At 37.7% G+C, this 72,089-nt stretch overlaps 1 protein-coding gene across 1 annotated transcript; it reads right to left on the bottom strand.

The window, feature by feature from the left end:
* Nucleotides 1–31,150: 31,150 nt before the first annotated feature.
* On the bottom strand, nucleotides 31,151–58,091 carry TSEN15 (tRNA splicing endonuclease subunit 15). Its single transcript, XM_001375561.4, has 4 exons — nucleotides 57,744–58,091; nucleotides 55,480–55,561; nucleotides 55,079–55,214; nucleotides 31,151–33,579 (listed from the first exon to the last, which is right to left on the bottom strand). The coding sequence occupies exons 1-4, from the start codon at nucleotides 58,074–58,076 to the stop codon at nucleotides 33,378–33,380; spliced, it is 753 nt and encodes a 250-aa protein (XP_001375598.2). The 5' UTR covers nucleotides 58,077–58,091; the 3' UTR covers nucleotides 31,151–33,377.
* Between the last annotated feature and the right edge of the window lie 13,998 nt (nucleotides 58,092–72,089).

Genomic DNA, 72,089 nt, shown 5'->3' with positions numbered 1-72,089 from the left:
TGTCCAGCAGAGACCATGCGATGCTCAGCCAGGTTGAAACACAATATCCTGCAAAGAGACACAACCCCTAGCAGAGATGTATCTAGTAGAGATGCTACACTAGCAGAAATGTATGTGCCCACTAGAATGATGAAGTGAGATGCTCAGCAGAGGGCAGCAGAACAACACCAGGGGACCCTGGCAGTCTTGCACTGTTTAAGTGGTCCTCAGCAGTTGATCTGAACAATTTGAATCTCCAATCTGCCACTTGCTCCTTGAGTAATTTGTTCATCTCATCTGCAAAACAAATGGCTTGGACACCAGAGGCTCTTCCTGTTGTAAATATCCAGTGCTATCATCCTGCGGAAATTCTTCTACATGACTTTTATAGGATGGCTAAACAATGGAAGAGCACTTAGTGGAAGTCCTGGGGTTCTGAGATTCATTCCTCAATGCTGGTCCCAACAAATTAGTCCTAGCCTGCCTTTCTTTCCACAAGAGGTTGTTTAGGCTTTCACTCCGACTCCCATCACTCAAGATGTAAAAATGTGTTCAGTCGTTCCAGTCATGTCCATCTTTTCCTGGCCTCATCTGGGATTTCATTGGCATACATACAGGAGTATTTTGCTATTTCCTTCTCCAGTCCATTTTTACAGATGAGGAAACTGAGGCACACATGATTAAGAGACTAGCACAGGGTCACGCAACTAGTATCTGAGGTTATATTTCAACTCAGATCTGGTACTCTATCCATTAGACCACATACCTGCCCCATGTAAAAATCTACCATGGCACAACATGAATGTGAATATATGTATATGCTCAGCTCAAGTGTCTCCTACATACAAGGACTTTCCTGATCCTCCTGAGGATTAGTGCCTTCCTCAATATTGGTATACATTTTATTTTTACTTCTCTGTATCATTTCCCCTCAGTAGAATGTAAGCTTCTTGAGGATAGGTACTGTTTTTGTATCATCAGCACCCAGTATTAGAAGATGCTTAATAAAACTTGTTAAATTAAATCAGTTGTCACCCTCATAGCCTATAAAGGACCTTAGAGTTTACCTAGATCAGGGGTTCTTAACCTTTTGCATCCTAGACCTCTGTAGCAGTCTGGTAATATATGTGGATCCCTTTGTCAGAATAATGCTGTCAAATACATAAAATAAAATATAATTATAAAGAAAAATAGTTATATTGAAATATAGTTATGAAAAAATATTTTTTTTAATTAATGAGTCCTTTTAAATCAATCTACAGACCTCTTGGGGAGTCCATGGACCTTAAGTTATGAATCTCTGATTTAATTTAATGCCCTTATTTTATAGATGGGGAAACTGAGGCCTAGAAGTTAAATGACTTTCCCAGGGTCACTTGGGACATTTGTAGTACATGGTAAAGGCTGGCTTTGAATGGTGTCATCTGACTTCAAATATGACATTCTTCCTAGTGTATCACAGCCCCCGAATTGAATAGAATCAAACCAAATTGAATTAAATTTAGTGTCTGCTTTTAAAATCTACTTGGATTTATTCCAGGCTGCTCAACTTGGGCTACAGAGAGGTCAAAACAAATAAGATAATAAAAATAGTTCACATTCCTATAAGCCTTGAGGTTACAGGATTGCCTACAACTTTGTGAGGCAGGGAGTAAGCTTGTTTACCTCCTCCCTGTCTTCTCCATGTGGTCCCTGGCCTCAGGCAAACTGCTCTCAATTAGTTCATCCTTGCTGATCCAGAGCCTGAAACCATTTCACTGATGGATATGGAGTAGGCCTAAACCCATTAAGAGACTCACAGGAATGATGCAGTATTATTACTTGACACAAATCATTATGACTTACTCTTCAGAAATAGAAATGGAAAAATCTCAGCAAAGTAGTTCGTTTTTTTTCAGGAGAGTCTTTGCCTTCTTCCCAGAGCTTAAAGAATTTCTGCTTATTGAATGGATACATTTGCTGAGAATTCTCTTCCTCTCCTAGAAGGCAGATGTTAGTCTCTTTTCTAGGCAAAAGGGGAAACCGAGGCACAAAGATGCTTCGTTTAAATGTATTTCCCTAAACCCGAAGTTATTAACCGCAGCCTTGTTAGAAAAGCAAATACAAAGAAGCATTGAGAAAACAGAACTCCCTCCCCATTTGTTGAGGCAGGGCTCTAGAGGTGTGGAATATTGTGTATGCTAATCGCTGTGTGAGCTGGTTTTGCTAAAGTGCTTTTTTTCCTCTTTTTTTGAAAAACCTTTGTTACAAGAGAGAGCCATCTGGGTTGGGGAAGGGAAGGCACCTGAAGGTAATTAATAATAAATAAGTATGAGGTTTACAAAATAAATTAAAATATATTAAATTTATTTATAATTAATAAGAATTGAGCAATAAAAATAAGATGTAGAAAAGCTTGATAAATTCTGTTTGCTATAAATTAGAATAAAGTACTCAAAGGGACAGCTAGGTGGCTCAGTGGATAGAGTCAGGCGGGGCTGGAGTAGGAGGACTTGGTTCAAATCTGACCTTAGATACTTCCTAACTGTGTGACCCTGGGCAAGTCTTTATCCCAATTGCCTAGACAACTTTACCATTCTTTTGTCTTAGAACCAATATTTAGTATCAATTATAAAACAAAGGTAAGGGTTTAAAAAAGAAGTCATTAGAAAATGCTTTTGCTTGGGGTTTCTTCTGCATAGAATTTTAAATGGGGTGAAATTCCCTTCTAAGCTCCTCCTCATCCTCGCCCAAGTGAGTTGGTAATTATTGGAAGACCAACTTCAATATTTCCCTGTTGTCTCAATAATAAGATTCAGATGCCTCAGTTTGCCATTTAAAACCCTATATTCTCTTGCTCCAGTCTAAATTTCCAGAGGTATTTGACGTTATTCTGTTTCTTACTCTACCTTCCAGCCAAAAAACTTGCAGAAGCATATATATAGATAGATAGAGATATATAGATAGATATAATATTACATCTCCCACCTCCCTGCCTTTGCACAGGTTGTATCTCATGCCTGGAGGACAATCCTTCCTCATTTCTACCTTCTTAGCTGTCTTGAAGGATCAATTTAGGTGACTCATACAGCAGAAAGCCTTTCTTGATGTCCCTAGTTACTAAGATGGACTTTCTTCATTTTCTTTCTAGAATGTTTTTTATTCTGAATTTACCAAACCATGAATAAAATTAGTATTTACGTGTATATAAATGAGAACAGGAAAAAAGAGGATTATGTATGTAATTCAATTGCTATTATGAATAACTTACTTTTCTTTTCAAATATAACAAATTCAAGATGCAACTTTCTTGTATGTTGTCATTCTAGATTCCCTTCTATAATTTTCTGTGAATTAAAAAAAAAAGTTCCAAAGACTATCTTTTATTTCTTTTATTTCCCTTTCTTACATTTTTTGTTATCCTATGCCTACTTCACCTCTTCCTCTCCAAAACTGGAGAAAAAAAAACTCTTGTATTAGATACACATAATTAATCAAAATGTCCCCAAATACCTATTCTGTTCTGGATTTTAAGTCCATCACTTTTTCTGTCAAGAAGTGAGTAATTTATTTATTCATCAATTTTTCTGAAGTTATGGTTGATCCCTGCATTGATCCAGATTCTTAAAGCTTTCAAGGATATTTTCCTTTATAATATTGTTCTTATTTTATATCTGGGGAGGGGTAATGTATATGCGCAAATAAATCCATCTCCAAGTTGATAGCATGCAAAAGTAAGAGAAGTTAAACAACTTATAATATGCCATTATATAAGTGGAGATTTTTGAACCTTTGACTTCATCCCCCAGAAGTCCTTAGTATTTCCCAAAATTCCCTATAATCTCTCCTGAGTCTCCATGTTGGTGAGATCACATTATTGGTATTTAAATGGATGTATGCTCCTCCCATGCTCTTTTTGACCTGTGACCAGGCTGAACTCAAGCAGTTCTTTTGCTTTAGTTATTATTAATAAAACTTTATAAAATATAATATTTAGTTATTTATTATTAATTTTAATCTTTACACCATACAATACACAGAGAGAATTAGCTCACTACTAGGAGTGAGATATCTCAATTCAAAGTGAGTAAGGATTTTTGGTCTCACCCAATGGGAAATTCTCTAAAATTTCTAAGGAGACAAGATAGAAATCAATGTGGGAGGGGGAAGGGGTCACTCAAAGTCTGCCTTCTCCAACTTTGACTTCTTTCTCTCTGATTTTGTCCCCAAAGAAAGTATAAAAACTCATGTGCTCTCTCTAAGCAGAAGGAAGAAGTTCTCATTTCTCTCAAGTTCCTATGTTATCTCTGCCCATCCCTCAAGCAATTAAATATCAAATCATTATCCTCTTCACCAATCCAGAATCAGAGGCAGGAAGCAGCATAAGGCTGGCCCTTCCCTGCCTAGCTTGGGTGTGAATCAAGTTAACAAACTGGATTTAAAGAAGGCATACAAGGTTGGTTCAAAATAAGGAAATCACGTGACATAATATAACATATAAATGACGAAAATATAAAAAACACATGATATATTAATATCAGCTGAAAAAATATTTTGATAAAAGCTAATAATAGTTCTGCTAAAAATACTAGAAAATACAGAAATAAATAGACTTTTCTATTTAATACAGAAAACTATATCTTTCTAAATCCAAGAATGAGCATCATATGTAATTAAGAAAGTTAGAGTCTTTTCCAGTGTGATGAGGCATAAATCAATTATGTTTATTATCACCATTATTATTTCATAAAGCTTTAGCTTTGCTAGCTATAACAATATGACAAAATTGAAAGATAAAACACAGGCAAAGAAGGGAAAAAACTATTATTTTATGCAGATGATATGATAGTTTATCTAGAAAAACCAGAATAGTCAACTAAAAATTAATTGAAACAATGTCTTCAACAGGTTGCAAGATATAGAATAAATAAAATCATCAGCATTTCTGCACATTACCAATAAAAGGAAGAGATCAAAAGAGAAATTACATTTAAAATAATAACAGAATGTATAAAATATTTGTGAATAATCTACCAAGACACAAACAAGTACTGTGTGAATACTACCACAAAGTACTCTTATAGAAAAAGGGAAGAGCAGCTGGGTGGCTCAGTGGATTGAGAGTCAGACCCAGAGACAGGATATCCTGGGTTAAAAATCTGGTCTCAGACACTTCCCAGCTGTGTGACCCTGGGCAAGTCACTTAACCCCCATTGCCTAGCCCTTACCACTCTTCTGCCTTGGAACCAATAAATGGTATTGATTCCAAGATAGAAGGTAAGGGGGAGAAGAAGAAGATGAAGAAAGAACAAGAAGAACAAGAAGAACAAGAACAAGAAGAAGAAAGAAGAAGAAGAAGAAGAAGAAGAAGAAGAAGAAGAAGAAGAAGAAGAAGAAGAAGAAGAAGAAGAAGAAGAAGAAGAAGAAGAAGAAGAAGAAGAAGAAGAAGAAGAAGAAGAAGAAGAAGAAGAAGAAGAAGAAGAAGAAGAAGAAGAAGAAGAAGAAGAAGAAGAAGAAGAAGAAGAAGAAGAAGAAGAAGAAATAAAGGATAGACTTGGAGAAATAATCATTACTCATGGATAGATCACATAATTATAAAAATGGCAACATTTCCTGTATTAATTTTCTTATTTATTGTTATACTAATCAAACTACCAAAAGATTATCTCTTGGAACTAGAGCAAGCATCTCAGGGGCATAAGTTGTTTCACTTGTCTTCCTATCCCCCACACATAGTACATTTCCTGACACATAATAGATGCTTAATAAATGCTTTTTTGATTGATTCAGATTCTGGCTAAAATGAACATTGAGGGCAGCCTCAATCAGTGAAATTTTAGGACACAGGTTGCCAATTAAATGCAAGCAAAGGAAAGAAAATATGATTTAATTAATTAGTTAATTAAACAGGTCACATGCAGCTGGGGAGATATATGTGGAAGGTGAGATATGCACACCACTGTCAGGTAGCCTGTTTGGTCCCATCCACATCAAAACTCTTTTTGCAACATTTTCCACTTATTGCTCTTCTGAGTATCTCCAATCTCGTGCTTTTTGGTCCAACTGTATCCCTCCTCTTAAATAAACTTAAATGGTTCCCTATCACCTACAGGACCAAATACAAAACACTCTCTTTGGAGTTCATACCTAGAGCACCCCCCCCCTCTTTCTATTCTTCTTATATTTTACGCTCTCCCATCTACTCTTCAGACTCCTGGCACTGGCCCCCTGGCTATTCCCTGAATAGCATCTTCCATCCCTTGGATCCAAACTTTTCCTGTGACTGTCCCCAAGCTAAGGATGCTCTTTCTCATCTCCATCTCCTGGCTTCCTTCCAGTCACAACTAAAATCACACATTCTACAAGAAAGTTTTCCTAACCCCTGTTATTCTTAGTGCCGTCCCTCTCTCTAGTGATTATTTCCTATTTATCCAATATACAAGCAAACCTCATTTTATTGTGCTTCACAGATATTGCATTTTTACAAACTGAAGGCATGTGGCAAACCTGTATTGAGTGAATCCATCAGTGCCATTTTCCCATCGTGTCTCTGTCACAGATTGGTAATTCTGGCTATGTTTCAAACTTTTTCATTATTATTTTATCTGTTTTGGTGATGATATTTCCTATTACTGTTTTGATTGTTTTGGGTCACTATGAACTTACCCAAATAAGACAGCAAACTTAATCACTAAATGTTAGATATATTTTTGACTGCTCCATGGACTACCCATTGCTCCCCATCTCTCTCCCTTGCCTCAGGCCCCTCTATCCCCTGAGACACAACAATATTGAAATGAGGTCAATTAATAACCCTATAATGGCTTCTAAGTGTTTAAGTAAAAGGAAAAAATCAATTAATGTGACAATGTTTTATTTTAAGAAACTGTCACAACCAACCCAGCCTTCAGGAAGCACTACCCTGATCAGTCAGCATGTCAAACATGAAAGCAAGACCCTCCATCAGCAAAAAGACGATAACTTGACTGAGGTTCAGATGAGGCTTAGCATTTTTTAGTAATAGTGTATCTTTGACTAATATACGTTGTATTTTTAATCATAATGCTGCATACTTAATAGCCTACAGAATAGTGTAAACATAACTTTTATATGCACCAGGAAACCAAAAGCTTTACATGACTCACTCTGTTGTGATATTTGCTTTATGGCGGTGGTCTGGGACCAAACCTGCCTTATCTCTCAGGTGTGCTTGTATGGCATGTGTGTACATACTTGCTTGTTGTCTCTCCCACAAGATATGAAAGTGAGACTGTCCTCTGCCTTTCTTTGTATTTGCTTAGCACATACGAGGAAACGTTTAGTGACTGACTGACCTCCTTGTAGCACTGTAAATAGGGGACTTAGATGATCTGAAAGCAGTAAATATAGAATTAATCTCTGTCAAACATCTCCTGGTAATAATAGCTGACATTTATATAGCACTTTAAGGTTTGCAAAGTACTTTACATACATTGTCTCTTTTGATCATTATAACTACTCTGTGAGGTAAATAACACACATATTACCCCCATTTTATGGATGAGAAAACAGTCAAAGAGGTTGAGTGTTATGGGAGTGGGGCAGGATGAGGAATCACAACCAATAAGAGTTGAAGTGGATGTGATGATGGTGAACCTATGGCATGGGTGCCAAAGATGGCATGCAGAGCATTCTCTATGGGCACGCTGCCTCCCACCCCGAATTTGTTACTAGAAAGGCAGAAAGAAAGACTCAGGAGGAGCTGCTCCCCTCCCCTTCTCCACCACACCTGACAACATTTTTTCACATCCCACATCCTTCTGCCCAGCAGTCCAATGGGAATGCACAGGGTTAAGGGGGGTGGCCCACAGGTGACAGAGTTGGAGAAGAGTGGAGTGCTCAGGGCACTGCCCTCCCCCTCTCTATATTTCCTGAGGACATTCTTTACTTCACCGCCCCTCTGCCCAGCAGCCCAATGGGAGTGCTTTCTCCCTTCCCTGTGGGGGGTAAGGGAGGGAGGAGTACACCTAGCACTTGGTGGGGAGGAGGGGCATGGCACATGGGCTGGGAGTGGGGTGGGGCTTGGCACTCTATCTCTAAAAGATTCACCATCACTTTTCTAACTTAAGGATCTCTTGATTCTAGCTATAATGATCATTCCATTCCAAAGATGCTATGAGTTTAAGTACTAGAACCTGAAACAGGAGAAAAAGAAGATGACCACATAAAAAGACAGCCAACAATAAAAGGTAAACAGAGGGACATAGCTAATAAGTGCTGGAGAGATTCAGGTGAAAAGATAGTTGGGGAAGGCTTTAGGAAGGAAGGGGACCTTGAAATGAGGATAAGAATTAGAGAACTGGAAAGAAGTAGGGAGAGCATTGAAGGCATGAGGAATGACATGAACAAAGGCATTAATGAAGGAATTTGATGGCAGACTTGATACACAGCAGTCTAGTTTGGTTGAAGCAAAAGCTTTGAGCCCTAGGACTCTGGGTGAATGGGATGCACTCTCCTAGAGAGAAGCAAAAGAATGGAAAAGAAGATTTCACCTTGCTTAGGTATCAAGTATGATGTAATGATAGAAAAATAAGACTCATAAAGAAAGATTCAATCAATTATTTCATTTATTGAAAAGAAGAATGAGAGGCAAGCAGATTGTAGTATTTTTAATATTGCTTATAAAGTTCAATAATATATGGAATGTGGCAAGTATCAACATAATAGAGGCTATAATTTCTCTCCGCAGGATAGAATAAGAGGAAATTGGGTTTTGGTGTAGCTTAGTAATTAGGTAACGTCCTTTAATAGTGATGGGTGTTAAAACACTGAAAAGAGTTATTGAAAGAGATAAGGAATCTCTTTTCCCAAATATCATGAAGAATTAAAGATCCAATCTGAGTCTCTGATAGTTTTCCTCCAGTCCTATCCAGAAGCAGTGGAAGGACTTGGAGCTTTCATCTTCTAAGTCAATCCTTCTACAAGAATTTACTTACTATATTCCAGGAAGTGTGCTAAGTATTTGGAATTATAAGGAAGATCAGAAACAATCCCTTGAGGAGCTCATATTCCAATGGGGTGACAACTTTGAGAAAGGATGGGTTGCATGGAACATAGCCCTGTCACTTGCTGTTGTCCAAAACCTCTCAAGAATTGTTAAGAAGATCCAAGTTAGGTTTTTTTGTTTTTTGTTTATTTCCTTTTGCTAAGATCCTAAGGTGGTATCCACTTTTTAGTCAAAGTCATACACAAACAATGGATTCATTTCAGAATCAAAAATTATGGTGAGGCTATTATATTTTAAATATCTGTGCCATAAAAGACCAACCCAACAACCATGTGGTGGCCTCTGCTGATGACCATTGCCAGAGCTTGGAGCTCTATCAGAATAAATATCTCAAGGTTCCTTTAAGTTCCATGATTCTATGACTTGCCCAAGGTCACGGTGAAAGCCAAAGAAGAAATACTAGGAGGGACCCTAGGACTCTCTGCCTTGGAAAGACTTCTTATTGATTGCCGCTTTGGAAAGCTAGGCAATTCAATATCACTCCTTCTTATTCCCTTCACTCTTTCCACTCTGCAGAAAAGAACAGGACGTGCTGCTCAGAAGAAGATGCAACTGCATTGATTGAAAAGAAAATCTCCTCTTATTCTATCTTGTCTATGGTGTTGTACCACACTCTATATTTAGTTAAATGCTTCAAAGAGCCAGAGCTGCAATAAAAACAATCTAAAAAGATATCGGGCTCAGGCCAAGAAGAAGCAAGACGCTGCAAGATCTTATTTCATGCCTAGGAAGGACAACTTTTAAAAATGAAGAGATGATGTAAACATATATAAACTCCCTCAAAAGCATTAAGCTTTCTAATCCTCTGATATTATTTGATTACCAGCCAATCAGCCTATAGAACCTGAGCAAGGATAAGAACATTAGGGTCCTGTTTTACTTATGAAGAGATAAATCATAAAGAGGCTAAACTCACAAGCTCCAGACCACACAGGGAGCTCATCACAAAGTTGGCAAAATTAATAAATAATAAAAGTCCAGCTCTCCAAGTCCCCTGTTAGTGCTGGCCAGTGGTTCCCTCAAGATGTTCCTTTCAGCATAGAATGGCCTTGCTCCAGAAACCAGAGCATCCAACATCCAGACCTGACCAAAAAATGAAAAGCAGTTTGAGAGATGTCTGACCTTCCGTCCTCAGGTGCTGAGGTCACTGAGGGCTTGAGGAGTAGACAAGCTCTATTACTCAGTCTGTGTTGTCCCAGTACTGTGCCACCAGAATAAGCAAAGTCCAGGGCGATCTCCCTTGGGACATTCTAGTAGTATCTATAAATAAGGAAATCAATGAATTCTCTAAGGTATCCATCTTTAAAATGGAGATAATATATGGCTACCTAACATCATAGAGATTCCTTTTTAGACAGGACTTGTGATTTCATTGCTGTAAAGAGTTACTGGCAGTAACTGCTCTGCGATTTATATAGAATTGCCTGAGGTACTGAGAAATTAAGTGACTTGCCTAGACTCACACAGCCAGAATGTGTCAGAGGCAGGATTTGAACTGAGGAGTCCTTTCTGATTCCAAGGAAAGTTCTATCCAGTGTGCTATTCTTTTAGACATGACTGCTCCTCAGGTGAGAGCACAGGATAAGAGATGGCCAGTGTTTAATCCCCATTACTTCCAGAGAAGCTGTACCCAAACTCTGTGTCCTTTTATTCTTTCCTCAAGCAAAGGGGAAAAAATGCCTATCATTATTAATGAATATTTATTTCATTTTCATTATGTTATATTGAGACATTCCCTAGAGAAGACTTGGAGGAAGACATCTACAAAGGCTGCATATGGCTAATATGCTATAGATGAGATCACAGGTCCATCAATTCATCAAAATACTTATCTCATCAAACTGCCAAGAGGGTCAAATGAGATAATGTATCTAATGTAATGTAAGTGCTTTGTCAAGCATTGAGCATGTTAAAAAAAAAAATTAGTTACAATCGTCATTATTCCTTTTATTGCTGTGCCTCTGGGAAATATGGTGTCTCTTGTGGCAAAGGCCAAAAGACAGAGTTAGTCACCTGGGGCTAAGGGGCTGGAGAAGTTTGCTGTTGCTACAAATCACACATGCATCATCCCCAGTGGAGACATAGATTCTCTGTGGGCACCTGGAAATTTAAGAGTGAGGCACAGTTATGATATAATAGTCCTGGTCATTTTTCTTTTTCTCTATATCTCAGGGGCATTCAGAGATTTCATATTTCCCTGGAGATGCCTTTCTTAGGCTAGTGGGCATAAACTGAAGATAGCTCTTCTCTGAGTGTTCAGCCCCAATTCTCTACTGTCACCACTATCGCCTTATCCACGAAATTGGTCATGTAGTCAGCAATTTTGAGATGAAGTCTTTAAAAATGTGGCCAGTGGGGTTAGATCATTGCCCTCTCCCGAGGAAGCCCATTCCATTTGTGGACAGCTCTGATGGTTAGGAAAAGTTACCTTATATCGAGTCAAGATCCACCTCTCTCAATTCTTTCCACCCATTACTCTTAGTAATGCCTTTATGGCTGAGGTATAAAGTTAAGAGTTAATTCTGACATGGAAAAAAAGCAGTTGTCTAAACAAACCAGTGTGAATCTGCAGGGAGTTCATCAATCAACTTCAATTTACATAAGACATGTCAAGAAAATGGAATCAAAGATGAACAAATAAGGAGGAACACCAAAATTAGGCACGATTCTGCAAGAATGATGTGAGGAGAGCTACAGCTGAGAATGCTCAGAGGCTTGTGGGAAATGTAAAGAAAAGACAGTTTTTGGTTTGTTTGTTTGGTTTTTTTTGTTATATTAGAGAAAAGAAAGACTAAAGAAAGAACAGGACCACAGAATGTAAGCTTTATGAGGACTACGTGGTCTGTATAAAGCAAGCATTTAACAATTTTTGAATGGGATACATGATTTCATCAGTATTTTAATCCTTTCTTTGTAAGGAATCACCTATACCTATGCAAATCAGTACTTTCCTCTGCCATTTATAATCTTAGAGTTGCCTAGGGCTCTGAGAAGTTCAGCAACTTTCCTACAGCTAACCTGTGTCATAAGCAGGACTCAAACACAAATCTTCCTGATTCTGAGGCTAGCTCTGTATCCATAGTACCATTTGGCCTTATAATAAATGCACTAAAATAAATTAAATTAAATTAAATGGATGATCACTTATTGGAGATGTTGTAGAGAAGATTCTTATTAAAATAGAGATTGTACTCAAAACCTTCCAAAGTTCTTTCCAATTCTGAATTCTGTGATTCTTTGAAGAAGCTACTGGTTTCATTCATCTCCTTTCTGTAGTCAAGATTTCCAGTTCCTCCAACAAAACCTTCTATGTCATGCTCTTAATGTTCTTGATCAACCAAATGAACTCTTCTGGATTCCCTACAGCTCATCAATATCTGTCCCAAAATGGGATATCCTAAATTCATGACAAAAATGCAGATTTGGTGTGGACAGGAGAGAGTCCAGGGGGAGTATCATTTCCAGTGGTATTGCGAAGCTAAAATGAGATAACAAGTGTAAAGTAATTCACAAAGCTTACAGCCTGTATGAATGCCAGCTATTATTTTTTATTAACCTATATTAGGAAGGAAGGAAGGAAGGAAGGAAGGAAGGAAGGAAGGAAGGAAGAAAGAAAGAAAGAAAGAAAGAAAGAAAGAAAGAAAGAAAGAAAGAAAGAAAGAAAGAAAGAAAGAAAGAAAGAAAGAAAGAAAGAAAGAAAGAAAGAAAGAAAGAAAGAAAGAAAGAAAGAAAGAAAGAAAGAAAGAAAGAAAGAAAGAAAGAAAGAAAGAAAGAAAGAAAGAAAGAAAGAAAGAAAGAAAGAAAGAGGAGAGAAGGAAAGGAGAAAAGGAGGGAAGGAAAGGAGAAAAGGAGGGAAGGAAAGAAGAAAAGGAGGGAAAGAGGGAGGAAATTTTTTTCAAAAGTTCTAATTTGACTTTTTAGATCCAGTTTGACATAATAGGGGCTGGCTGTGAAATCAGGAAGACCTGGTTTCAGTTCCTGTCCTTAATATGCTGAATCTTTCATTGCTCAGGCAAATCTTTAAGATTACAAATTACAACTTGCCAGTCTGTGTTCAATATCTATTAGTTGTTTCTCTACTGTCTACAGACATGCCCACTTCTTCTCCTTCCTCAAAAAAAAATCTCACTCCATCCATCTGTCCATCTCCACTAGATATCATCTCATCTCTCTCCTCCCTTTTGAGACTAAAGTCCTAGAAGGCTATCTGCAATCTCTGCTTCTACTTCCTTCCTTCCTTCCTTCTCTCCCCCCGCCAACCCCCACTATTTTTCTGTCTGTCTGTCACTGTTTTCCCTTAACTTTCTATATTCTGGATTCCAACTTTATCGTTCAAATGAAATTGCTCTCTCCTCTCAGGCTAGGGCTGGAGTGAGGTTATAATACATAACATCTATTTTTTGAGGTTTCTGTCTTGGCAAATATATTTAAACAGTTTTCTCCTTTCCCTTTCCCTTTCCCTTTCCCTTTCCTCTTCAGTTTAGATTTGTAATACTACAGATAAATATGCTTTTAGCAGCCCTCATTAGGTGCACTCCATACCTAGCCAAGAATCCATTATAATTTAAGCCATAGTCCACAAATCAAAACTTTGTCGTCAGGCACCATCTTTTTAACCAGCTCTTTTCTTCTGAAATTTAGCTTTATCCAATAGTTCTTGCCCTTGCCTTTGATTAGCAGCAGCAATGAATAACACTTGTACCCTTAAAGCCTTCATTTTCTTGCCCAGGACTTTATACTGCTTGGCAATGCTTCCTAAACTCCTTCTGCCACAGTCATTGGTGTTCAAGTGCCTATCTTTAGAAGTGGGAAATCGTCAGATTTTACAAATCTTGGGAGGTTCTCTGCTGCATCCAGGATATATAACCAAGAAACACTGAAGATTTCTTGCTAACATCAAGTCAACAAATAACTACCCTGGAATCCTTTAGGAAGCCATCGTCAACAACCTCCACTTGTGCCTTATTCTATAGTTCCTTTCATTTCAAAGGGTCTAGGGTGTCTTTTATGGGAAGAGCCTCATATCTCTTACTTAATGCCAATGGCTCAGGAGTATTCCTCCCCTACCTCCTCTTTCTATCCTCCAACCTCCTATCCTACGTCAGACTTTTACCAGAGCTTTAGATAATTTTTTTCTTCTTTTTATTTTGAGTCCCTTCCTCTATTTTTAAAAAAGAAACACTTCATTTCTCTGATAATCAGGGAAATCAAGTCAACAAACACTTACTAAGCACCTGCTCTGTGACAGGCAATATGATAAGTGCTGGAAATGTAATTAATGCAAGCAGAAGAAAAGTAGTCCCTGACCTCTAGGAACTCACAGCATATAAAAGAAAGTTGAAATAAGGAGGAGGGAGAAAAGACATAAAGGGAGCCTGCACATTGCAGGAAGGAGGGGAGAGTGTCACTGTAGAGACAATCCTAAAGAATCAGGACTACAGGCTGGAGAGGAATGAAGACAAGGGCTGCCTAGGCTTCCTCCTTACAATAGGGGTTCTTGGAAGAGCCAGCTAACCAGAGAGGCTGCAGAGGATATTCCATTGGGACAAGTAGTCCAGAGGTAGATTGGGCTTTCAGGGCGAAGAGGTCTCTAAAGTGATATAGAGACCATCCTAGTCAGGAAGACAGGCAGGAAAGATGATCCTGGAGCCAAACAAGCCCGTGTCTATTTAGAAGTGATCTGGAACCAAGAGGGGGCCATCTTCATCCTAGCCTCGACTTGGTACATTGTCACCCTATTTTTAATGGGTGAGACTCTACAGATGCTTAGTTGAATAATGATAGAGCTAAGCCCAGCTTAACCTTTTCAAATTACTCACTTCATCACTTTTTTTCTAACCTGATAAGTAATTGTAGAAGTCCCTAGTAAGCTGCTGTAGAAGAAAATTTGATAGGAAGCTGACTACTCTTTTCCCTGCCTGTTCTGCCTCTTTTATTCTTTTCCCTTTACATTTATATTTTCTGTTTCCTTTATTGTCTTTTATTTCTGGGAAAGCAAATTACAGATCAAGCAGACTTGGGTACGGAAAAGGGCAGTCTGTGCCAATAAATGGTGAAAGACTAGCTCTGATTGGGGGGAAATCTATGCACAATACATTTTTTTAAAACCTTACCTCCCATCTTAGAATCAATAGTATGTATTGGTTTTAAAACAGAAGAGCAGTTAAGGGCTAGGCAATGGAAGTTGAGTGGCTTGCCCAGGGTCACACAACTAGGAAGTGTCTGGGGCCAATTTGAACCCAGAACTTCCCTTCTCTAGCTTCAATCCACTCAAACACTTAACTACCTAAATAATGCACTTTTATTTTATTCATTTTAGTCTGCATTAACATTTTGTCCATTACTTTTTTTTTATTTAGACAATCAACAACATAGTAAAGCACACCTTAGATTTGTAGGGACTGACATTTTCTGAGATGTAAGTGCTCACAGTGAAAATTTAATCATTGACTCTCTGCAGCCAGCTTGAGCTGGCTCTGAAAAGAGTAATTATTTTCCCAACCCAAGGCCTTATCCCTCCTCTGTCTACAATCATAAATGACTCCTCGTGTCTCATGTTGCCTTTCTAACAGATCTCTATTTTAAGGAGCATGGAATGCTAACAGTGGAGTCAGTTTCTAGAATTGAGCCACAGCATTATTGCTCATTTTCTCTGACAACAATCCATGGAGCCAGATTCTATCAGGAAATATTGCAATGTCTTTATTTCCATGAGACAGGCTATTTCAGGTAACTGGGAAAAAATAATAATATTAACTAACCTTCACAAAATAAGGTTTACAAAATACTTTCCATGCACGGTTTCATGTGAGAATATTCCACATAGTAGACCATCCTTACAACAATTCTGTTAGGTAGATGGCACCATTATCACTATTTTACATATGAGGAAATGGAGGTTGAGTAAAGTTAAGTGACTTACTTAGGGTCACAAAGCAAGTGGCTGAAGCAGGATTTGTATTCAGGTCTTCCTGGTTACAAGTCCGAGAATCTATCCATCCAATAATAACCTATTCAGAGCATCCCCTTGGCTGGCTGGAACTCACCCTGCCTCCTCCCCTACCAAATCACTGATCTGGGATTCAGTTCCAATACCATTTTTCTATTTAACTTTAAACTAGAAACTTTACCTCTTTCAGCCTCATTTTCCTAATCTATAAAATGAGGGAGCTGAATTAGAGGACCTCTAAATTCCTCTCTGATTCTAAGGCTCTATTTTTTGTAAATGAGATATAATCTTGTGAAACTCTGCTCCAAAATTTAGTAGTGGCCTTTACCTTAATCTTCCCTAAAGAAATGGAGTGAACTAATAAGTAAAGTAGCTCAGGAAAAATGTACACTCAAATATTATATAAGCTCATTGAATTTTGAATTCTCATAACTTCAGTAAGAGGTAGTGGGAGTTTCAACAAAATATTTACTATGTGACTCTTAAAGGCTGCTAAGAGGCATAGTGGAGTCAGGGAAACCTAAATTCAAATCCAGCCTCTGACACTAATTATATGACCCTGAGCAAGTCACATAATCCCTGACTCAGTTTCTTATTCTGTAAAACAGAGTTAATAATAGCCCTACTTCCTGAGGGGTTGTAAACAAATAAAATTTGTAAAATATAAAATTTAGTTTAAAAAGCACTTTGCAGATATTAAATCATTCTTATTGTAATCATCATTATTAATTATGAGGGTCCCAGGTGAGGTGCTAGGAATAAGACAAAGTTGAACTACAAGAGTTTTTCCCTTCCAGGAGCTTCAAATCTAATAGAGATGGTTTTTAGCTCAGGAATTTGAAAGGAGGGTATCTGCATCAGACTTTGGAGGAAAGGAGAAAGTTCAATAGGGTGAGAGAGTCTATTCAAGCCATGAAGAAAGGGATAAGCAAAGGCTTCTGGACATTAAAGGCCAGGACAAGAATGAGAGTCGGGAGGGAGGGAAAGAGTCTAATCTGACTGGAAGAGAGCAACATGAGGCTGGATAAATCCATAATAGGTAGACTGTGGAGGCCTTTGGATAGAAGAATAAAAAGTCTTTGGGGGAGCCATTGTAGAGTTCTGAGTGACTATGATTAGAAGAGTGCATTAAGAAGATTACTCAATGTGAAGGATAGAATGGAGAGAGAAGGGATTAAAGGCAAGAGAACTAGTTAAGAAGACAATAATAATAGCTTGCATCTGTATGCTTCCATTAAATCCTTCTGCAGAGCCTCATCCTGGAATGAAGGTAACCTTTGGTTCTTGAAGGGTAAGCCAGCAGAAGAGAATCCCCTACCAAGATTTGATTATGAGCCTGATAATGTTCTGTAGGTGCCATCTTGGGGCTAGACCTAGGTTTCAAGAGGATCTTCATCAAAAGGTCTGGCCACCTGGGCAGCTGGGTGGCTCAGTAGATGAGAGCCAGACCTAGAGACGGGAAGTCCTAAATTCAAATCTGGCCTCAGACACTTCCTGTGTGACCCTGGGAAAATCACTTGACCCCCATTACCTAGCCCTTACTGCTCTTCGGACTTGTATCCCAAGATAGAAGGTAAGAGTTTAAAAAAATAGGGTCTGGTCACCAAGTGAATTTTTTATTTTTGGTGGTGGTGGTGGTGGTGGTCCATAGCAATTAATGGTAACAACAAATTGGTAGGATTGTATCAGCACATTTGATCCTCCTGATGACCTTATGATATAAGTATAGCCATTGTCATTTTAACTGTACAGATGAGTTAACTGTTGGTTAAGCAGGTTGTGCTTGCCATCGACTGCCAAAACTAATAAATGGAAGAGTTGGGATTTAAATCCAGGCTTTCTGCCTCCAGGGCTGGTGATCTTTCTGTAGAACCTCAGGTGCAAAACACTGTCCTGGACTGGGAGTTAGAATCTAATTGGAAATGCAAATGAAACATTAAGTAATAAAAGTGTAAAATGTCCCTAATTTTGACAAATCTGCTGTGTGATGCCAGTTCAAAGAAAGGTGAAAACATACCAGACCATTTACAACACTAGGACAGACTTGAAATTTGGTTGATTTTGTTTTAGTTACTATGATTTTGAAAATGAGACTCAGTCTTTGGTCTGTTTGATGCTAAATAATAATTATAATTCAATTCAACAAATACTTATTAAGTGCCTACTATATCCAACGTATATGCTAGGCACCATAGATACAAAGAAAAAAGTAAGATCCTCAAGGAATATATTTCGTCTTAAATTCAACAGAGTAACCACAATGGAATTCCAGGCAATAACAAACGGAGGGAGAGGGATCTGGGGGGAATGAAGGGAAGGGAGAGAGAGGGTGCTGGTGATGGTATATGTGTTAATAATGATAATAAGATAGGGAAAAGACCTGTGATTTCATTGGTAGAAGTAACTCCAGGTGAGAAAACTCTTACCAAAGTAGATTAGGACCTTCTCAGCAATTTGTAGTCTTAGAGAATTGCCTAGAGCAATTAAAGATTTACTGATTTGCCCAGGGTCACACAGCCATTGGCAGAGGAGGCAAGACTTGGGTGCCAAGTCTTCCAGGTCTTGAGTCTACTATCAATTCATTACACCACCCTGCCTCTCTACAGTAATGATAACATATTTATAAAGTACTTTAAAGTTTACAAAGTGCTTTGTATATAATATTTCATTTGAGCCTCACAATAATCATAGAGTTCTACAGGTATTTTCGATTTTACAAACAAGGAAACAGAGTCTCAGAGTCAATAAGCAACTTGCTTATTGTGGTCATCCAGTGGTGAGAAGTGGGATCCAAAGCCAAGTTTTCCCAACTTTAAGCGCAAAACTCTTGATTTGTTCAAGAAGATACCAAAAATGATCCCTAAATTCAATGTCTGGGACTAAATGCAATCAATGAGTTTTCCAGCCTACATTGAAAAATCATCTCTTCCTTTTCTGAATTCTTCTAGCATCTAGAGTTAACTTTGATTGTCTTGTATTGTGTGCTTTAATGGTATTCCCAACAAGACCATGTTTCCTGAAGACAAGAGTTTTGTCTTTAAATCTTCTTGTGTTTTCCACAGGGCTTAGCAGTTTGGATCTTGAGTGATCTCACTCATCACCAAGAAAGACTCCTATATAAAAAGCATTCATTTATTTGATTGTTGGTGACACATTTGAAAGATCTTTGGTTGGGTCCTGAACCTATAAAGAAGCTCCCAATTAAAGACAACCTTTTCCTAATCCCCAGCTAGTGCACCCTGAAACCTAAAAACGTAACCAATATTTGATGGTGGTGAAACTAGTTTGGAAAAAGTAAGTTGTTTTATAATAATAAAGAAGCCCACCCATCCAACAGCCATCAAATTTTTCCATCCTCTTACCTTAAAGGATACAGACTGTTCTTGTTCAAACTCCTTTAAGAGAACTTGGAGGAAAAATTGAGAACAGGGGGACTATTGGAGGGAAGATGGAATGTTCCTGCTATTTGTTCTGAGGACAGGGTACCATCCACCCAGTGTAAACAGCCTAAGTGAAATATGTCTGAAGAATAAAACGATCTACTGTACTGAAAAGTTGTAAACTTTGGCAAAAGCTGCCATGTGGCCGTGTAAAAGGCCCATGGTAGGGGGTAGGGGGGCAGGAGTGGATGGAGAGGTGGAGCCGCTATGGAAAAATCAACCTCAGTGAGGAATCCAGCCCTGGAATGAATGGAGACAGAAGATGAAACATTTTTCAGATTTGGTTAGAATGTTCTGAGTAAGGCCTGGAAAGTGAGTAGACTACTCCAGCCCATAACACATTCATTAAATGAAATACCCTGGGCTTTGGACAGACTATCTTCATTTGTCAAGGTTGAAAATCAGACTCTAATTCCAATTGTCTTTTTCCATGTGTTTCAAGGTAACTTTCCCCTGAGGGTTCTTTACAGGAAATAAAAGATATTTGGAAAAATAGCTCTTGGAGGTACTAGGAAAGAAAGCTTTAAATGGGAGCCTATGGGACATGAAATTGCCAAGCTCTGGTCAGGTGAAACTTATCTCCAAGAGCCTCAGGCTCTGCTGAGTAGGGATTCAAGACACCAAAGAAGATATGGGTAGGAAAGGAATGACTTCCATCCATTCCCCCCACTTAAAATGGAGTCCTCTTCATGAAAACATTTACAATATGGCAGCCATTTATTCCACTACTACCTGTGATTCAACCAGAGGGGAAGATGAAACAAATGTTAGGGGTCCTCTGCTGTGCCTTTCTGGCCCCTAAATTCATTTTAAAAGACCGGCAAGAAAGAAATCGAAACACATGATTTCATATGGAAATGAACAAAATCATCACTCTGTAAAAAGAAAAATCTTATTTAAAAGCCCCAGTTCTCACTTTCAAATATAGACCCATGATTCAAGTATAAAGTCATGAATCAAGCCCCATATTTAATGTCAGCAGGGGGAGTAATTTTAGAGCCATGCCAACATGAAAGGGGGGTAGGTGAACATGAACCATTATTTTTATTTTTATTTGTTCCATTTCCTACAGATGGAGAATAAATTTCCAAGTGCCTTAGATCCTCATTAGATTTACTGCAAAATAGAATTGCTGCGTTTTGTTGCTAGCTGATAGCTCCCTCTGGTGCCCAGATGAATTATTCACATTGGTCTTTGGCCAGAAATGGGCAGAGGAATCACTTATCCATAATTTCACAGTCTTTCCCCTGAACCAAGCAGCATGGTGCATTGCCTCATCCTTTAAGTGTCTCTCCACAGGATGTGCAGCAACCAATCCATAGCAGGCTTTAAGTTAAAGTATGGAAGGGATAATCCTGACCAGAGTAAACAACCCCAGCATTTCTGATGAGCAAAATGGTAAGACAGAAGAAAGTTTTAAACCTCTCTTTGGAAAAGCAAGGCTCCCTTCATAGCCAGTTCTATCCAACACTAAGTCCTTTCAGGGTATGAACACAGCTTGAGGCTCTCCTGGATTTATTGCTCATATGTGTTAACTCCTGTGGCCATACTGCTGGGAAGAAAGATCACAAATGTACACATTAACCTTTCGAAGTCAGAAAAAGAGAAGCTGAGATGGACAAGTGAAGCATTTTAGCAAACCTGGAAAATATGACCTACACTTTGTCTGCTTTGTCCATTGGTGATCTATCTTATCTTTTCCCATGGGTCCAGTTGTCACTTCTATGCAAATGACTCCCAAATCTAAATTTAATAAATAATAATATATAAATAAATAAAATCCCTAATCTAAACATTGAATCCCTCCCCCAATTTTTCCCACACTTCCAAATTGTCTTTTGTAGATATTCGCTGGAATGTTGCAGTGATGATACCTTCACCTAAACTCAACATGACCTACTTTCCCCCTGAACTTTCCCCTCTTCTCAGATTTCCCATTCCTATTGATGGTATCACCATCTCAGTCATTCAGGGTCAAAAAAACCTTGAAGTCTTGTTTGACTTGCTTTCCTCCAATCCCTAGTCTAATTCTTTTTTGAATCAGTTGTTAAGGATTGCTCCTCAATAACTTTTTAAAATTAATTCATTTGTGACATTAAAATTCCTGGGTATTCCTCTCCCTCGCCTCCTTGCACTAGAAAAGGCATCATTTGACAAAAGATACATATATGTATATATATACATACACACACACACATATATGTATGAAAATATATATATGTTTGTATAAAACTCTGTCTTGCTTGTTTCTCTTCACCAGTTCTTTCTCTGGAGATGATTTGGAAACCATCCTACTTTATATCTTCATCCTCTCACTTGGAGAATGGTCTTGTGATTAACTGGTCTTGGTAGCTTTAGATTTTTCTTTCTCTAGCCCATCCTTCATGAAGCTGCCAAAGTAATCTCCTTAAGGTATGTATTTCACCAAGTTTTTCCTTGACCTCATCCTGCCTCTCATTCCAGTATGAATTTATCCATCATTAAACCAAAAAATATTTACTAAACACCTACATGTCATGCATTGTACTAAGTACCATTGATATAGACAAAAGCAGAGCAGTCCTTGCCCTCAAAGACCTTGGGTTCTATGGAAGAAAAACATATATGTAGACATAAGAATATGCAAAATTAATAGAGGTGTTAAGGGTAATCAGTTAATAGTGATGACTTGTGCTTCAAATGCAAAAAATGAGAGAAAAAATCAAATACTGTATGACACAAGTAAAGTACAATAAAATAGTACAGATCCATCAATAGGGAAGAAAAACAAAATTGTTAAAAGTGTGTATATTTCACAATAACAGGGGTACTGTATTCAAAAATCCACTTCTTCTTCTCTCTTCCTTCTTCCTTCTTTGCTACTATGTGAAGGAGAGACAAAACTGAAAAGGGTTAATATCTACAAAAAACAATAGAATCTAAAGGGGTACCACCTTCTGCCCAATGTGGAGGGGCAGTAGCACCCTTACTATTTCTTGGACAAGCTCCACTTAAGTTATATTGTTGTTGGGTCATTTGGTCTGAGTTATCATTTTCCCAATTTCTATTCCTACTGTTATCATTCTTAAAGTTGTGGTTTCTATTATCATATTATAGTTATTTATATAATTATTATTTCTGTAGTTGTTATTAAACTGCAGATTATTTCTGATTAGCTTTAATAAATTTCTATACTCCATCATCCTGTGGCCCTTCTTCTCACAGAATTGGCAGGTAATGGATCCATAGTTAGATTCTTGGAGAGGGGCAAGTGTCATTGATTGAGTATCATGCCCTTTTTCCTGTTCATCAATCTTATCTCTTAAATATTTCAATTCTTTCCTCATTGTCTCCATGAAAGCATTAGTCTCTTCCTCTTTTTCTTTGTTTCCTTTTGAAACATATATAGCAGTTTTTCTCAAATCATCAAGATACATTTCAGGCCATCTTGAGCAATGAGTTCTACAATAATCCCTGAACACTTTGCAAGAGTTATTGACAAAGTGTCTTCTAATTTTTCTTATGTAATTTTCTTTAGAAAGGTCAAAATCTAGGTATGGACCCCCCAAACTCAATTAGTCTATCCATGAATCTGAAGGGTGTCACATCATCATTTTGCTTAAGTTTTTCTAATTCTGTCCATTTATCTATGCTTTCAGAGCACTCTCTCATAGCAGTTAGAATGGCCTCCCTACAACCATTTGTAAATAATCTTCAGAGTTGTTATAGCCCCATTTGGGATCTTGAGATGGCCAGTGTGCTGCATGGAGACCCTGGACTTTATTGACATGAGAAATTATTTTATTTTTCTCATGTTCCATTAAGAAAGCCCAGAATAAGTTTTCAACATCTTTGTAAGGTGGAATATACTGGGAAAAAAATATGCCTGCCATCTTTTTCTTTACCATAAAGGGATCTTGTTCATATGTGGGAACATTTCATGTGAATTCATTTATGTCTTGGGGAGTAAACAGTATATGGTGCCTTAGAGTCACCACATCCCCATTGTGTCCTATTTTGGGTATTTCTTTAAGGGGAAAAAGGTCTCTAGCTGAATTTGGTATGTGTAAGTCAGTTAGACTAGAAACAGTTTCTTTAGAAAGATGAGATTTCCTTGGGGCTGGAATTGGTTTTGGGGTGGGAGAAGGAACAGGAGAAACTGGGATTTCAGGAGAAGTTGGGATTTCAGGAGAAGGGTCTTGGGAAGTAAGTTCAGCTAAGAGTTGCAGACCATGAGAGAAGTAGTCCAGCAGCTATAGGAGAGGCATCTTCCATCTTCATTTTGGGGGAAGGATTTTCCTTATTTAAAGGTTCAGAAACAGGCTTGTAAAAGTCAGACATGTTTTGGGTAGGGTCAGTATTTGCCATTTGACCCTGTGAGAAGCATTTATCCAATTGGTTTTGTATTTTTGCCTGAATTTTAGCTTCAAATTTTCGCATGGTAGAATTTCTTGTCACAATATTTAGGAAAATAAAAATAAAATTACCTAAGAACATAAGAAATGGGAGGCATTCTGAAATCTTTAATGTCCCTATTTTTTCAAATGCCGTGAAAATTTCTTAGAACATAGTATTAATTTTTATATATTTTTAATTATTTATAATTCTGGTTTTAGTCAGTAGATGTCACTACTGGCTAGGGGTTAAAGTCAGGGTATGAAAACAAAATACATGAGTGTAGTCTCTTTTAAAAGCCTTTTAACCCAATCAACTCTTCTAGGCCAAAGGGAACAGAAAACAAAGCCTTTTGCCTGAGACTAAGGCTGAGTTTTTGTTTAATTTGGGAGGGGTCACAAGCCTTCTGTCCTTCCCCTTCATGGTAAAACTGTTTCCCTCTTTGAGCAAAGCCTCTGCTTTTCCCAGCTGGCCTCACCAGGTTTTTTACTTCTCACTTAATTTTAAAAAACCAGAGACACGTGGGGTGTTTTTTTTTTTGGGGGGGGGGGGAAGTACACTTCCAAGAGCAAGACAAGACCAAAACTTTCTCCAGGTTTTCCTCACAGCTAGTTAAGAGTAATCTAGCCAGCTAGTATTGTCAGTGAGGGTCGGGTCGACTAATTGGGTTGTTTGTTCCCTAAGTGAAGGGAGATTTGGAAACAGCTTTCCCAGCTAAGACCTCAGGGCTCTGCCACTTAAGGTTAAAAAACTGCTGGGTTCAATTCAATATAAGGAGAAAAGAAAAAAAAAGTTTTATACTCACCTGATTTTGCAACTGTATTTTGAACTGCTGAGTTAGATGCTTAAAAGACTGATTTGAGGAGGTAATAAAGAGAGAAAGAGGAAAGAAAAGTTTCAGGGAGATTGAGGGTAGTCTTCACAACCTTCATGGATTAGCCAGACTGTTAAGGGTAAAATTTAGAGTTGAGATTGAATATATTATATTACTGGTCACCAGAGATTTAAATTCTAAATCCCAATGAAATACTCAAGTCAGAATGGAATTTTATGGTGGTTTATTTACAATAGAAGGAAGAAAATTAAGAATGAGGGAGAAAGAGGGAAAGGGTAGATCTGCTCTGGCCTGATCTGAGCCAGGGAGAGTTCAGAGGCCTCAGCCAAGGGGCCTTCCCAGAAGATTAAATCTAGCTCGGCTTCCAGTTAGGAGGCCTCCTCCAAGATGAGGGACCTCCTTGGAGGCTGGAACCTTCAGAAGGGTCAAGGGAAAGGGGAGTCAGCCTTATCACTCACCACATGGCCGTTCAGGGAAGCAGTCTCACCTAGACCCATGCTTCAGAGCTCCTCCTAGTCAACTCCACTGCCAAAGTCCTGTAGAGCTACAAAGGACACCAAAAACCACAAAAGTCCTTCTCACAGGAAGTGATGCAAAATATAAAGGCAGTTCTTTACATCACTTCCTGTGTCTCACATGTACCAATGATGACTTAAGCTTGGCTTAGGACAGCCCAGGGGGTAAATCAGTTGCTTCTGATTTGTCACTTGCTAGCACATGCCAGTCATAGGCCATCCTTCCCTACAGTTAATCCTTAAGTGGGGGTGTATTCATTCCTGGTTGCTAGAATTCTAAAGACTAAGCAGGGTGGAGTATGTCTAAAATTCACAGAGGGCAATTCCAGTTGGGAAACTCTAGCAACTAGGGGGATTAGGGGAGTCCTTATGTAAAGGATAGAATTTGAGCTATCTCAGGAGGAAATTAGGAATTTTAAAAGGTGAGGAGGCAGGGAATTCCTCATATGTGTGATGACCAGTAAAAAGACATATAGACAAGACATGGAGTGTGTGAAGATGGGATTAACTCTCCCTTGCCCATTTTTAGATTTAATCACCAGAAGCATATATATCCCACTTACAGTTGAGTGGGGGAGGTCTGTGACCCACATGTACAAAAGTGGGTGAAATCAGAAACCTCTGACTGCCTCCTAGGCAATCCTAAGCAAAACTATAATCTGTCCACATAAAAAAGTAGAGGAAGGCACAGGAAGTGACACAAAGAAGCATCTTTAAAAGGAGTTACAACTTCCTGTAAGGATATAAGGAGTTCTTCATTCTTCAGAGTTCTGAGTTCAGGCTGGTGAAGAATCTGCTTACTGGACCTGAGACCTTGGACTTGATGAGACTATTCTTAAATCTTTCCCTTTGAACATGTGGGTGAGTGGAAAAAGGCTGCCTCCTTTCCTGGGTTTTCTGAAGGGACTAGCCTCAGGAGAGACTCACCCTCTTGAGAGCCTTTGTGACTGAAGCCCTTGCTTCATTCATCCCCAGGTCCTCAGCTCAAGCCTGAGCCTCTTCGGCTACGGACAAATTAGCCCTGCCTGAGTTGAGCCAGGGGTCAGAGCAAAATACTTAGTTTATTAGGTTAGATATCCTATCCTGTCCTCTCTCTGATTTTCTTACTTTCACTCTTTCTCCTTTTGTAAGCCATAAATTGCTTAAAAATAATTTGGAATTGATTAAATTCCTGGAAACCATACTCTTAAATAATCTAGTCCAACCCCTTACATTTCTGCCCCTTACATGTGTCATGTGTAAGGAACAGCAAGACCAACCTGGTTGAACCACAGAAAGGAAATAGCATATGATAACACTGGAAACAAAAGCTGGTAAGCGAAATTGTGAAGGTCTTTAAAAACCAGCTGGGGAGTGGGGTGGGGAGTCAGGAACAGATAGGCAGCCAGCTCAATGGCTAGAAAAACAGTCCTAAAGATGGGAAGTCCTGGAGTTCAAATTTGACCTCAGGCACTTCCTAGCTGTGTGACCCTGGGCAAGTCACTTAACCCCAATTGCTGAGCCCTTACCATTCTTCTTCCACGGAGCCAATACATAGTACTGATTCAGAGACAGAAGGTAAGCATTTTTTAAAAAATCAACTAACCAAAGGAGTTTGTGTTTGATCCTAGATGAAGGGGAGCCACTGGGGGTCTATTGAACAGAATTCTCACAGGATCAGACTTGTGTTTAGGAATATCTTTTTTTTTATCCTTATTTCAATCTTAGAATCAATGCTGTATACTGTCTCCTCAGCTGTCTATTAAACTTGTCTTCCTTCAAGGCTCAGTTTAGGTGCTCAATGAAAGTTTCTTTGTTCCTCTTTCCCCAAAACTCAAATTATTCTTTACTTCCTCGAGTTTTCTTTTTTTCTTAAATCTTAATAGAAATATATTTTCTCTCTTCCCTCTCTATACCATTTTTAAAAATGTATCCTTAGTGAAAACATATTCCCTCGGTGGTTGTGTTCAACTATGCTCTATTCTCATCTTTCTGTCAGGAAACAGGCAACATGCTTCATCAGTGGTCCTCTGGAATCATGGGTGGTTACTATGTTAATCTTGGTTTTTAGAGCTTTCAAAATTGTTTGCCTTTATGATGCTGTGGTTATTATAGGAATCATTCTTCTGGTTCTGGTCATTTCGTTCAGTTAATAAAAATCTTCAAAATTGTTCCTTTTTAAAATAGTATGAATTGTCCTTCTGGTTCTGCTTACTTCATTCTGCATCATTTCTTCCAAGTCCTGCCACATCTCTTTGAACTCCAACTATTTCTTTATTTCTTACAGAACAATACTATGCCATCTTTTCATATGCCACAATTTTGTTTGGCCATTCCCTAGTTAATGAACAAGTTCTCCTAGAACGCTTTATCTAGATGTCTCTCCTTGTTTATATCCCACTCTATTTTATACCTATCTGGGTGCATGCCATTTATCTCACCTAGCAAACTATAAACTTAGTAATCTGACCTGGAGAATAGGGGCTATGCCATCTTTCATGTTTATATTGCCAGCGTCTCATAGTGTCTTGCATAAATGGTGCTTAAAAAATGCTTATAATATGAATTAACCTGAGGCACTGTTGCTATTGAATTCTAAATATGCAGGGAAGATGAAATAGTTGAGACTGCCATATACAGAGAATGATTCTAAATGCTGTGTGGGAGCTACAGAGATGAGGATAAGAATAGAGATTAGATATGTAATCATATAGGTAGAGAACTCCTAGGTGAAGAAGCTCCTTCTATCAAAACAGAATTTCTTCTTCTCTGCTTTTCTGTCTAAAAGGTTAGGAGACTTACCCAGGGTAACACAGATACCATGTGTTTGGGGTAGGGCTTGAATACAGGCAGGTATTCCTTGCTTGGGGACCAGTTCTCTAACCACCAGGTCATAATTCCTCTAGAGCATCACAGGAGTCAACCCTTACTCTTGAAACCTACTTGAAGACAACAAGGTAAATCCTGTACATGTAAAGGTATTACTAACAAAACAACCTCGTGCCTAAAGACAGACACTACGCAAGTGCTAATTATTTAGGGAAATGAGGAAATTGATGGAAGACTCACTGGTAGTGCCATGTAGGGTTAGTTTGGAAAGATATCATAGAGGAGGTAAGTTATAGATGAATTTTAAATAACAAATTCTTTCAAGGTTGGTTGAAGGAGTTACAGAATTTGATTTGAAAGCTATGAATTTGCTAAACATTCTAGAAAGGGGTCAAGAGCATGTAGTGGTCCCAAAGAGATGGCAAAACATTTCTATAGAGGATGGTTGAAATAGTTCATTCATTCAGTTGATCATTGTACTATATTGCTGTTATGGTGTACAACATTCTCTTGGCTCTGGTCACTTCACTTTTCATCACTTTATAGAAGACTTTCCAGGTTTTTTGTGTGATAATCTTATTTGTCATTTCTAATATACAATAGTATTCCATTACAATCATATAGTGCAACTTGTTCAGCCATTCCCCAATGCTCCTTCAATTACCTATTCTTTGTTACCACAAAAAGAGTTGCTCTATATTTTTGTACAAGCAGATTCTTTCCCCCTATCTTTGACCTCTTTAGGATACAATGTTATGGCTCTTTGGAAATGGTTCCAGATTGCTCTCCCAAACAGCTATATCAGTTCACAGCTCCACCAACAATGTATGTGTCCAAATTTTCCCCCACCCCCTCCAACATTTATCATTTTCCTTTTTGTCATGCTAGCCAGTCTAACAGATGTGAAGTGGTATCTCTAAAATGAATTTTAAAAGCCAGAGGATTTTACATTTGATGCTCATTGATACACTTCATTATCTTAGCAAGAAAAACTTGAGAATATTATTATAGGTATGAAAGAAAAATGAACTTCTGCTTTCCCCTGGAAATTCAATATTATATTTTATATTTTCATTGATCTTTGATCTCATCAATGTGGATATTTTCTGACAGTAGTAATCAGGGTGTAGGGTATAGGGTGATTGTGATATCAGATATATTTTTTGAAAGTAGAAGAAAAAACTAGGAAATCTGACCTTGACTACCAAAGCCAGGAAAGGAATGCATTACTTTTTTCATCACCCCAGGGAAACTTCTGGTATATTTGTTTTAAACTTTAGTGTCGTTGTCTAACAGAAGGGAGAGAAGGATCACTTAATAGTAATGATCTAGAGATTTAAAAATAAGTCTATACCATAAGTAGAGGATATTTTAGCATTGTGAGAAAAATCAACATACCTGAGGTTTGCAAAATACAATGAAAGAACACACTCAGTAAGTCAGAATCACTCAGCAAATTTATCAAAGCATTCAATTCTAGCTCTAGCATTGAGTCAAAGTATTGTGTTTCCTGAATCCTCTTTAAAAGGGCTTCCAAAAAGAATACCAAGACCTTAAAGTGGACACAGATTTTATAACCTGATTAGCTGTGGACAAATCTAAACTGAATACTTGAATAGAGGAAAGGAGCCTTATCAACTAACAGATGGGAAGACACTTGCATTTTTTTTTTCCTACAGTTTAAGTATTTGACTTGTACAAAGAAGCCAGAAGAAAGTTGTTTCTTGAGGGTGAGTCTGAGAGAGGAAAAAGAAACAAGCCAGGATACTGGGAAGGTACTTACAAGTTCTTATTCCCAAGCCCTTATAAATATTGGAGATAGAAGACAGAGGATTAGGGTATTTTCTGGTTCTTAAACAGAGGAACAAAATCTGTTACTACCCTAACCCAACCAGCAGCTCCAAAACCCTATCCTCTGGGGAACATTTTTCAGGTAGAAAAGAAGTGTAACAAAGTCGTGAGCTTCATTGTGAAAATCCATCATATTCTTTCATCATATAGGAAAGTAACAAAAAGGGATGCTGAGGCAAGGTGGTTAGGGGAGAATAAATTTCATCATATACTTGATTGAATCAATTGAAGTAAATCAACTGAATAGATCTGTGATTCATTTTTTCACGTTGGCTGCCTTCTTTTCTCTCCTAAGTCCTATCAATTACAGAGATATTAGAAAATAATGTACAAGTCAAATACTTAAACTGTATACTAACTAAACCCTTCTAGTAATTTGATCAACTGTGAAATGCTTCAAGTGCTCAATGTGTCAATGTAAATTTGCATGCTTCAAATTGAACAGTCACAGGCAAATGAGACTATTCACACAGTATGATTCATTATTTCTACCCTCATACAGTATAGAAACATTCAGACACAGAATCATCCACAAAGGGAATGCCATTTTTTCTTGACAAGACGAATTAAACAATTTTTATACTACAAGTAAAAATCTGAGGATTCTGAATAACAACAGGTCATTGTTAAATAAAAAACAGTCTTGCGTACTTGAATCCAAGGTTTCCAATGCACTCACAAGACATTATGCAATTACACTTAGCTTAGGGTTCCCAACTGTCCAAATGTTGTGCATGGATTTTGATACTTTACCAAAAAATAACTGCAGAAAGTTAACAAAAATTTTGATATGTATGTTATATTCTATAGTTAAATTTGCAAAGAGAAAGAGAGTAGAGGCAGAGTCCAAGTCATTACTTTGTACTCTCTAAGTTTCCAGAGAGGCAAATCACACCCAAGCCCTGGTGACTTAGACTTAACAGTATTTATAAACAAATACGTTTACAGTAATGAATCTCAGCTGACAATCAAGTGATAAAATATATTGATATGACAGCCTATTTATATGTAGCAAGTAAAAATTAGTTAAATGAAATCTTTTTGTCGTAAGCAAAATGGGAGGTGATTACCAATACTGCTCCTAGTTGTATTCTTTATTCATAGTTTAATATTATAATAAATCTCAACAAATTGAAAAAATGTTGATTAAAATGTATTCATTAACATCTCTCCATCACAATCTTGAGATGCCTTGACATTTCCTAAAGAGGACCTTCTCTAAAATTGAAACTAAATCTAGTATTTAAAGACTAATATAGTCTTTGAATAACTAAATGCAGGTTCATTTAATGAGCTATGTTGGAATACCCAACTTTTCCGGAGGGTGATGGAATCCATTTAAAAAATAAATAGAACTATTTTTCAAAAGACACACACGTTTACAAATATTTATTACCTCGCCCTCAAATTGTGTACCCTCTCTATTGGACAATTAATCAAAAATAAAAAACAAAATCCTTCTAATAAACACCAAAAAAATCCAAGTTCCCCCTCCCCCCATATCCACATTAGCCATGTCCAAAAAGTGAGTGGTAGGATTCATCCTCAGTCTTCTGGACTCAAGGTTTATCCTTATAGTGATCCTCAGAGATATGAAGTCTTTTCTTTTTTTCTCTGTAATATTGTCATTGGATAAATTGTTCTCCTAGTTCCACTCACTCCAAATCAACATGCATTTGTTAAGTGCCAAGCACTTCATTAAGTGCTAAGGGTACAAAGAAAAGGCAAAAGACAGACACTAGCTAGAAGGAGCTCACATGCAAATTGCCTGGCACAAACAAGACATAGGTGGAATAAATTGAGTCACTCTCAGAGGGAAGGCCCTAGGATTACTAACACCTGGAAAAGACTTCTTGTAGAAGGGGGAATGAAGCCAGGCAAGCCAAGGAATCAAGATGAGGGGAGGAAACTCCAGCCAGAAAAAATGAAGAATAGGGTCAGGGGTTGCAAAGCAGAAGGAGAAAAAGAATGACAACAGATCAGTGTTAACAAACATGGAAGTGGTCCAGTTGCAGATGATGGAGAAATCAAAACCATCTCTGGGTGTAGTTAAGATGGGATGGAAAAGCAGGCCATTGGAAATAGGGTTAAGGTGTTTGGAGGAGTAGGAACATGTATGATTAAGCATCTTAGCATGAGCAAGAGGTGGAGGGAAGAGAAAGACAGTGAGCCAACCACTAAGCTCTTTGAGAAAAGAGGGTCCTGAAGGTAGATAATAGCCAGCAGAATCATGATCTAGTAATTAATATGGATTGAATGAACTTCAAAAGGGGTGAGTGATGGTGGTAAAGTAAAAGCCTGGAAGAGATAATGGAGAGCAAGTAGTATTCTGACTCCCATACCAAGGCCAGTGGCTTGGGGGTAGAGAGACGGGGTAAGGAATGAATAAAAGTTCAATCAGTGCTGGAAAGGATAGCCAGGGATGTAGCATCATCAGGAAGGAGCCAGGTTTCAATGATTACAAGATGATGGAAGAGTGAGAGACAAATTCAAGAGAAAAATTAGTTTTTTACCCATGAAGCAGGAAGTCCAGAGATCAGAGTGGAAGAAATGGGTGGCTTTAGAGTGGGACATTGGGAGAGGCTGGATTGAAGAGGACAGGAATAAGGAAGTGGTCAGTGTGGGGCACAGAATGGGAGTTTGAACAATGGCAACTAGGGATTCAGAATCACTGAGATGGGGAGAATGACAGGGTAGAAATATGGTCATCACCAAGGAATGAATTCAGGTAGGTTTATCATTGTCCTCAGAGAATCAGTCTTCACATGGAGCTTTCTCAGAGCATCAGTGCTACATGGCATGTGGTACAGGGTTGAGGGGCAGGGAAAAATTGTGAAGGGGAAAACAGAAAAGTCAAGGCAACTGCCATGGAGTTGTAAGAGGCCAGAAAGTGAGCCTGAAAATTGCTGCTCAGGGAAGCTAGGAAGGTCCCTTGTTTCCCAGAAGAGGCAGGCAAGGCAACTGTTATAGATTTGTAGGTACTGGAGAGGGTACCTGGAACATGACAGAATAGCTGTTCAGGGAAGCTACTCAGGTCCAGGCTTTGTACCAAGTACCCATACCACAGGTCAGATGGTGATCGTCTCCAGAAGAAGCAAAAGCTTCTCCAAAGGCTGGACCACAGATCTGGAGCAAAAGCCTAGCTAAGCAAGAGTTCCAAACTGCAAGGCACAGCATCCCTAAGTCTGCCATACCTGTGTTCTTCCTTTGCTCAGAATCAGATCAAAGTGATCTCCCAATTTATTTTGAAACTGTCTATTTCATCATTTCTTATGGCACAATAAGTTAGCTTCATATACCACAATTTATTTAATCATTGCAATCGGTGGGTAATCCCTTAATTTCCATTTGAAAGCTATTAAAAAAACAGCTGCCATAAATGCATATGGACTCTTTTCCTCTTGGTTCTCTCTCTTTGGGTTCTAGGCCTAGCAGAAGCAAAGTTGGATCAGAAGGTGTCTGCACAGTCATTCCATTGCTTGTTAAGCTTGTTTTCTTCAGGATGTAAATTCAACTACTGTATTCTTGTTCATCCTCACTGGGTTGCCATTAGTGATCCCATGAACTGCCTTCAGTCCAGTTCTTCAGTTCACACCTCAAGTCATCTCTTGAGTCTCTTTTTCTTTCTCCACTGTTTACTATCAGACTCTTCAGCTGCTTCAGGAGGATCTGGTACTACAAATCCATCAGTCAGTTTATAATAGACGATTGTCGAATCTGACTCCACTATGGCCAGGGTCACTGACATCGGGGAATTGGGTTCAGATTGTAATTTGCAAGCATGTGTCATGACCTCTCTTAGTCTGCGAAAAAGAAAAAAAATGTATAAACATTAAGATTCAAGGTTTGGCTCAAAGTCACTCAAATAGCACTAAGATTTAGTACTGCAAAGCCTGGGAAGAACAAGTTGTTACTAAATAAACTGGAAGGTAAATAATTGACAAGATTTAAAAAAAATCAACTTTTGTGACCCTTAAAGTCATTTTCTTCCCAACAGAATTCATATAGATAGAAAATAGCTACCAATCTAGTGCCTCATACCTCTTCCTGCTAATTATTTTGGCCTCCGTGGACATTCTGTCACCAATCTCTCCACCACTCTTGATTTGGCTAGGCCAAATCAAAAACTAATAAAAATAGTAATTTGGGAAGAGAGAAGGGAATATGTATATGCAAATGAGACCTCCTCTACAGCCCTACTTCACTTCCTAGAATAGAAAAGATCACCAATTCTTGAAGACTCAGTCATCAGAACACTTGCTTAGAGGAACATTATCAAACTGGAATGACTGTTAAGTAAGGGGCTAATTTAAGTCTCTGTAACTCTTTTCCAAGGATTAGGACAGCTCACTGCAGAAAAGCTCATTACCAGATAATTTCCTTTGGCTACACCAATTCATGAAATAGGCACAGGATCCTGAGAAGGTGGATTCTGCTGTTAGAAAGGAATACTCACAAACATTTATCAAAGTGTCTAAAGTATAAAAGGAGATATTTGCCATTCATAGAACACTAAAAATGATTGTGAAGATTGGATTTAGCTATCTCCTCATTGTAACAATGAAGGTACTTAGCTCTTCCTTTATTGGGAAGATTGAATTGTAATCCACAATCTATTTTTAGATTTTAATGGAATGAATCTTCTTCTGCCCTTGGTGTTTTGATGCTGATAATGTTGAGTTTCAGAGTAAGAAACATACAAATACTTTAAATAATTGGACTTTCAAGTGTTTTTGTAAGTTTGTAGCATTTATAGTTCTAATGTTACTATGGCTTAAAATTATTCTAAAAACTATTATTATAGCTGTGTATTTCAAATCCTCTGAAAATATAAATTTTGCCTCTGTCAAATTTGTGATATCTAGCAAGAAGTTTCCCATGACTGACACTTAGTAGGCATTTAATAAATGCTGCTGACTTCTTTTACTTGGTTAGTCAGTTTTATAGTCTCACCAAATGATATCTGTAATATGAATACACAAATTAAAGAAATTTCTTTGTGAGTTTCATATTACAGTCCCCCTCCCCACCCCAGGGCCCAAGACTTACAAACTAGGCTGCCAGGTCCTAGGTGCTAGAAAGCTGCAGGTAAAGTGTCATTTCCAAGGCGCAGAATTCTGGTATGATTACTGCCAAGGGAATCCCTAATTTTCTATAATTCTGCTGCTGCCAAGGGCTACTCAATTGCTACTCAAGCTATTACACAGAAGGCCTGGGTACTCCTGCTTTCCCCATTGTTTTGCTGCTATCTACTAGACAAATGTCACTGCCCAGGCACTGGCAAGGAGGTTAAAAGCAAACTCATAAAAATATTTATGTTCTTCTTGCCCAAAGGGCCACAGCTCAGCCCAGGGTCAATTGTCCAGGGGACAAAATTAACCCAAACTGTCACAGGTTTATACTGCACTTTCCCCAATCACAACATACCAGGTCAGTATAAGAATGGCAGGGTTAACTCAAGCCTTCAAAGGACTACCATGCTACTACTAGCATTCTGGCCCACAATAGCATTCAAAAAACCTGATTACTGAGTGTTAAGGGAAGATATGTGACCTTTAGAGCAAACTGATAGGTGCTTTGGGGGTTGGGACTAAAGGAGAGTTTAATGCTAACCCTATTCCTTCCCCCTAAAAATCTTCAAAGTAAAGTTAGAAGACCTTCAGGTACCATCTAGCTGAATTCTTTCAGTTTTCTGTGGAGGAAACTAAGGCCAAGAAGTAGGGGTGGTATTAGTCCTTCCACTCAAACCTGACTCCCAGCTTACCCATCACCTAGGACTCCTTTTGGACATATTCTCCCTGCCCTGCCACAAGTACCATCTCGCATAAAAAAGAAATTGTTTACTTCCTTTTGAAAACAGCTTAGAAAATTAATTTTTTCTAAGTTTACATTTTATCTTTCTGATCTTAGACACAGAGGTTTACTTTTCTCAGAACAGACATATCTCTTTTCCCCCTAAACCTTAAACCCTAATTTGCCCTGCCAGGATCATAGCAGCAATAACTCTCTACTTAAAGCTGCTAGAAGGAAAGGTGAATTTAAAAATAAACATACCTGCCTATGCCTTTCTCACTTCATCTGGGGGTATTATTATTCTGAAAGATCAAATGGTGTCAGCACAGACTTTGCACTAATTCTTCCTCTCATCACATAACTTCACACATGCAGACCTCTTTCCCTTGCATCATCTCACTTGATACATGGCTTCTCTTTCACTTTCCATTAATTTTTGGAGCCTTATGGTAATCCAGGATGACACACTTCAGCTTGCATGTGTTGATGTTTTCTATGCCAAGTTTCTTCAATCTCTAACTCAATCTTCTGGCAGGAATGCTATGATTGAAGCAAGTATATCATCCAGCTAACACAGTTCAGGCACAGATGCCACTCCCTGGTGAAATGGAAGCTATTTACTGACTTGAAGCTAAGTCACTCATGTGAGGAGAAGACATTTGAGATGTCTGTTCAGCAATCCCTATAAGGCCTATGACAAAGGAGCTCTTAAGCAGGAGTCCATAACTTTTAAAAATAACATCTTAGCGTACTTCAATAGTTGACTTTCCTTTGAAATCCTTTGTATTTTATTTTACGTATTTAAAAACAGTATCCTAAAAAGGGGTTCACAGACTTCACCAGATTGCCAAAAGAGTAAACAGCATGAAAGATGTAAAGAACCGTTCCTAGAATTTCAATTTCTTTTTTTTTTTACCAACCATTTCCCCTGATAATCTGGATAGATGCTTTTCTTATCATAAGCACATGCTGAAACACCCCTGAAGGCTCTGAAGGATTCTACAGAGATTCCTTACAATAAAAAGTAAATTCTACAAACTCAATAAAAATAACTTGGTGCCTCATCTTAAACTGTACCACAGACATTTCAAACAACATATTTCTCTTTATTTTGCCTTAGGAACCAACTCCTACATCCCACACAATTCCAAAAGTTGCTTGTTCCTATTTTAAGGTAATCAGAGATCTAGAAAAGAATATAAAATATTATTATCTCTGAGAATCTAAGTGAATAATTTGGACAGTTGGACATGTAATAACTAAGTAGAGATAAATCACATTTTGATAAATGGGTTCTTTCCAGTGATGGTTAAGTCCAAAATGCAATCCTGAGAGTAGAAATCAAGTCAAAAGTTCCTTATCTATTATGATCAACCAATGCACAAGCATTCACTAACCAATTATTGTGTGCCAGTAATTGTGCTAAATTCTGGAAATATTTTTTTAAAAAGCCAAAAACAATTCTTCCCTCAAGGAATTTACATTATCATTGATGAGACAACAAATACCTAAGTCAAGCACTAGCATCTGAAGGGAATGGGAAAGTCCTCCTGTAGGAGATAATGTTTGAGTTGAGTCTTAAATGAAGCCAGGGATTCCAAGATGTAAAGGTTGGGAGGGAGAACATTCCAAGATTGGGGGAGCATTCATGCTGATGCAGAGAAACCAGAGATGAAATCTTGTATGAGGCCAGTAGGATTGGACTGCAGAGTACATGGAGAGGAAAGGACTAAGAGACTAGAATGGAGTCAGGTTGAAAGGAGCTTTAAAGTCAAATAAACTGGTGTATTTTCAATTCTACAAGTAATAGTGGGCCATGTGATCTAGCATTATCTCCATTTTGCTAAGTGCCATATTCAGATTTCTAAGTTCAGGCTATTTAGTTATATCAGCATATGATACCATTTCTTCAGATAGTTGTTTCTATCCAAATAGGCTAAGACGAATGAATAAACAAATAAATGAGCTCTATGTCTGCTGTGCAGTTAGCTTCCCAATGTGTACTATTTAAAAAAGCCTATCCTATGTTCAACCAAACCCTAACCCTCCTGAGAATAGCATGCTGTGCTTTGGGTCAAGCACACTAAAGCTGCCAAACACAAAACACACTCTTCATTCTTTTCTTGGCTGAACACACACACAGTCACCCACACTGGGAGGAGGATCTCAGAAACATGTGTGTTCATATTAGCTAGACATGCTTCCTTGTACTGGAAGTGCCTTAATAGAAACTTATGCACAATATTTGTAGGAGTAAATATCTTTTCATTATTTCCCAAAACTCCGGATTTAGGAACACTGAAACACTAGTGTTTGGGCTGAAAAGAAAAAAAATCTCCCTAATCATGCTTAGCTAGTCAAGCCCAAAAGGCTCTTCTAAGAGTTAGTGCCTCTGAAAAGCAAAAAGGTATTTAAGGGTCATTTGCACAAAAGTAACCTATCCAAGTTGTGCTACCTCATTGGAACCAAAAATATAACAAGAACTCTTTATTTGACAATTCATATTACCCCACTCCTAGTCCTTGCTTTTTGTTCCATGCTTCCTTCCATTTATTTCCAAGTCCAAATTTCCAATGATATCTGGTGCAGACTACATCTCTTTATATTTTTCTAGGCCATATCCCACAGCATATACTAATGTATTCACAGTAGGTACTTCAATTTGAAAAGACTAAATAAAGTTATTTTCTTACATACTAACAAATTAAATTCCTCTGGAAGAAGGCAGTGGAGCATCTCAATATCTCTGGAGTTAGGATAATCATAGCCAAAGGGGAATCTCTAGTAAACTTTCAATATTACTTTGACCCTTCTCTCTTCTCCCAGATTTATAGAACATTTTTATTTGAAGGAGCCTTTAAAGGTCTCTCTGTCTTTATTCCTTCAAAGCTTCTAAGAAAAGATAGTACAATTAAGATTCCATCTTTTAACTTAATCCCGAAACTGTTACTGATTGCTTATTTCAAGAAGACATTATCCCAATATCTCTTGCCTGAATTTAACATTTTTCTGACAATATTTTTGTTTCTCTAATGGGATTACATTCAAATGAATCACTATGGTGGGAGTAAGAATAACAGGGAAAAATATAATAATTCATTTTGATTCAGTTAATTAACAAGCTTTATCGAAACATTTAATTTATGTAAAGTGCCACATCACTCACAAAGGACAATTTTTAAAGTTCTATGTGAAACAGTAAAAAGATTTTGATTCCCAGTTATGAATGAGATCTCTAAATATAGTAAGGGTAAGGGAGAAGCCAATCAAACATCTCATTTACCTTTTCTGGAGTTGTTTGTTAGATTTTTAAAAATTCACTTCTACTTTATTTTAATTCTTATATCAATTAAGAAATAGAATTTGCATATAATTTTTTTTTAAATAAAAACCCTTATCTTCTGTCTTAGAGTCAATACTGTGTATTGGCTCCAAGGGAAAAGAGTGGTAAGGGCTAGGCAATGGGAGTTAAGTGACTTGCCCAGGGTCACACAGCTGGGAAGTGTCTGAGACCAGATTTGAACCTAGGACCTCCCATCTCTAGGCCTGGCTCTCAATCCACTGAGCTACCCAGCTGCCCCCTGTATATAATTTTAAAAGGACTTCAAAAACGTGGATCTTTACTTTTGTCAAACACAAGATTACTATAATCCTTTACAGGTGTCTATCCTAGTCTGTTCTGTTCCACAAATCTGCTTTTCTATTTCTTAACTAGTACCAGATAGTTTTGATAATTACTGCTTTATAATATAGTTCAAATTCTGGTACTGCTAGACCTTCTTCCTTTATATTTTTTGTCATTAATTCCTTTGATGTTCTTGATCTTTTGTTTTTCCAAATGAATTTTATTATTTTTCCTAGTTCAATAAGATTTTTTTTTCATAATTTAATTGAGGAAACATTGAATAAGTAGATTAATTTAGGTAGGACTGTCATTTTAAATTACATTGGCTGTGCCCACCCATAAATTATATTTCTCCAATTTTTTAAATGAATGACTGGTATACATCCACCTCTATAAATAGAACTGATAAGAAGGAATAAGTAAGACATAGTTTTGTAGGAGGCGGAGTCAAGATGGCGGCATAGAAGGAGCCTCTGTTCAGAGTTCAGACCTCTGAATACCCTTCCTAACCGATCACAAACTGAATGCTCCTAGGGAACTGATAAACAAACTTAACAACAAGATAGAGCCAAGGAACCCTCCTGCTGGACCTAATTCAAAAGGTATGCCCCCCAAAAAGTCGGAATATGAGAACACTCGGGTTTAAGGGGAAGACAGAAGCAAGGTCCCATCCCCCCTCCCACCCAGAGTGCTGAGACTCCAGCAGCAGCTGGAACTTCTGGGCGGGCAAAGGTGCTGGTCAACACAGACGGCAGGGAAGGAGCTAGAGAGGGAGCATAGACCTGGCAGCCTGGCCAGAGCTGTGGAGATCCTCCATATTTTCTCCAGCCTTCCAGGAAGTTTTGGACTCAGAGCACACCCAGCCCAACTAAGCTGAACTTAATCCCATCAAAAGTCTCCAGAACTCAGGGAAGCCCAGGCTCCACACCCATCCTCATTGACTGCTGGACTTTAATCCAATCAAAAGCCTCCAGAGGACAGGGAAGCTCAAACCCCAACAAACCTCCACCAGAGACTACACCTAGAGATCTCCAGTTAAAGCTCCAAGAGGGGAGACTGACAAAATCCCCCAAAACCAAAAAAAATGAGAGGAGCAAGAGCACAGACAAATACGGGGAGTAAAGAAGGGGTGAATTTGAGCAAACAACAGAAAAAGAAGAAAGAAACTACAATAGACAGCGTCTACTCAGCAAACAGAAGAGAGGGGGTGAGATCAGCAAACGATAAACCAGAAATCCCAGCGAATTGGATACAGGCTGTGGAAGAACTCAAAACACAATTAAGAGAGGCTGAAGACAATTGGGAAAAGAACTCAAAAATTAAGATAAGTCATCTGGAAACAGAGGCACTTGAACTAAAATGAGAAAATAGTGTCTTGAAAGCCAAAATCAACCAGCTGGACAATGAGGCAAAGGAGATGAAAGATGAGGCAAAGGAGATGAAAGACGAGGTAAAGAGGATGAAAGAGGCCCTTCAAAGAAGAATCAGACCAGAAGGAAAAGGATGACCAAAAGGCCAGGGATGAAATCCAATCTATGTCTTGCATGGTTTTAAAGTCTTTCCCCTCCCAAAGGTCTGACATGTATACTATTCTGTGTTAACCCAATTTACTTATGGTTTCCTTCTTTATGTTTAAGTCATTCACCCATTTTGAATTTATCTTGGTGTAGGGTGTGAGGTGTTGATCAATTCCTAATCTCTCCCACACTGTCTTCCAATTTTCCCAGCAGTTTTTATCGAATTGTGGATTTAATTACTCAAATTTATAAAGAGCTAAATCAATTGTACAAAAAACCAAGCCATTCTCCAATTGATAAATGGGCAAGGGACATGGATAGGCAGTTTTCAGATAAAGAAATCAAAACTATTAATAAGCACATGAAGAAGTGTTCTAAATCTCTTATAATCAGAGAGATGCAAATCAAAACAACTCTGAGGTATCACCTCACACCTAGCAGATTGGCTAACATGACAGCTATGGAAAGTAATGAATGCTGGAGGGGATGTGGCAAAGTAGGGACATTAATTCATTGCTGGTGGAGTTGTGAACTGATCTGGAGGGCAATTTGGAACTATGCCCAAAGGGCGACAAAAGAATGTCTACCCTTTGATCCAGCCATAGCACTGCTGGGTCTGTACCCCAAAGAGATAATGGAGAAAAAGACTTGTACAAGAATATTCATAGCTGTGCTCTTTGTGGTGGCCAAAAATTGGAAAACGAGGGGATACCCATCAATTGGGGAATGGCTGAACAAATTGTGGTATATGTTGGTGATGGAATACTACTGTGCAAAAAGGAATAATGAAGTGGAGAAATTCCATGGGAACTGGAACGACCTCCAGGAAGTGATGCAGAGCGAGAGGAGCAGAACCAGGAGAACATTATACACAGAGACTGACACACTGTGGTACAATCGAACGTAATGGACTTCTCCATTAGTGTCAATGCAATGTTCCTGAACAATCTGCAGGGATCTAGGAGAAAAAACACTATCCTCAAGCAGAGGACAAACTGTGGGAGTAGAAACACCAAGGAAAAACAACTGCTTGACTACAGGGGTTGAGGGGATATGATTGAGGAGAGACTCTAAATGAACACCCTAATGCAAATACCAATAACATGGAAATGAGTTTGGATTGAGGACACATGTGATACCCAATGGAATCATGGGTCAGCTAGGGTAGGGGTGGCAGGAGGGAGGAGGGGAGGAAAAGAAATTATCTCTGTTTCCTATGAATAATGTATGAAAATGACCAAATAAAATAATGTTTAAAAACTAAAAAAAAAGACAGTTTTGTAAATACATTTATCTTTTTGTCAAATGATGCCTTCTCTCACAAAGGAAGGAGAGGAAGAGAAAGATCCAAAACCCTTTCCTTATTCCTAATCCCAGTAGCACAGTGCCTGACACATAGCAGGTACTTAATAAATGCTTGTTGATTCCCACCTTACAGGAGAATAGTATCAAAATACCAAAACTTCCCTTTTTTGACAATGTCACAGACAATCTTAAGACAAAGCCCCTACATACATCTTTCATCTAATTTTTAAAAGTGTTATACTTTCAAAGAATAACTTTAGAAAATGTATTTTGTTCCATACATTTCAACCAAAAAACCTGAAAAACAAACACAAATAAGAATGAAAAGTGCTGTGATGTTTCTACTTGAAATTATCATGCAACACTAGAAAGTGAAAAGTGATGTTTTAGTTCTACTTTTCCCTTTTTTCTTTATTTATTTGTTCCATTAAAATATCCAGTTAACACTCTCCATTCCTATAATATAATAACACATTAACAGAAAAAGTAACATAGAGTACTGGACAGACAGCTGAGAGTCAATTAAAGCTGAGTCAACTTCCAACTCTGATACATTATTAACAAGGAGACCCAAGGTAAGTCATTTAAAATCTCAGTAGCCCAGGCATCTGTCTCTATAACTAAGAACTGCTGAGCAGCTACTAATCTATATGGAAATAGGAAAGTCTTATTAGTTCCCTCTCTACCCCACAAATAAAATCATGAATATGGATCCCAAAAAGAATCCTTTTCTTTGAACTACAGTTTGCTTCATGTTATGTGATATTTTATATGTAGTCTAACTTCCCTTCTTTAACAACATAGTGATCCTCTCCCTTCTCCAATTCCCTTCTTTATTCCTACTTAACTTCTAAAAATCTTTTGTGAGCTGGAGAAAATCACTTCACCCAGTTTCTTCATCTACAACATGAAGGATTCAAACAGCTGGAAAATGTAAGGATTCTTAAAGTTCTGCCAGTTTTTGAACCTATCATTTTCAAATCCCAATTCTAGGATTACAAAAGAAAGTTTCTCCTTCAAATATTATTTTCCCACATGCATATACTTAAAACTCAATTTTCTAAAAGCATTTATGGAAATGCTTCACATACCATAGAGATAGAGTGTAGGACAGTGGAAAGGATATTGGATTTGGAGTTCAGATGGCCATGGATTCAAATCCTGGCTTTGCTTCTTACTACTTGTCAAAAAAAAAAAAAAGCAAAACAAACAAACAAACAAAAAAAGGGGAGGACAAGTCACTTCAACTCTCTACTTATCAGTAAAATAAAGGACTAAAAGCTATGGATTCAATGCAACAAGGCTTGCTTGTCTTCCTAAAGAGACTATTGAAAAAGGTCACAGGAAAGCAAGAGAATTGAGAAGACGACCAAATCATTGAGACTATTTTGAGAAGTTTGCCTTGCTCTAGAAAATTCAGCTACACATGTCCAGGCTATTCACAAGTTGTTGACTTTGATCAAGGGATTATAAACTTTAGGAATTTCTGTCAAAGGTAGTAAAAATCAGACAACATTATGATCTAAAAACTTTATTTTTTAAAAATAAAAAAAATCTTTATGTCTCTAAGATAACGTAAAGAAGGAAAAACTAAGTTATGAGAAACTTGAGGTTTCTCCTTCTTCCCTAACTCTTCTAAAAAGCACTTAAGAGAATTCTAATTTGTATTGTATTTATTATCAAGGAACATCTTATCACCCTCTACAAAACTAAGCTCTTCAAAGGAAGGGTCCTGGTATAGCCTACTACTAATAGGAGATGATTAATAAACATTTGTCAGGCTCCCTTGAAATTATAGTGAAAATATTCTGATTCCCAGATATTAATATGGTCTGTAAATACAGTACCTTTTTATTCCTTTGTGAATACACCAAAATCATTGTGACCTTTGGACATTTGCAAACTAAGTACTTTAGCTCATGTTAGATAAAGTTCAACAAAATTTTGAAGTTATATCCTATCAGAACATGGAATGTTGACAGTCCATTTAAAACAATCATCATTTCTACCCAACTTTAGAATAAATCAATGCTCCTTGTAAGTAATTTTGTAACTAAAGCATGACATCTCAGTAATCAGCCTCATGATACTAAAAGATACCACAGACCAAAGTGTGGCCACAATCCATTACTAACTCAGTGCCTGAGGCTCCAGAGGAGCCTTGTTCCTCGAGAGGTTCAGCCCTGAAGGAAAGTTACAGAAACCACAGATAACCTACACATGCCACCTCTTTGGGAATCATGCCAATGACTGCCTAGTAAAAAATGAGAGGCAGCTCACATCCCAAGGGAGCTTACCAAACAATCAAGTGCTTGTGTTGCTGTTGGGCATACGTGGTGGGAAGTCCTCAACCTGCCCCCCTTTTGGAGGGAGAGGGAGGAAACTTTACTGACTTAAGCAGAAGCTGGGAAAGGTTGGGGGTTTCATGAGCAATGGAATACAGTCTTTAATGGAGGTGCTCTGAGGATACAATACCCAGATACACAGGAAAGCAAGTGAAAGAAAAGCCTTTTGATGAAATTATTCCACTTCCCCAGCCTTTCTGAAAGACAGTGTCTCTTAGCCAGGAAAACAAAACAATGAGGATTAAATGAGAATGCTGAATGTGATGACACATCTTATGATTAAATCTCACAAGAAATCATTACTTTTCATTTCAATTCTCTGAGAAGCTCCACTGGTTCGGATAATCTGTAGAAGAACCCTTAGTTTAAGCACCACATGCCTTGGGTCTGGGAAAAATGAGAATGTGGGTAAGGAAGAATTTTAGTGGAAATTAAGGATCCAAATCACAGCACAAGTAGTGTGTCTTTCTCAGATTGTCTTCAGTTAAATACCTTTACTATATGTGTGAAAAGGTGGTAAAAAAATTTCTTTAGGCTGACCAAAAACAAAACAAAACAAAACAAACAAAAAAATAAAGCAGTTTATGTTTTGCAAATCTCTCTCCAGGAGTACTTGAAGCTAAAGCTTACAGAATCTCAGGTGGAAAAGTCCTCTTAGACGCCAGCTGGAAAGGAATCCTCTTCATTAATGACCAGTGGCCATTGAGTCTCTACTCAAAAGACTGATCTACTCTTCTGCTTTTAGATGGCTCTTAATTGTTTAGAAATCTTTACTCATATGAAGATAAGATCTACCCATTATGAGTTCTACTCATTACTCCTCTCCTGTCCTCCAGGGGCAAATAGATAAGTCCAATCCCTCTTCCACATTGACAGCCTTTCAAATATTGAAGGCTACTATTACACACACTAAGTCATCTCTCCTTCAGGCTAAAGATACCCAGTTCAGTCCCTTAAGATGATCTTTATATAGCATAGTTGTGAGACCCTCTCACCATCACTGCTGCCCTTCTTTGGAAACCTCCAATTTGCCAATGGCAATCCTAATGCTGGTAACTTGGGACAGAACACAATTATTACAGATGTGTTGATGTGAGGAACTATTGTTCCAAGATTTTTAGTGGCCTTCAAGAGTTAATGTATCTTCTAAAATACTTTATTATCATGAAGTAACTCATATGCTAATGGATAATTATTTCATTTATCTCACAGGTTTATTTTTTTATTTCAGCCCACTGACATAGTGAAACATGATAAATCTTATATACCCACTTTAATAATTAAGTCAGTGATTTCTCAGCAGTGTATTCTGAAACACACTTGTCAAAAAAAGAAACATCTGGATCCAGCTCTCCTTCTAAATGGATTGACTTCTCCCCCCCTCTCTCCCTACCTCCCATATTTCCTATCAATTCTGATTATTATATAAACACTTAAGTACTTAAGTAAAAAAGTACTTAAACACAACCTAAAAGTTCACTTCAGGGATAAGTAATCTATAGCTCTTAATCAGAATCCTAATATCATACTACAACTTTCCCTATTGCTGCCTTCCACCTTCTGTGCATTTTTACCTTCTTTATTATGTTGGCCTTGTTTATTTTTTCTCAAAGACCTACCAATTTGTCTTCTCTACAAGCAAAATGCCTTTATTATTACACTAAAATTTCATCAGTGAGTAGAGGAGCACCCTAACCTTCCTCCCACCTTCCCCCACTACCCACTGGGAGGAAAAAAGCAGACCTCAAAAAGTAAAATGATTGGAAAATGCTATATTAATCTACAGCTTACCCTTTTGCAAGATCCTGAGATATTTCTATTAGCACCCTCCTGGAGATCATCTTTGATCTCTAGATAGTCTCTCTCCCATTTAAACGGATTTATATTCATGAGACTTCTACAAAGAAAATTGCTCAAAAAGAAAAGAATGTATAATTATATGCATTTTCTAACTTTTTACTGAAGGGAAAATTATGTGTTTGTTTTAGGTTGTTTTTTTTTTAATAAAAGCAGTGGCAAAAACTTTAATTTGCCAAAGTTCAATGTGTATCGATGCAGGGTTTTTTTTTTTCTTCTCCTCATGAATGTAGTGACATGCCTGTATCTGAAAAATAATGTTGATAATTGGCCTTTCTTCTTCAGGCTAATGTTGTATATAGCAACATGAAAGGATAGTAAATCCTTTTAAAGCAATTAAATCCTTAAAAAGAAGGAAGGCTCATGATGGAATTTTCTAAAAGCTGTATATTATGGAAAGTTATCTCTGACAGAGAAATAAAATATTTTTATACAATGCAGGGAAAAGGCAATGGGCTATCTTTTCAAAATTAAAATATTGAGAAGCTGGATAGTCATATGGATTAGTGAATCCATAACATGAAGTCAAAGACTGGAAATATTATTCCTCAACTGAATTTAACAAACATTTCTTAAACACCTAATATGTGCATGGTACCATGCTAGGCTCTGGGAAAACAAAAGATGAAAAAGAAGAAAAATATTCTATGGCTTCAAGGAGTTTATATCCTTCTGGAATCACAGCTCTGCCTCTGACTTAACCCAAGGAATGTGGATGTTTTCAACTCTAAAAGCCTCAATTTCCCTATTTGTAAAATAATCTTGTAAAAAAAAAAGATTTGACAAATCACCACAATAAGTTCTGATTCATAGTTGTTGAATCATTCTAGTCATTTCTGATATTTCATGAGCCTATTTGGGATTTTCTTGGCAAAGATACTGGAGTGGTTTGTCATTTCCTTCTCCAGTTCACTTTGCAGATGAAAAAACTGAGGCAGAGTTAAGTGACTTGCCCAGGGTCCACAGCTAATAAGTGTCTGAGGCCAGATTTGAACACAGGAAGATAAATCTTCCTGAATTCAGGTCCAGCACTCTATCCATTACACCACCTAGCTGCCCTAAAAGCAAATATACTTGTATTTTTAAAAAAATGAACTATACAATTCTACATGATAGGAAAGTGAGAGGCAGGAGAGATATGGACAAAAAACAGTTCAAGTAGAAAGACCAAATATTATTGTAGACTTCAGAATTAATCCAAATTAGAATCCAGCAGTGGCAGCCAAGGAAACTAATAAGAACTGTTATCTAGAGCAAATGAAATCAGGGTTCCCACAGTACCTAGAATATACCAAAAATAGTACCAAAAATAACAAAAATAATTTGGTTGTGATTTAGTTCCATCAGTAAAAAAGGATTCAAAGCATATGATAGGGCCAGAATATGGAAGAAAGTCAGGAAGGAAGGGAGGGAGGGTGAGAGGAAAAAAAAGAAAGGTTTGATTTGTTACCTGGATTTCATAATCTTTAAAAAGTCATTATTCTGAAAGATGAAAATATCTCTGAAACTCACACTTCTTCCAGACCTCCTGCTTCTAACTGGAGAGAGTAGAGATGAGACACTAAAAGCTCTTCCTAGAGCTTCTACCAATTAAGGAGGTCACCAAAAAATTCATTCATCCTCATTTCCCACCTGGCTGATGATCTGGATTTCCTGCATCACAAATTTAATTCTTTAACTCATGCCTTCTCAGATAACTTACTACCTGGGCTGTCAGATTTTCTTATGCCCCCCAGTCTAGTACTCTCCCCACCCCCTTTCAGCTCTCTGCCCTGCCCCCCATTAAACTGTGATCTAGAAGTAAAGGACTGTCATTTTTTTTTTAACTGCAGGGCTCAGCACAGTGGCTGGCACAAAGCAGATGTTTAATAAATGTTTAGTGATATTTAATAAATAAATTGGCATTTAATAATATTGAGGCTACATTAGAAAAAGTGTTTCTCACAGTATCTTTCCATTATCTTTTTTTAAATAATCAACTATGCATTTCTTAAACTATGCAGAACTTAATTCCTCTGAATAAAATTAAATTCATATAACAGCGTATCAAAGAAATCATATTCAATTTTTACCTAAGTAAATAGTTGATCATGGATCAAAAATACATGGCACCTTTTTTCTTCTTACTATTATTTTCTCCCTCACTATATCATTTTTTTGTCAGGAAGTAATCTGGAATTAAAATGTAAGAAAATAGGAACTACTTTAAAACATACTACATTAGCAGTAGATCTGGTAGGTTCAGGCAGGAAACCTGAACTATTTTTGTCTATATATTTGCTGTATGTCTTGGGCAAGTCACATAAAATTTTTCCTTGCATATGTGTGCCCAAAAAAGTCAATATTACTATCTACTTTTGGCTCAATAAATAGTAATGAGAAGGTGGCTCAAGAGGATAAATTAACAGAGCATGGAACTACACCTAGCCCTGCTTCTCTATTCTCTCTTTCTCTCTCTGATATGGCTCCCACTGATGGATTTGAGGTTCCCACAAGGGGTAGCTATGCTTCAAACTAGAGGTGTTGCTCTTGCTTAGAGTTGAAGTAAGGACTGCCAGATCCTTGAGGACTGGTTGGTAGACAGATGGGCATAAACTTATAGACCATAACAAGGAATCACATGAGAGAACAAAAGCCTGGAATAACTCCCAATTCTGGACTGTGAGCCTTAATTTATTTTGTTCCTTTCAGGAACACTGCACAAAACTTCACTGAAGGGCCTCTTCTGGGACTCTCTCCTCTTCCACTGGACAGGGCCACTTCTCTACTAGTTGCAGAATCTCTGTTAGGCTCCTGCCATGAAACCAGAATCTCAAAAGTAGGAACTGCTGAGCTTTCCCAACTCTATTCCTTTGGCTGGGCTATGTGGAAGTGTTTGTTACACTCTTTTAGCAAAAGCAAAAACCATAAGCCTGAGATATACAGTTTTTTAAAAGTCTGATTCCTTAGGTAAGCTTAAGAGGGCTTTCCACCTTTCTGGAAGCACTTAAAAAAAATTAAATAAGTGGGTGGACTAGATAATCTCTAAGATTCTTTTTTAGTTCTACAGTTTTCTAAGCACATGCATGTGTCTGTGTCTGGAAGTGTACATGTGTTAAATTATGATGAACCTGGAATAATTAAATGTGTATTTCCAGTTATTCACTACAATTACATTTTACACATGATCCCTAAAATGACTATAGCAAAAAATTCTTAATAATACTTAAGAGTAAAAATTTAACTCCATAGTTTGTTTACATTTTTATATGATGCTCTTAAACATTTGACAAATTTTGTTTATATTCAAAGTAAATGATAATGTCTAATGTAGGAAAAAAAGGGAACCAATATATTCAGGGCAATCTGAATATCAAGTACCTTATTCACAATCAATATGACTTTCCCATTAAATAGTAAGAAATGGCCATTAGACCAATCCCATACTCCCACAACCAGCATCAAATAAGCAACTATACAAGGAGTATGGATATAGTCTTCTGAGCCTCGTAAAATCTTATGCCAATTTTAATAGTAACAACATACTATATATGCTTTTTAAAAATAGTAATCACTAGTTACAAGGTGTATACTTGCTCAAAGTAACTCATTTAGTCTACTCCCACCTAAATAGACATTCCTCTGTAATAGAATCTATCCAATTCTTGGCAGAAACTGTGTAAACAAAGTCACCATGCACTCACTGGATTTTAACAAAATTTCAGTGCCTAAGACACAGAAGGAGAAATTAATGTAGGGATTAGTTGGACATTGTTGCTATGTATACAGATAAAGCTGGCTAGAGCCATTGGTTTTCAACACATTAGGATACACACTCATAGTGGAAACAGTTAATTAATGTTAAGAAAGCAAATAAACACTGTACTTGAGTAAATGGACAGTGGCATACACTATAGAGGAAAGAATACTGGTCTGGAAAGAGAAAACATTGATTTTTATGTTAGATCTTGCTATGTGTGTGACCTCAGACAAAAAAAAAACAACATCACAAGCCTCAATTTCCATATACACACACATATATATCAGAAATGTCAATACCTGCCCTACTATTTACTTCACAACATTATCATCAATCAATCTTATCAATTAAAAAGTATTTATTAAGCACTCTATTTTGTGCCAAGCACTGTAGTAGACATTGAGTACACAAAAAGCTAAATAAAATTGCCATTCATAAGAAATATGCATTCGAATGGGGAGATGACAAGTATATAACTAACCATATGCAGAATAAATATAAATTAGCAAATAAAAATAAATACAAAATGAATAAACACAAAAGATAAATATGAAGAATTTTGGAAGGGAGGACACTAGATTGGGGAGAAGGGGAAGACCAGTATAAGGCCTTATGGAGGAGGTAATTGAGCAGTATCTTGAGGGAAAAATGAGATTCTATGAGATGGAGATAAAGAGGGAGTGGAGGAAGTTATAGTCTAGGCAGAGGTTGGAGTATCATGAGTGAGGAATATAAAGAAGCCCAGTTTGGCTAAATCCTAATATGCTGAGTGGCCATGTGGAATGAGAGTGAGGAGCCAAAGATCATGCCAACTTTACAAATTCCAGTCTTTATGTTAGTGCCTTTGATTAAAATAGAGAGTTTGTGGGGAAAAGACAATGAGTTCAGTTTGACACACTAATTGTAAAATATCTGGTGAGACAGTGAGTTTGAAAAATCTAATAGATGACTGGTGACATGGGAAACTGATGTTCAGGGATGAGGTTGGGGCTGGATTTAGAGACCTGGGAATTAGCTATGAAGAGATGAGAGTCAAATCCAAGGGAGCTGATGAGATCACTGAGAAAGTGTGTTAGTAGAGAAAAGGAAGTCTAGAATAGAGACCCTGGGGATTTCCACAGTGCAGAGTTGTGATATAGATGATAAGCCAACAAAGGAGATAGAAAAGAATGCTCAGAGAGGTAGAAAGAGAATCAAGAGACAGCAGGGTTACAAAAACTCAGAGAACAAACAGCCAAAAATAAAAAGCAGATAGCAGTATCAAATGCATCAGAGAGGCCTGGGGTTTCAATATAATGATAGTAATATAAGATTAATACCATGGGAATATATCTTTTCATAGGTAACATTATCCAAAATTTAACCCACTGTGATCAATGTGTAAACGTTAAAATTTCTTAGACTTATAAATGTTGGAAATTTCATACTTGAAAAATTTCCTACTGATAGTGGGAACTCTATTGGAATGTGAACCTCATTGGCATGGGAGGTTCCTCCTCCTCCCTTCTTAAGATTACTTTAGGACAGAAACCTTTTGCTAAACAATGGAAAGGGCTTTGACCTATGCTTAAGCATAGAACAGGAAGTTCTTTGAGTCATGATTGATTTTAGAATTGATACAATAGAGATACTTGGAATGACAGAACCAGGTCTTGGAAAATACAATTTCCACCCTACTCAGTCCTAACAGGATTTAGGAAGGGTTGCAGCATAGATCAAGATTTAATTATTTGAGAATATGACCTTCAACATACATGTGCAAAGCCACAGACCTCTGGGTGGTCCGGGGTTAAGCTTGAGCCACCATTGGCACAGGGAAGACATGGACAGTGATTGGTAGATGTGAGAACTGAGGGGAGGGAATTTGGATGGTTTCCTTAAAGATAGCAGGGTCTGAGGACTAGGGTGGTTGGAGAGGTTTTGCTCTGAGAGGTTGTGCTCTGAGAAGCTTGCTCTGAAGGAAGCTGGAGGTGGAGGCCCCTGAGACTGTTTCTCCATTTTGGTCACGTGAGTGATAGGGACTGATCTCTTTTCTTTGCCTCAGCTATCTAAGGGCTAGGGCCTTTTGGCCCAGCCTAAACAGAGGGGGTATTTAAGCATTTAAGCCCTATTCCCTTCTCTCCCCTTTCTCTCTCTCTCTCTCTCTCTCTCTCTCTCTCTCTCTCTCTCTCTCTCTCTCTCATACCTTTCTTCCTCCTGTTTGTAATTAAACTCCATAAAAGGTTGACTGCTAACTTGAGTTTTCATTAAGGAATTACATAGCTGAATTCCTTGGCGACCTTAAATTAATATATATCAGTCTTTTAAGTGATTTCCTTCCCACAAATGTAAAATATAAGAGAAATGAACATAGCAAATGTTTACACAAAACTTAACTCAAAAACTTTTTGAACAGGTGTCAATGCTTACCTTCTTTACTGACAATGGAATTAGTAACCATCTGCTACGTTCATAATAATAGTGTGAAATTTCACATCCAAATTCAAGGTTATTCACAAAATCTATTTTGAAAAATGCTAAAATGCAGTGTCTCTTTCCACCATTGATATGTGATACATCATGATGCTAAAGAAGTTTGAAGTATGTTTTGCACGTTAAAAAAAAAAAAAATCATCCCCATTAATGATCTAGGCAGGAGAGAAAAATTTTTGAAGAAAATCAGAGAATTATAGACCTTTAAAGATGGAAGGGACCAGAGGTCATCTTGCCCAAACTATCATGTGAAGCTAAGAAGAAATGAACCCCAGACTCAAACTATTTTTTAAAGTATATATGCAGGTGAACATAAATTTCAAATCCTAATGGCAAAACAGGCATACTGTAGTTACAGCTGTGTTATTTTCTACATTGTTCTTCCTTTTAATAAAATTATGAAGAATATTACATGAAAACAAAATGTGAAGATTACTGAGATCAGAGCATTATGTGTTGTGACAGCATAAGAACTGCTTTCCAAGTTCACATTCTAAGAGTTTATTAAAAATCAGCCTAAACTAATAAAACTAACAAAGGCAAAATCCTAAACACATAGGACCTGAGTGATGGAAAGACATTATTAGACACCAATTATGACATGAAATCAGGCTGAAGAAGTGATAAAAATTAACAAAAATTAGACTCATTATCACCACTTTGCTGTGTTGTACCTATCTCACTTGGTTCTTTTGAGACTGAAATAGATAGTTTGTAAACTTTAAAGTGAAATATGTGTCTATTATTATTAACATTATCAATTATTCATTCCTTAGAATCAAACTTAAGTTTAATAATGCTAAAAAACATAGGCCTGTTGTGGAAAAAAACAAACAAAAGCTAGTTCAGGGTTGTAGCTGAAACAGGAAATGAGAGCTATGAAGGAGGAATTTTAACTGCCAATATATGAACTCTTAGGTGGGTAGGAGGTTATTTTAGAATAGCAGTGGCTCAGTGGACTTCCTAGCTGTGTGTCCTTGGGCAAGTCATTTAACCCCAACTGCCTAGCCCTTACCACTCTTCTGCCTTGGAATCAATACTTACTATCAATTCTAAGATATAAGGTAAGTATTTAAAAAGAAAATAAAAGAAAAAAGAAAAGCAGTGGCCTAAAAGCTTTGGAATATTGCTCTTATAACAAGAGGGATCAAAGCTTAAGTGGCAATTGTCCATAATATAGCCAGCTGGTTTCCATTTAATGTCAACTAATTTGTGATGAGGCACAGCATAGGGGATGAAGGACCTATCTTGAGATCTGAAAGCCCCCAATTCGGTGTCTGCCTCTGCCACATGATGACATCACTGAAACAACCTCTCAGAGCTCAGGCACACTTTTTGTGATTCAGTTTCAGAGCAGGTGCTCAGGGAATTTCCTCCCTAGGAATTCCCATAGCAATAAAATCATAATGCGTGTCCAAAATTCATGATCCTCAGGCACACAACAAAATTTAAAATTTAAAGATAATTAAAAGACATGAACAGCAAAACCAGACTATGGAGTCTCTTTCACAAGGAGAATAAGAAAATAAATAATTTGGCACAAAAATGCCTTCAAATGGGTACCTATATATCATATACAAAAGAAATAAATAAAAATCTTAGAACTAGAAGAAATTTGCAGATGATGAGATTATGGAACAAAAGAGCTTTGGTATCCAAGATACAATAAACTTTTGCCAATAGGCTCCATGGGAGCCAACATGTGCTGACAGCCAAAATATCAGCTATAATCTGAGACTGCAGTAAAGAAGCCTGGTAACTAGAACAAGGAAAGGGAGAGTGCCAAAGCTATTCTGTCCTGGGTAGTAGACTCCATCTGGAGTACTGCACTGAGGTCTGGACACTGAATTTCAGGAAGAACACTAACAAACTAGATGTATACAGGGGAGGGAAAGCAAACTGGATCAGATTTTTAGCCTGGAGAAGAGAAAGCCAGAATATCTTTACATAGTTAAAATATGTGGAAAATACGGATTCGTTTTGTTCATCTCTTGCCCCAGACAGCAAAACTATGAGCAAAAGGTAAAAGTGGCATGGAGGTAGATTTGAATTCAAAAGCAGAACAGGCTCTCTCAGATAGTAGCAGGTTCCCATTCACTGGAAGTCTCCAGGTAGATACTGAAAAGCCAATAGCTACATGTGCTATAAAGAGGACTTTTGTTTCAGTACAAATGAGGTCTGAAGTTTCTTCCAATTAATTCATCAATTCTTTGGCCACCTGGAATTACTGCTCTATTCTCTGAAATCCTAAAACTTTTATTGCCTATATAACTCATTCCAATATCTGGTCTCACAATATTATTGGCTATACCTTTATGCGTTTGTTGCCTTAATAAAGTGAAAGCTCATACTCTCATTCATATAGGCATTTTGTCTTACTTTTTTTATTTCTCTCAATTGTACAGTGTGGGACACAAAAGCAATTAAATATTTAAGTAACATACAATTATCACATATTAATTAGTATATACTTTTCTGAGCAACTGTTATATATCATAATTAGAAATAAAAAGTTATAATAGAAGACATTTTAAGTTCCTTATGCATAAAATTCACAATATAAATTTCCAACCTATTGAAACAGAAAGTACTAATTTTTCGCTGAAAGCTTTCCTTATTTTATTTGGGGAACTGACTGGGCCAACTTACCTCTCATGACTGAATGATGCATGAACTGATGTTGGCACCACAATCTGTAACCTTTCTCCTTCTTTCTCATGACCATGGAGACAGATGAGCTGAAGTTCTGGTAGTCCTATACTCTTTACCTCATGCCATTTTCTACCTGAAGGAACACCATTAAAAAATGTCATTATTCCAAATAAAAACTTAAAACTACAAAACTTCTTTGAACTAAAAGGATCTAAAAAATACAGGCAACATAATTTACTACTTCTTTCTTTTTACCTCAGTAATCTTTACTAATACTAGATCAACTATCCCTACTAAATTAGTGAAGAAACTAAAGGTCACATTAATGACTGAATCCTTATCAAAATTCCAACACTACATCTTCTTGCTCGCCTTATCTCATCCTCAAAAAACCTTACCTTCCAAGAGGTCCAGGTAAACTAAGAATGCTGTATAAACTTGAGAAGTCTCTGTCACATCTAACTCCATCATCTCCAAAAACTGAAAGACAAAGTAAATATAAAGTAGTTTAAGAAGATTCATTCAATAAATATTTATTGCCTTCCTATTATGAACACACAGCAAAATTTGAGACTTAGGTTCTAGCCCTTGATGAGTTCCATCACTTTGCCACTTCATAGCCACATGACCTTGAACAGTTTCCTTATTAGATACCTCAAAGATTCTTGTCAGCTCTAAATCTATGATAACATGATTCTGAGAAGACAATATATAAACAGATCCTTGAATGATAATACAAGGGAGTAAATAGCCACATTTCTGATGGGTATTCTCTACTAGATGGTAAAACTCCTTTGGGACTGGTTTTATCTTACTCATCTTCCAGTTTCCTGACAGTTGAAAGTCTACTCAAGTCCTGTTTCATATCTTTGGAATATAAAGAATTAAGTTTAATGGAAGGTTTTGTTGTGCTAGCTCTCTATTAAGCACAAAATGTATTTGATTAGCATTGAAATCACTTATTTGGCCAAAGGGAAGGCATTTGTAAGATTTAAAATGTCTTACCACCAAATCTGGATTTTTTTTAAAGTTGGGGAAATGGGGAACTAGCAAATCTAAAATAAGCACCAGTCACTAGTTGATAAGACATCATAACCCTGAAGAACTTTCAGATGATATAACAGAAGAGTCTCGGACTATTTTTGCTGATATAACACTCTACTCTACATTCATATGTACAAAGAGGATTCATGGTATATCTACATTGTTCCAGGCTATAGAGCACTTATATTACAGGATGCTCATCAAGAAAGTACACATATCTGTCCTTGGATGGCTGACAAATAAATATCAGGCTACTGGCTTCTCCTCCCCCACTCAACTCTTTACAGAACAGACTTCTTAAAAAGAATATGATTTCTGCACCTTGGGTAGTCAAATTCAGGAAACTTTTCAAACTCATTAAGGTATCTAAATCATTTGATCCCATTCTATCTCCCATAACTGTTAAGCATCCTAACATAATGGATATAGTTTGCTATACAAATGGAATTCAATGTATTGTTCAATTATTTGAAAACATGATTGTAAGAAAGGGGACTATATGCTTCACCTGACTTCTAAGGCATCCAAGATATTAAAAAAGTAAAGAAGTACAGTCTGCATTATTGTAAAATAAACCACCAGGACTCAGTGCCAAGCATCAACACCAGTCCTACTTCTAAAGAGCCTTTATTATCAGTGCTAGCATTTGATTATAACCTGTTTAGAATTGGTTTTCTACCTAACTGTAAGTAGAGGCACAGAAGGTTTTGTTTTTGTTTTCCAGTTCTACTACACCTTTCCAGGTAAGTGTACTATTAGTATCTCCATTTTACAACTGATGAAACTCAGGTAGAGCTTAAATGACTTGCTTAGGGTCAACAAGCTAGGAAGTGTTTGAAGCTACACCTGAACTAAAATTTTCCTAGCTGCTTTAATGAGTCCGTTTAACCACAGTTAGTCTTAATTAAAATACACACACAACCCCCAAAACTGTATTTTATCTTATTTTTTAACTTAAAGATGCCACTCTTTCTGGCTCACTCCTCCTGGTCACTCTGTTTCAACTTGATGCCCCTAACCAGACGCCCAGCATTATTCCTCCAGCCCAGGTTTGGGTCAAAACTAAAGGGCTGAAGCTTAGACGGGGAAACTGAGGCAAGAGCTGGGGGCAGAGGGTCAAGTCCGAATTTTAAGAGAATTTCCTGGGAGACCTAAGAATCAGGGTTGCAAAGGGCGAGTCAACAAGCACTGATTAAGCTCCTTTTACGTGTCAGGCACTGTGCTAAGCTAATACAAAGAAAGGTAAAAACAAACCCAGGCCTCAGGGAGTTCGGAGATACCAACAACTAGGCCTCAACAAGCCAAAGCCAAGAGCAGGTGGGCATAACAACAGAGCGAAGGTACTAAGGGTAGTGGGGCTATAGACCTCTCAGAGCTTGGAGTTCCCCCATTTTACGGAGTAGAAAACTGAGGTTCTAAATCGTTGTCACTTTTCTAAAGTCACACCAGAAAGTGGAGCAGGGGGAATTCGAATGCAGGTCTTTGGAACAGGGATCTGGACACCGCACCATGTGGGAGGTGGGGATCCCGGATCTTCCTTCCCATCCCCACACTTCTACTTAACCCTAACCCTAGTCCCTTCCTGCCAGGGGCCGCGGTGACTCGGGAGAAGGCTGACCTGAGGGTGGCTGGTCATCCAGTTGTGCTGTCTTTCGAAAGCCCCTAAAATAGGATGGACGCCGCCGGCATCGCCGCCGCTACCCTCAGTGGTCACCACCGAGTTCCCCTCCATGGCCTCCACGCGCCCGGTCACCGCGTGGTGCACCGCAGCTTCGCTCCGCCAGCGGTGCGTCACAATCGCTTTCCGGGTGGGAAGCGAGACCCAAGTGCATCGAGGTTCCGCCACTTCCTCTTCCCCCGGCAGATTAGGTCCTGGTTGCTCTACTGCCACTGCTACGAGAGTGCGTGGAGAATGTTCCCGCGCCTCGACCACCCCTACCCCATAACCCATATCCACCCAGTATTCCCCCCCGCCAAGTTATAGCACGACCAAAGCACTACTATGTGAAGACAACTGGTTTAGGGGCTGGGTGAGATGAGACAGAGACAGAGGCAGAGAGACAAAAACAGCGAAAGAGAGGAAGGATGGAGGGACAGACAGACTGATGGACAGAAAATTGTTAGATGTGGGGGAAGGAGACAGACAGACAGACAGACAGACAGAGGGAGAGAGGAAAAAATGGTCAAAAGTAAGGAAAGAAGACAGAAGGAAAAAGAGACGAAGACAGACAAAAGACAGGGGGAAATGGGGGGGGCAGGAAACAAGATCAAATTGAGGAAAGACAGATAGTGACAGACAAAAACAGAGAGGAGGGAGGGAGAGCAGAAACACAAATGCAGATAGAGAGACAGAGACAGTCAGATGGAGAAAGAGAAAAAAGGGGGAACAGATAACAGAAGGAAAGGTAAAGACTGAAAGAGAGACTGGAGGAGAGAGACAGACAGACAGACAGACAGAGACAGAGAGAGAGAGAGACAGAGAGACACAGAGAGGGAGAGAGAGAGAGAGAGAGAGAGAGAGAGAGAGAGAGAGAGAGAGAGAGAGAGAGAGAGAGAGAGAGAGAACAGATAGGGTATATTTTAAAGTTAAATTTTATTTTTTAAGTTGACAAAAATCAGTTTTCTCTAACATAGTCCTACCTTGAAGGTGGGGGCAAAGTACCACTTTATAGGAAATATACAGGACCAAGCAAACAAATTCCTGTATTTGGCCATGTCTCTGTCTGCCACCTCTGATAGAGGGTTAAGAGGTTGGTGGAATGCTTTATTCACTTCATTCACTCTGGAGTCCTACTTGGCATTGATCAGAGTTCTTAAATCTTAAGTTGTTTGTTTTTAAAGTGTTATAATAACACTGTAATATACATATAAATTGTTCTTGTTCTCATTCCTTCTCTTTACCAGCAGTTCATATAAGTCTTCAAAGATTTCAGGGAAACTATTATTTCTTATGAAAAATTGGTATTCCATTACATTCATATATAGTGTCCCCTTAGTTTATAGTTCTTTGCTACTACAAAAAGAAATGCTATATAAATCTTTTGTGCATAGTGACCCTTTTCTTCTTTCTTTGTTCTCTTTAGGGTATAGGCCTAGGATTGATTGTCATTTAGTCAGACAATCACTTAATAAGTCTTTACTATATTCTAGACATTTCCATAAGCATTAGACATTCAAAGAAAGGCAAAAACAATCCTTCCCTCAAGGAGCTCACAGTCTTTTTTTTTTTTCATTTCTGGAAATACTTTATTATGAGAGTTACAGGTGTGGGCAAGGAGCTCACTTTCTAATGAGGGATTCAACATACATGTTGACTATGTATGAACCAAATACATACAAGCTTGATGAGAGGTATTTCAGAAGAGTATTACCTGGGTCAAGGGTATGCGCAGTTTGGTAACTTGCAGGGCATAGCTCCAAATTTCTTTCCAGAATGGCTAGACCAATTCACTACTTCACCAACAGTGCATAGAGTCCAAAGTTCAATCCAATCCAATCCAAGTCAATAGGCATTTATTAAGTACCAACTATGTACTAAGTGCTAGGGACCTAAAGACAAAAATGAAACAACTCCTGCCCCTGAGGAGCTTACATTCTACTGGGAGGGAAACCACATATATGCACACAAGTAAATATGAAATGGATATGAAGTAAGTGCAACATAATTTTGAGAGGATGAGAAAAAAGATGATTAAAAAATTAGGTCAATCAAGAAAGTCTTCTTGAAGTGTCAGGCATTCCAAGCATAGAAGGTAAGGATGCTAAATTAGGTAGAACAGTGTTTCCTCAGGAAACTTAGGGGCGAAGAGGACACTAACCCAGACACAAAACAAAGTGTAGGTGAGAGTTGTTACTGATGGAGGATCATAAAAGGTTTCACTGGCAAGAACACCAGCATGGTTTGCCATTTCCTTCTCTGCTGGATCCAGTGGATTCTTTTGTCAGAGGTTAAATGACTTGCCCAGGATCACACAGCTAAGAAGTAGCTGAGGTTGGATTTGAATTCAGGTCTTTCCTGAGACTTCAGGGCCAGGACTCCATCCACTGAGCCACCGAGCAGCCTCCTAAAGATATAGCTAAATGAAAATATAATCCTTATTCTTGTGATTTAAAGACCTATAACTAATGAATAGATAGATTAGAAGAATAGGAGAGAAGAAAGAACAGATGAGAAAATTTTTTGAAAAGGTAGACTTCTAACTGGTCCAGAACTACAGTCTCAGAAGCTAGCCCTCACCCTGCCTTCTCTTATTCAAAGGGTAACAAATAAATATATGAGCTGGATTTGTATATACATATATGTATATATATATACATATATGTATATATATATATATATATATATATATATATATATATATATATATATATATATATATATATGAGCAAACTTACCTTGCTGGATAAGGGAAAGAGTAAATTAACCTTCTCAAAACAAGTGAAGACCAAAGCTATCATCCCACCACCAACAGGACTCTCATCACCAGACTTCCTGGCCACATAGACTACCCTACATCCAGAGTCTCACCCCCCTCCCCAATTCTACCTCCCAAAGTTCTATCAACATCCCAATTCTTATCAATGGAGTCTAAGACTGCCTACAGCAAAAACACTATTTGCCTCATAATTCTCCCTACTCTCTCCCCTTCTCCCTCTCCACCTCAACCCTCTTTGGGATGCATACCTCTCCCTATCTATCCTTTCCTTCCAATGTGGAGTCTGGAACTCTCTTCTGTGGTTAACAAACTATCTTTAAATTAGTTATTTTCCTCCCACTCCTTCCGAAGCTCTTGCAACAATCTCTCGCTCCAGAAGACATTGCTTCCTGGGGCAGACTTCACTATCTTGTGCTCAGCTTTGAACATGAGTCCAGCTGGATAGCATGCTCCTTGCCCCTCACAACTTTCAGACCTTCTCCCTACATCATCACTCAACCTCTCTCCCTTTAAGAGTTCACTTCAGAAGATACAGCGATATGTCCAGATCTAATGGCGCCCATATCAATCTTCCATCTGTCTTAAGGTCTTCAGTACCTGGTTTGAAGTGCTATTCTCCACCCTAACCCTTAACTTTATACTTGGGGACTTCAATGTGCAAGTAGTAGAGAGATACCCCCTCAGATACAATGTCTTCCCAGTTTATTAGCCCCTTCAGCTCCCATAATCACCTTCATGCCACCTCACACACAAAGGGATCATACCTTTGATCTCAGCGTCATACACAAATTTTCCACTTCTCTGAAATGCCTCCATCTGACCATACCCTTCTATCCTTACATTTCCCCCTGGGTTTTACTCTCCTCTTTAAGACTGCCTAGGTGGTACAATGGCTAGACCACTGGACCTGGAAGCCCAGAGGTCAAATCCTGCCTCAGATACTTTCCACATTTATGACTGGTCAACAAGTCACTTACCTGATGTCTACCTTAATTTCCCCAACTCTAAAATGGGAGTAATAAGTAATACATCTCAGAGTTGCTGTGAAGATCAAATGAGATATTTGTAAAGTACAAATATTTGTTTTTCCTTTTCTCCACTTTTCTCTGCTCTTCCAGTCCATTTCTGCTATTACAAATTCACTTTCCCCTTTGAAATCTTGAACCTTCAATTAAAAATTCTACCCTCTACCTTTCCTTCTTCCCTTGATTCTGCATTTCATGCGCCTCAGCATCATGCCCCATTATCTCCTTTGCCCAAGTCTCCTTGCCAAGGCCTTCTGCTCATGTCCTTGATCCCATTCCCTCATGTCTCCTTCAGGCTCAGGTTCAACTTCACTGGCAGATGCTAAAATGAGTAGAAGCAAATGACCTTGTGATCTAGTAAGATCAGAAATGGCACATGAGCCTTGAATATTGACATGAAAGTAAAAAATGGAAGTGAATAAATCTCCTGTTCCCTTAGAGGTTTTTTTTAATCAATTAAAGATTCTAGAATTTATTATAGAGTTGCACACATATCTCCCCAGAGCCTGATGCAATGGAAGTATTCTATAAATCAAGAAGGAATCTATTGAGATGAATTTCTAGAGAAGAAATCTTAAGAATCCTTTGAAGGCTATGAGGTCTTGGTTGTTAGTCTTGTTTCTTCTTAGAAAAGGAGGGGACTTGGATTAAATTGTTTACCATATCTTAAAGGAAGGAGGGAGACAATTTGAATCTTATAATTTTAGAAAACATATTGAAGATTATTAGATGTAATTGGGAAAATATAATATCTTTAAAAAATTAAAAGAAGGGGACCTTTAGAAATACAAATAAAACTGACAAACATGATGAAAGGACTTAAAATTGAAAAAAAATATCTTAAAAGTAATATTATAGTTCTTTTAATAATTAGAATGGAGAGAAGCTGGGCAGCTAAGTGGATTGAGATCCAGACCTAGAGATGGGAGGTCCTAGGTTCAAACCTGGCCTGTGTGACCTAGCTGTGTGACCCTGGGCAAGTCACTTAACCCCCACTGCCTAGCCCTTAACATTCTTCTGCCTTGGAACCAATACATAGTATTGATTCTAAGACAGAAGATAAGGGTTTAAAAAATTAACTAGAATGGCACAATCCTAATAAGAATAAATATGAAATGTTTTTTATTTTTTATGTTGGGCAGCTAGACAGTATAGTGGATACACTGGACCTTGAATCAGCAAGCCGAGTTCAAATGTGGCCTTAGACATTTACTAGCTATGTGACCCTAAGCAAGTCACTTAACCTTGTTTGCCTCAGTTTCCTCATCTATAAAATAAGCTAGAGAAAGAAATGGCAAACCATTTTAGTATTTTTGCCAAGAAAACCCCAGATGGGGTCACAAAGAGATGGACACAACTGAACATAAACACCTTTTAGGTCAAATTAAGTCAATAAACATTTATTTGGCATTGCAGATCCAAGAACAGTTCCTGCCCCCAAAGAGTTCACATTTTAATGGGGGAGACACCATATAAACAACTGGATACAGAGAAGATACAATCAGGGTAAGAGGGAAATAATCCCAAAGGGAAAGCATATGCATTAAGGGGCCTGGGAAATTTTTCTTTCAGAAGGTAAGATTTGAGTTGAAACTTGAAAAGACAGGAGGTAGAAATGAGAAAGAACATTCCATTTTCTAATGTATAAATCATTAAAGGCAGGGCATCCCACTACTTGCCTGGAATCACAGCTTTCAGGGAGGCTGAGGCTAAAGAATCTCCTGAGATCTAGAGTCCTGAGTGTCTTTGAGCTATGCAAATAGGGTGTCTACCCTAAGTTCTGCAGCACTACGGTGAGCTTCCCACCCTTATGGATGGATTGAAATAGGAGGAGACCAGGAGAGGTAACTGACCCAGGTTGGAAATTAAGAGGGTCATATCTCCCATGTCTTATCAAGAGTCCCTACCCTTCCCATCTAGGTCAGATAAAGAGATATCTAGACTTGAATAAGTAAACCAAATTATCAAAGTACCTGAGCTCAAGACCCTCCACATTCAATACTGAGCCACCACTATTGCAAAAAATAATAATAATAATAATAATAAATTCTTAGATGACTGGGAATCAAAGTATGAGCAATGGAGAAAAACATGGGATTTAGGAACACCCAACACATTTGAGTGTTAATTTACAGAATCAACAATAGAGGAGCCTCTGAATGGCTTCTACAACAATCATAGGCAGCTATCTCCAGAGGAAGGGTAGCATTTCAACCTCTAGAATACTGGAGCATTTTCTCATTTTACACATACCTAAATAGCAGAGTCCATTAGTGCACCACTGTGATAAGAAGGCAAGCTAGGTCAGGGACTTTTAGTATTGAAATCCTCATGCCCAGCCAAGCTTCCTGGACAAAATACATTTCTGCATAATCTGGTAGTTATACAGATTCCCAATTTGATCTCCCTCATTAGAATATTTTTTTACTACAGAAGGTCCAAAATGTCTAGTCAGAAAAAGACTGAAATACAAACACAAGTAGCTTGTAGCTCAGGGAAGGAAAGGGATAGAAGAGAAAAAAGAATGAGATAAAGAAGCCAATCTTGAGTCTTGATACAAAACTTCACAATACAACAGGTTCTTTTCTTAAAAATATTTAATTCTCCCCTCAATTACATGGGAAAAATTTTTTAACCTTTTTTTTTTTAAAGTTTGAGCCAAATTCTCAACTTTCCTCACTCCCCCACTCCTTGCGATGGTAAGCAATATGATATAGATTTTACATGTATAATTGTATAAAACTTCTTTTCAAATTAGTCATTTTGTGGAAAAAATTTCAAACAAAAGTGAAAAAATAAAGAGAAATATAGTTTGTTTCAGTCTGCATTCAGACTCCATCAGAGGTAGATGGTGTTTCTCATTATGAGTCATTGAGAATTTTCTTGGATCATTGTATTGCTATGAATTGCTTTCATTTGTAAATGTTCATCTTATAATACTGCTGTAATTTTATACAATTTCTTCTGATTCTGCTCACTTCACTTTGTGTCAGTTCATGTAGATCTTTCAAGGATTTTTAAAAGTCATCTTGCTCATCATTTCTTAAAGCATAGTAGTATTCCATTACAATCATACACCACAACTTGTTCAGCCATTCAGCAATTGATAGACAAGAATTGCTATCGATATTTTTGCATGAATATGTCATTTTCCCTTTTTCTTCATCCCTTTGGGATACAGACCTAATGTTGGTATTGCTGGATCAGAGGCAAAATCATAGTTTTAAGGCCCTTTGTGTATAGTTCTAAATCAGTCCCCAGAATGGTTGAATCAGTGCACAACTCCACCAGCAGTGCATTAGTGTCCCAATTTTGCCACATCCCCTCCAGTATGTTATTTTCCCTTTCTGTCATATTAGCCAAATCTAATAGGTATAAGGTGGTATCTCAGAGTTGTTTCAATTTGCATTTTGCAACAGGTTCCATTAACCAAGCTGGCATAATCTTTAAACCTGCGTCTTGAATGAAGGGTTCTGGGAGCTGTAGTGGCACACAACTATAATCCCTGCCACTGGGGAGTCTGAGGCTAGTGAATCTCCTGAGCTCAGAATTTCTGAGATAAAGTGAGCTAAGACTGTGGGTGTCCACATTTAGTCTGGAAATATGATGAACCCCTAAGAAAGAACCCCATCAGGTAGCCTAATAAGTAGCAAACTGGCACAGGTCAGAAACAGAGCAAGTCAAAACTTCCATGCCTATTAGTGGTAGGATCAAAACCCTGTGCGGCCCCTGGGTTTTCAGCCTAGCAGGGTAGTCTTTTTTTTAAAAAATTAAATGGAAACTTTCAAAAAGTTTTTAAAGAAATAATAGCTGTGGGGCAGTAAAATAGCATAATGGATGAAGAGGAAAGACCTGGAGTAGGGAGGATCTGGGCTCAAATTTGACCTCAGACACCTTCTAGATGTATGATCTTGGGCAAGTCACTTAATTCAATTTTCCTAACCCTTTCCCTTTGTCTTAAAGTTGTTACTAAAAAAGAAAGTAAGGATTAAAAAAAGTAATAACTACAACTTGACTCTAAAAATGTTTATTTTATGTGGTTTGCTAAGTTCAGTATAAAAAAGAAAAGAAAACAGAAAAAAGCCAGTTATAAGACCTCACTTATAGTCCTGAATGTTCTCCTTATCCAATAGTTGTAAAACTGTAGTCACCTACCTCAAACTTCCTCAGTAATGGAGTTCAATATTTTTTATCCCCTGCATCTCATCTCTATCATCTATACCCCTTTTGCTTAAAAAAAAAAAGCACTTTATGTACCAGATGCTTCTGTTATATGAAAAAGATAACTCAAAAGATGAGTCTCTGCTCCATTCCTTACCACTTTTGTAGCTCTATCCTGAATGACCTTAATAACAAGTTGCAGAACATAGAAAAGGGAATCTGGCAATACCCCTACAACTCACAGCTGTTCTAGAGTAGCCTAAAACAGTCATTTGGCACTCAAAATATGATTTAGCCTCAAGAACAGCTGTTGAGTCAAGAAACCTCCTAATCTCTAAAGATTCAATCAATTTCTGCTACCAAAAGTTTGCAAGATACTTAATCAAAGCCAGAGTTGGACAGCAGTTGTTTACAAACCGAAAGAAAGAGCAACACACTGTGTAGTGCAATGAGTTTTGGCCATGTAGTTAGAAAATTGAAACTCAAGCTCATGCTCTGCCCCAATTAGCCATGTGAATTGAGCAAAAAATAATCTCTCTCAATTTCTTTTTGTTTCCAATTTTTTATTTTTTTTTGTTGCATGTAGAAACAATTTTGACACTTTTATATTCAGATTTTCTCCCTCCCTAGCTTCCTCCCTCTCCCCAGGTGGTGAATAGTCTAATACAGGTTATACCCACACTTTCATGTAATACATATTTCCAAAAGACACATATCACACATATAATAACTTAGCTAGCTAGCTCAACTAGCTCAAATTTCATGAAGGAAATAGAGTGGAAGATGGCATGCTTTGGTCTGTACTAAGACTCCAACAGTTCCTTGTTTGGCTGTGGATTTTCATTTTCATATGAGTCCCTTGTGGTTATCTTGGAGACTTTTAGTCCTTCACAGCTGATCATCATATAATTTTTCTGTTACTGTATTGAGCCTCAATTTCTAATCTGTAAATTAAGAATAATAATACTTGTGCTATCTGACTCAAAGAGTTAGAGATGTCAGAAGGGAAAGATAATGTAAGTATGAGCTCATGTCATTGAAAAGAGTTTAGAAAATAATAGTCAGAAAACCTCAGAGTTGGATGAGAGTTTTAAGAAACCAATTAGTGATACCTTATAAAATATAAGGTTATGGGTTTAAAAAAAAAGTCTATATACCAAATATCCCAAAAATCTTAGAACAGTTTTTGTGAAAATTTAATATTAAAAACTAACTAGCTCAAACTTTAATAGCTTAAAGCTGTACTAAGACTTTTGGAACATCTTGTATACCAAAATATTCCTAGCAGAATATTTTGATATAGCAAAAAGAATACAAATAAAATGGGAAACAATGTGAGTTTCCATTGCTTATGGAGTGGCTAAAAATGTGATTAATACATGTAAGAAAATATTATATCACAAGAAATTATTAAGTTGAAGGATTCGAAGAATAATGGGAAGATCTGTATGAATTGATGCAAAGAAAATCAGGGAAAAATAGAGGTTATGCCTACCATTGTGTAGTTGGAAACAATAATAAAAGCTACCAAATTAATTGGGAGAACCAATCTTGATCCTGGAAGACAGAGTGAAACCTATTTCCTTCCATTTGATAGAGAAGTGAGGACTTGGTGGTGTTAATTTTGAATATCATAACAGTTACTATCACTTTACCACTAGTTTTATTTAACTTTTTTTTTCCAGTTACAAGAGAGAGTTAGTTCTACTTTTTGAGGCAGGGCAGAACTATATTAAAAAATGGTGCCAATAAATTAAAAAACCAAACAAACAAGTATCCTAATCCTGTGATTGGCCAAAACTAGGGTATCTGAAACAGATAAGATTCTATTTGATTTTCAAAGATTTTTAAAGAAGGAAATATTATAGCCTTCCTTGGGAGCTGATTTCAATATTTAATGCATCTCTGCATGTAAAATGGCCATGTATTTGGACCTGCCTGGCCATCAACAAATGTTTATAGAACCTAAAAATAAAGGTCACCAATTACTAATGTTAGAAGAATCTTGTGTTCAGCAAAGGAAGGTCCAGAAGGAGTTCCACCAAAAGAGCAGCTCAGTAATTACAATCAGGTGCAAGTTTCCCAATGGATACAAAAGAATGTTCATCTACAACAATTAAACTTTAAGTCTAAGGAAAACACCATGAAGGACAAGAACAGGCACATAGCCCCAAACTAGTCATAAGGATATAGGAAAATATTCTATGTACTATTTATTATGTAGAAATAGAAATGAAAAACCAAATAAACTTCTTGCCTCTGATTGGCTCTCTCTTTTTGCCTAAGGGAGCCCACTAAAAAAGAAACATGACCAATATATAAAATAGACACTATTTATTGAAATGCTGGCCATTACATAGATTAGGAAAGTTGTTTTTAAATTTTTAGTTTCTGCATTTAAATAAGTACTCTCTCCATTGATGAAAAAAATATACCTATATCTACAATAGGTCCTTTAGAAATATATTTATGACTTTACTTCTATGTTATGGTAATATGATGCCTCATATCCATTAGAAAATGGGGATAATGGGGGTTAAAGATAAAAGAAGAAAGAAAGAGAAAGTGCTATATAGCCCAAACAAAGAAGTATTTGATTTTTTTCTCTATACAGATATTGGGTTCAAGAATATGGTACAATGAAAGAAAGTGATCTTTCAAATTTTGCTCCTATAACTTATGTTCTTTGTGATTTTAGACAAGTCATTAAACCTAGATGACTCAGTGGACAGAGTGCTGTACTTGGAAATCAAGAAGAGTTGAGTTCCTATTCCACCTCAGATATTTATTAGATGACCCAGGGCAATTCATCGATTTCTCTCAGCTTCAGTTTCTTCAATTCTAAAATTTGTATTACTAATAGCTTCTGTCTTATAGGGTTAAATATTAAACAAGATAACTTGAGCAAATCTCTTTCTAAGCCTTAAAGAACTCCATAAATTATATTATTGTTATTATTAATTGAGAGGACTGAATTAGGTCGATTTGGAGGCTTAATCCAGGTCAGAAGTGAAGAATGTGAAAAAAAAAAGAAGTAAAGAATGTGTAAAGGCTCTCTGATGGCACAGTGTCCTTGAGTTGATTTCAGGGTAGAGGAGTCAAGGAGTTAAGACATCTGGTATTATTGTATTATTATGTTAAGTACATTGTGACCTGATTTAGATAAACTTTAAGTAACAAAATCTAAATGGGAATGAATGATTATTAAATGGATAAGTATCAGAGATGATTTTTCAGATTTTAAAATACTCATCCTAGGGCAGTGATGCCAAACATTTTAGAGACCAAGTGCCTAAATTACAACCCTCACACCACATGTGAGCCACTCCCTTACCCCAGAGAGGGGAGAGGAAGCACTTCCATTGGGCTTCTGGGCAGAGGAGCAGGTAATGTAAAAAATTTGCTCAGGCATGATGGAGAGGGGAAGGGAAGCAGCCCCCTCCAACACAAGTGCTATAAGTTCACCAACACATCCCTAGAGTAATGATCTTCCCTAATTTAAAGAAATGATTAAATGTTTTAAAATATACTGTATATCTGCCATAGTTGTAATAGAGGCTCCTCAACTGTATATTTAAGGTAAGAGAAGTGCTGGAGCAGTGACACTAAGAAATAGGTTAAAGGAGAAGCTGGGATTCTCACTCCTTCCCCCCACACTGTCTCTCTCTGTTGGTTTTAACAGCTCTTCTCAGATGGTAAGTTAACAGCAGCTTTCAATATACTAATTTCACATTATAGGACTTTCTAAAAGGGATTTATTTTAAAGAAGGAAAGTTAGGGAATTGGGATAGGAAAGAGGGAATTTATGGTTTCCCTAATCTACTATGAAATTTAATACAAGGAAGTAAGGTTGATTTGTCTCTGAGGGAATATAGTTGATAAATTGAAAAGGATCTTCAGAGCTATGCCCCAGTCTTTTCAATGTTAATTCACTAGCCGGGAATTTCAGAGCAGTGGCCTGCTAGCTCCTTCTCCACAGTTCAGAAGAGAGAAGTGATTAGTTTCAGCTGCTGACTTTCTTAACTGTCCACCTGACCAAATTCTTTAGAATCTTCCCTTCTCTCCTAGATTGACAGTCCTTCAAGCTTCCATTCCTTGCATCTGCTTGCCAGTTTTACTGATGTTGTAATCTCTTTTTCACATAGTATACCATGTGGAAGTTCAAAAATGATAGGTCAGGAAAGACAAAAAGATTAGGACATGCTAACCTTCTACCATCCTATTAGTAATATAGAATAGTTCAAACACAATATAAGTTAAATGGGCTAAGTTGGGGAATCAAAAGGGGAGAAGGAACTAGATCAAAGATGTCCAAATACATGTCCTAGCTGGGTGACCCTGGGCAAGTCACTTAACTCCCATTGCCTAGTCTTTACTGTTCTTCTGCTTTGGAACCCATAAACAGTATTGATTCCAAGATGGAATAAAAACACAACATAAACAGTCACTATGCAGTCCACAAGAATCCATTTCTATTTAAGTTTGACACCATTATATTAGATGACTTTAAAAGTCCATTTTAGCTCTGAAAATTCTATAATACATAATGTTGTTCCTATGGGAAAGTAGGTTCATAAATGATTTTCATGGAGCACAATTTCTTGGATCAAATTGAGGGCTGCCTGGTATTTCTCTATTCTCTAGTCTCAGAATGTAGTTTCCTATGTGCCAGTCATACTGAACCACTAACAATTCCCCATAATCCCTGCACTGAGTCCTTTAAGAACTGTCCAAGGGTGTTCCTTATGCCTGGAATATACTTCCTTCTCAACTAGGTCCATTGAAAGTCCTCTCTTCGAAGTGCAGCTCAAGTGTCATGGACTCTATGAAGTCTTCTCTAATCTCCTCCAGATGAGTATTTTCCCTTTTTTTTTTCAAACTCTCAATATACTCTGTTTCATTTCCTTAAAACACTCTGCCTTACATTGTATTTTTTAAATATGAGTCCCATTCTCTCTTAAATTGAAAGCTTCTTAAAGATTGTGCCATTTAAAAAATCTTTGTTTCCAGTGCCTTGCATATATCAGGTGCAGAATACTTTTTTTAACTGAGTTGAATTAGAATGATTTGCTTTCAGAGAATTCTTCCCCAAAGTACTGCCAAATACTTACTATTCAGTATTTAGGAACCCAGTGGTAGAGGATGTGTGTCTACATGGGTCAGAAATACTATGGAGTTAGATGGGAGGAGACAATAGGAAAGAAAAGCCCAAGAATTCAATTCTGGGTCCTCTCAATTGAATGTGTATGAAAATTACACAAGTGATTTAGCAGCAATGTGGCCAGGATTCCCAGTGTAAATAATTTCCATTTCACCATTGGGAATGCTTCAGGGTTCAATTTTCTCTCTTCCATTTGAAGGGAAGTCATTAGGAGGAAGTACTTTCTGAAATATTTTCAATATGTTGCTAATATCCACTTTGGCACAGAACCTGTCTGAAAGATGTCTCTATTTTCTGGAGATGTGGCAAGTATTTTTAGTTAGATCAAGAATAATTAGTTTAACCTTAATAAAACATAGATTTGGAGTTCAGAAAAGAAATGGAAACACTAATATAGAGAAATTAAGGAAGCAAAATATTTCAGGAGTAAAATATAAACCCCAGGAATCGTGAGTCTTTTTTCTGTTGAAAATGTGGGGCTTGGTTGAGCAAATCAAATTAATGACCTCACCTCATTTAAAATATGATTCATTCAAGACATGAGAACGTGCTTAAATTAATCAATCAAAATCCTTAATTGAAAAAAATCCTTGATCATTTGGAGTGATATTGCAAAGGAAGTGTGTTTGTTTTGGCTGTGGAAACATGTGCATCGTAGGGGTAATCTATAAAATATCAAGCTAGTTCAGGTCAGAGTTTGGATTAAGTAGGGGTCAGGAGGGAGCATTATAACAAAAACCCCAAGGAAGAACTATTTGAGGATGGAATAGGAGAATAAAGCTTCAGCTTTGCCCTCAGCTTAGGCCTCCTCATTGTCTTTCAAGCTTGTAAAGGTCCAAAGGATTTAAGACTTCTCATCTGTGTCCTAATATCATCCTCTGTGATAATAACTGGTGGCAACGTCTGTATCAGGAACCAAGAAAATACTGGATGAAATGTAGGAAGAAAAATTCCCGTCTCTCCAAGGAGCTTAGTAAAGAAGCTATGCCATACCAAAGGACAATTTCTTGAGTGTTCCTCTTTAAAGAGAAAATAACTTCCTACAACTAGGAGCTGAGTTACCTTTTGCAATAGGTGCTCTTTAAGCTTGCACTCAGTTTCCCTTATAGTCTGTATGTGGTGGTAAGAGAGTATGTCATAGAATTTTAGGAAGATGTTTTGTGCCAACGCTTTTTACTATG

Source organism: Monodelphis domestica, chromosome 2 (genome assembly GCF_027887165.1).
Source record: "Monodelphis domestica isolate mMonDom1 chromosome 2, mMonDom1.pri, whole genome shotgun sequence".
Classification (NCBI taxonomy): domain Eukaryota; kingdom Metazoa; phylum Chordata; class Mammalia; order Didelphimorphia; family Didelphidae; genus Monodelphis; species Monodelphis domestica.
The sequence above is the reverse complement of the archived record's forward strand: the minus strand, read 5'-3'. Positions and strand labels throughout refer to the sequence as shown.

Bases quoted from the DNA above. Each gene is read 5' to 3' on its own strand.
- TSEN15 (XM_001375561.4), bottom strand. From the start codon at position 58,076: ATGGGTTATGGGGTAGGGGTGGTCGAGGCGCGGGAACATTCTCCACGC. The intron at 55,562-57,743 runs GTCAGCCTTCTC...TTTGTCTTTCAG, and splicing joins GGATGACCAGCCACCCTCAG to TTTTTGGAGATGATGGAGTT. The intron at 33,580-55,078 runs GTAAGTTGGCCC...TCTTTTTCGCAG, and splicing joins GCATCATTCAGTCATGAGAG to ACTAAGAGAGGTCATGACAC.